At 44.9% G+C, this 72,089-nt stretch overlaps 1 protein-coding gene across 1 annotated transcript; it reads left to right on the top strand.

The window, feature by feature from the left end:
• Positions 1 to 17,962: 17,962 nt before the first annotated feature.
• On the top strand, positions 17,963 to 56,091 carry LOC147711153 (cardiotrophin-2-like). The gene is made up of 3 exons (XM_086920116.1): positions 17,963 to 18,032; positions 49,645 to 49,763; positions 55,639 to 56,091. The coding sequence occupies exons 1-3, from the start codon at positions 17,963 to 17,965 to the stop codon at positions 56,089 to 56,091; spliced, it is 642 nt and encodes a 213-aa protein (XP_086776242.1).
• The last annotated feature ends 15,998 nt before the right edge of the window (positions 56,092 to 72,089 follow it).

Raw genomic sequence — 72,089 nt, 5'->3', positions numbered from 1 at the left:
TGAATGGTGGAGTGTCTACTGTGCTTTGCTGTACGGCAGCGGTTCCCAATGTGTGCGCCGTCAGAACTATCCAGGGGCGCCGCAAACAGATGCAATTTTTTTAAATAATTGCATTAAATGTAGATTGTTTTACCATAGCAGCCCATTCTAACAACCTCACGGGGGTGCTGGTGACCACACTATCATCTCCTGACGGTCACATCCTTTCTGATTCATCCTAGCTTGTTGTATTACGTTTTCTCCTGAATTCACCGGTGTAACTAACCTTGTAGGTAGGGACCACCCTCCATACCTGCTGTGAGACATTTCTCACACTGATCCAAACGGCCACGGCTTCCTGACAGTCTTTGAAGTGAAAATAAATGAAACTTAATTGTACCCCGGGACAATGACCTAACAGTGAATGTGTCCCCAGCCCTCCAGCAAAACACACTTTGAATGATCTACAAGGATAGCCTTGTGAAGAAAAGACTTGGGCAAAGTGGGGCCAATACTGTGACAATAAATATAGTCTAACATTTACCTGTGCCCATAATCGTTTCAAATAACAGAAAGACTGCCATTATCGGTTTTCTGTCTGTGATCGCTCTTTATTTAAGTATGTTCAGAGGTTTCATTTTGCATCGATCGATTTATTTTATTTCCATTCTTAGCTGTCTCTATTTTTAACTAAATTTCTGAAAAAAATCAAAATATTCAAGTTTTAATTATGTCACTACTTTGCAAAAGATGTTTTATGACACACAGATTCCACAGGTGCGTTCCTTTCTTTTTACCATCCTCGTTACCGGGGCTGTGGAGGGACACCAAAGCAGAGCGAGAAAGTAATCAGGCGACTGGCGGGGCTCTGAAATCAAGAGCCAACTCTTTTGGTTACATCTCTCTGAGCTCATGTCATGACGTTATGAGGCGTGTGATAAAATCAGGAGTTACAGGGGATCAGCTTTTGTTTGCATGCTTGTTACTTCACTTTTACTTCTTGTCTGGCCTAAAAACAAGCACTGGGGACTTTAAAGGGACAAGAGAGGAGAGAGGGGGCACGGTCACATCCAAGAGGGAGCCTGAAGTGAGCAGCACTTTGGCACCCTGATGGAAGCTTCTGTGAATTGCTGTGTGCAACTTTATTGTGACGAGAATCTATACAAAGTACACCCACCTTCTTTAACCTGAAAGATAAATTGACATTTTAGGCCAATTTTACATCGCCGTTATATGACAAAACTGTTAGAGGAGGTAGTGACATCACAGTTGCAATCATTTGTGCAATCTGTCAAGTAGGTGGATAATCCTCAGGCTGGCTTCAGGCTCAAAAAGAGCTCTATTTCGGCATCATATGTATTTTGCTGTAGAATGACCAGGACAGTATTCTTACAGTGGTTCTCCTGCATTGGTTGATCTATTGGACTGCATCTCACCCCCCAAGCTAGGTCAACACCTGGCACTGCCAGGGCTAATTGAGAACACACGGGCAGTATTTTGTGATGATTGCTTAGTTGGCATCTATCTGTTCTTCATTCATATCATTCACTAGCCTGCAGTGTGGAGTCCCTCAGAGTTCTGCTCCCGCCCCACACTATTTAATACTATCCTCACACACCCATACCTGTTCTTAAACCAGTGTGACTTTTTCCCCATAACTATGGTGATGACACTTCACTCTCGATCCACTGCCACCTGTCTGTGGTGCTTCTCCAGACTCCATGCTATCACCAGTGGTGCTTAGCTCCTGTATGACTCCTCACACAGTGGTCCTAAACTCCACTATATCATATGTATGCTGCTGACTCCCATTACATCTCAAGGTTCATGAGAATCCTGAACACTCACTGAAAGTTTCACACTGTCCATCGCAGGTTAGTCGTTGGGGCAGAGAGAGTGGTTATGCATGAGTAGTGAGAAACCACAAGTCCTGCTGCTGGGGTTGGTATCTCTGACCTACAGATCTGTCTTCTGGCCTGAGTTCCTGCCCCCATCCCCTCTGCCATTGATAGAAGTCTGCAATTTGTGTATAATGGTCGATGGCGAATCTCTCCTTTGTATCTGAAATCAAAGCGGTCTCTACTAGCATCTACTAAAAGGTGTACTTTGATTCTGATACCTCTCCCAGAGTATTTTAATCACCCTCGCAGTGGTGATCTCCTAGATGCACCAACATCCGTGAATGTGCACACTGCTGGCTCTGTGGGGCCTTCAGGCAAGAGGGAAGCCGTATGATTATATTACCTTCATTTTCAAGGAGAAAAATTGAAGTAATCTAGAGGTGGGGCTTACATCCCCCACTTGCTGAAAAAAAGTAACATAATGGGGAGCCACGACCAATGGCCAATAGCTCAAGGGAGCCACGGGTCAAAAAAGTTTGGGAACCACTGCTGTACGGGGACAGCAGATCCCGTCATTCAGGAAGGTAGACACATCCCTGGCATCCCTGGAGGTGGACAAAGGCTCCTGTGAGAAGGGGAAGGGATACAGTTACACCCTTTAAAATGTAGGGTCAGTTTCTGTCCTGTTTCTGCTTCATTCTTGCCTAGAGGTTCTACAGCAGACAGCTTTATGTAGCAGCTGGGTGGGAGGGTCTCCTCTCACCCATGCCTTTCTGCGGGGTTCCACGTCAGGGGACACCACGACGCACCTCCTAATCCTGCTGAATTTGAGTAACAACGATCAATTTGTGGGTCGAGTGCATTGCTGTTAGGTCGAGTAGAAAAGTCTTCTTACTCGACCTGCAGGTCAAGTAAGATTTTTTAGATTTGTCGAGCCCTGGTTCAGGTACTTTCTTGATTGGACCCCTTTTACGGCACCACCTGTACCTGCTGATAGTTCTCCTTATTCTACTCTTGTGGTAGCACCTATCTCTGCTGACATCCAATTGCACCTTGCTTTTCCAATTCAATTACCACGGGTTAAATCAGCAAATATTTGTTCCATCCCAACTATTACTGATGATACTATGACAAAGGTACTTTCTTGGAACTTAGCTGGCCCTGCTCAAAAAAGGGGGACATCTCCTGGGAACATTTCCTTGCCACACAATACATCATTGCTCTACAAAAAATATGGGAGTTAACTGACCAATTCTATTTGGATGGTTTTATATAATTTAGTAAATTTGCTACTCCGTCAAACATGGGCTGAGCCAGGTGGGGGGGGGGGGGGGGGGGGTCTTCTTTTAATGTTTAGTCTTAAATTTTCATATAGTGCCAAGCTGATTGATTCCTGTTCGCCCCATGTGCTAGCTGTGGAATTGTTAGGGAAGAATTCACCAACTTTGCTAGTGGTAAATTTTTATAATTCCTTCCCTAGAACCCACGAGACTGAGCATCTTTCCGCACTAGAGGTTTTTCTGGAAAGTTATAGGGAAGGAACTGAAGCCTACTATGACATATTAATTCTGGGGGACATTAATACTCATAATTGTCCCCTTAATTGTTTTCCTGGAGGAGGAAGATGGCCTGCAGGAGCAAGATCACTTTGAATATACTCCGTCTGGCACCTTCTTAGAAGGCCTCCGATCAGCCTATAACTTGAACTGCTTACAATAATCAGATAAGTCAGCATTGGTACCTATCTATGTGGGCCATGGTAGTTAAAGTATAATTGATTGTATTCTGCTATCCTCTTTGTTAACATCGGCCGTAAAAGAACCTATCGTTTTAGCGACCATAATCCTTTAATATTGGTTCTTCAACTCCAGGCTGCCCTCAAGGGAAGGGTCACCAGCCAAGTCACTAATATAAATATTAGTCTCAAAGACCAGGCATGCAGATTGAGGTGGGATATGATCACCCCTGAGAGCTTTATTGATAACCTGTATACTACTTGTGCCTCGGAGTTCTAAGTGTGTCTAGATCAGGAATCTCATGGCAGAGCCATTTTAAATGACTTTGAATTAATTACTAGACAGGTTTCCTTCAATGTATCCACTACAACCAGAGTAAGGTGCCCAAAACTGAAAAGGTGGTTTGACGATACCTGTGTGGCTACCCATAAGGAGCTCACACAGGCCCTCAAGCAAAAACCAAGGAACGCAATATTAGTTAAGAACAGTAGGAAGGCTTATAAATTCTCAGTTCAGAGGAGGAAAAAACAGGTAAGGGAGCTGGCCTGGGAGGAGTTTAACCAAGCCAGTGTGCTGACTAATAGCTCTAAGTGTTGGTCTGTTGTTAACAGTCCTCTCTTCTCTGACACTCCAAACTCCAGTGGAGATTGCTTAGTCTCCGCAGAGAAATGGGTCCAGCATTTTGCTAATATCTATAGTGATGCCAACTTAGGGGATACCGTGGCACAAACTGTTCTTGGATTAGTAAGTTCCTCCCTTTATTTTAACATAGATGAGGTCTATAAAGCCATCATCTCAATCTCAGGTGGAAAGGCGCCTGGCCCTGATGGGGTACCAGCTGACCTTTACACGACAGACCCAAAAGTCTGGGCTAAGATTTTAACACATGTCTTTAATGCAGCTTGTGTGTCCGGTTTTCCTTCATCATGGGCAAAGGTGGTTATTATCCCCATTTTTAACAAGCATTGGCATTGCCAATAGGTCTCACTTTTGGGACCTCATGTGTTTATCCTGAAGTTTTGGCTATGTTGTAGAGCATTGTGGCTGATGTGCATTGTGTTTAGAAGTTATAATAAAAAGTGTTAAGCATTTTTGTTACTTTTATAAAAACTAAGACAACATTATATACAACTGAAGAACCTGATTAAAAAAATACTTTAATGTAAAAATGTTATTTATTTTTTGTGGCAGAGCTGTATTATGTAGAGTGTAGTTGTTGCATTGAATAGAATGTAATTATGACGTGTATTTATGTTGTACTAAGTGGTATTACGTTGCGTGTATTTATGCTCCATTGATTAGAGTGTAATTATGTGGTGTGTAATTGTGTGGCCCTGAGTGGTATTATGTGGAGTGTTCAGTTTCAGTTTGTTTATTTATTTCGAAGGTTAAAAACCATCATGAAAATACATCACAATAAAAAAAAAACATGATCATAAACTTTAAACTTTCTCAACGACATCTCATTAAAAAAGAAAGGCAAGGGGCATCACATTTAAACGGGAGAGTTATTGATACTAATAGGGCCAAAGTGCAAATGGCATACAAAGAATCCAAATCACATAGTAGATAGCTCCATTGCCTACCAATTTCAACAGCCCATAGTGTTTCTCAGTTTAAAAGCAACTTTAAGAAAGCTTATAATGGCACATAAGGTTCGCATTTCAGTGGCTATTTGTAGAAACAGTAAGGCAGGTTTGGCGTGGATGATTTTTGAGTCTTTTAAAATCCCTACTAAAAATCTTTGACGGGGTGTTTTAAAATAAGGACACAATAATACAAAATGAAGGGTGTCCTGCGGAGACCTATTGTCGCAGCCGCAGGCACCCTTCTGCTCAATTGTTAGAGTAAACCCTAATGGGTGAGCTAAATTGTGGTGCAACAAATTGAGCCTAAAACGAGTCATTAAAAACCTCTCGTGCTGACTATGCAATAAAAAGAGGTAAGGTTCCATGCCAACTTGATTCGAGACTAGTGAATGAGCCACTACCGAGGATTTAATAGAGTCAAGCTCCCTCCTCCTGCCCCTAAATTTGTCCAGCAATTGCCCTTGTACCAAGTGACTAGTGTATATGTCCACCAAGGATGGGTCCAGAAATAGTCTTTGTTCATCTATTTCCCCCAGGGTATCTTTGATATATTTCAGCCAGGGGATTTGGAGGGATTTTTCTTTCGTCAAGCAATCCTGGATGATCTGTCTTGATAGTTCCGCGTTAGGATTTAGCCAAATTTTGATCCAGGCCAATATGGGTCTCAGTCTGATCAAGTCCGCTATATATGTTATTCCCAGCTCATTGTGTGTTACTGCAGCGGAGGTGCTCAGCGGAAGTTTTAACAGTTTTTTAAAAAATTTCTCTTCCTCGCTTTGAATTAGTTGAGCATCTCTGAAACCCCAGACTTCAGATCCGTAAATAGTCTTTGAGATGCTGACTGATCTATACAGGGTCAGCACCTGCTCTGGGGACCACCTTCCCATTCGACGAGCAAAGTTTAATATGGCTCCGTTAGCTGAGACAAGTCTCCTCGCCCTTTCCTCTACCAGCGGGGCGAACTTTAGCTTCTCGTCGAATAAAAGACCCAGATATGGGAATGTTTTAACGCTGTCCAGGACGTGATCCCCCAGTTTAAATACAAATTTCTTCTGAGGTTTCTTCCCCACTATCATAATGAAGGATTTTGTCATGTTTACAGATAGGTTCAATTTTCTCATAAAATCTGCAAAACCCTTAATTAGACGCTGCAAGCCGACCGCCGTCCGGGCCAAGAGGACGGCGTCATTGGCGTACAAAAGTACTGGCAGGTGACGTGAGCCCACCTTTGGACAATCAGTTCCCAGTGCTAAAAGGTCGCTCTCCAGGCCGTTTATATAGAGGGAAAATAAAAAAGGTGCCAGGATACACCCCTGCCTGACCCCGCCCGAGCACAGGAAGGGATCGGTACTCACCCCCCCCGCGCTGTAGCGGACCTTGGCAGTGGTGTTCCAGTGGAGTTCCCTCAAGATGTTGATGAGGTCCGGATCAATTCCCAGATTAAACATGATCGACCATAGTTTGACTCTGTTAACATTATCGAACGCGGCTGCTAAGTCCATGAACCCCATGTACATGGTACCTTCAGACGCTTTAGTGTACTTAGCAGTAAGCAGGTACAGGTTGAGGCACTGGTCGGTGGTTGATCTCCCAGTTCTAAACCCGTACTGGGTGTCCACCAGGATATTATGTGTGTCTGTCCAATCCTGTAGACGATTGAGAAGTGCCCTCCCCAGTACCTTAGCAGAGACGTCGATGAGCGATATTGGTCTGTAACACTGCGGGCTGTCCCTACAGCCTTTCTTGTAAATCGGGACAATCACCGCAGTGGACCATGATCTCGGCAGGCCTGTTTTGATGGCAGCATTCAATACTCTCATTACCACCGGGGCCCAAAGATCCGTATTGCTAAGAAATAGATCCGGGGGGGTTCCATCTGGGCCCGGGGCTTTATTTCGTGTTAACCCTAAGATTGCCTTAAGAGTTTCATCCAGAGATAATTCGAATTTTTCTGCCCTTGGCCCCCTCCAGATTCCGTCACCAATGTCTACATCCTGCTGGTTATACAGGGATTTGAAATGGGCTATCCATTGTTCCGGCAAAATGTTTGAGCTAATGACTGGGGAGGTTGAGTCGTGGAAACATGGTTTATTTATTATTTTCCAGAACTGGATGTAATCCTTGTTTTCACCGGCCTCCCTTAAGTCTGCCCAAATTTCCTTTTGGAGGGTGCTTTTTCTAATCTTAACCTGGGTTTTGTAGTTTTGTCTACAGCGAGTAATTTCATTTTTGTCCCTTGGTGTCATTTTCAGGCTCTGTTTTAAGTCTCTTAACGCTTTAGAACAATTGGTATCAAACCATCGGGGCGTGGATTGCCGGTTTACGGGCTTCTTGGTTGTCAGGAGTTTCTCTATAATTTTAGTTAAGAGTTCAAATGCCTCTACTACTCCTCTGCCCTCTACTGTGACATCTAGACAAGCCTCTATGTGGTCTTTCCCTTCACTGACTAATTTAGCATAAAAATCTTGGGGGTTAATCACTGACCACCTAAGGCGTCTCCCTTGATCTGTTGGTTGGATTTCCACTTGTTGGATCGCCCCTGATACTTTTTTGATAAGATCTTTCCCTTTAATTTCTACTATAATAGGGTTGTGGTCACTAAAGGGACTCCACTCTGTCCTGGTATTTATGATCCTTTCCCTAGCCCAGGCGGATATCATAACGTAATCTATTATAGAGCCCCCTCCTTTACCCTTAAAGGTTGGTATTGGGAATTCACCAGCCTTATAAGCGGCTAGATCCATAACCTTAGTGAGGGCAAAGTTTTCTAGTAACTTCATCAATAATGTACCCTCTTTAGTATGTGAGAAGTGGGGGCCCTTTTCTAAAGGGCAACCTGACCAGTCGGGAGTTAAGGGGGATAATTTGGGGCATAAGTGGCAATTAAAATCCCCCATCAACAGAACAGTTGGTTCACTCCCCGTCATCCTTTGATCTAATTCCTCAATTAGACAGCTCTCCAATTGCTCTAAGATTGGGTAGTTTCCCTCCACTGGTCCGGAATTATAAAAATTCACGAACAGTAGACACTCCCCCTGATGAGTAAGTCTAACTGCTTGTATATTATCTGAGGAGCAGTCATTATATGACCAAGAACCCTTCAGGTCTAAGTCTACATATAGAGCCAGGCCTCCCTTCGCTCTTCCCGAGTTAGTACCCTGTGCGGGTTTAAAGAAACATTTGTAGCCTTCCAGTTGGCATGGGCCCGAGTCTCTTGCCCATGTTTCCTGGAGCGCTATAACATGAAAACATTTGGTAAATTCTAGCCATTCCTTGTTTTTTAATTTGGCTTCCAGCCCTGCGACATTCCACGATAGGATAGTCAGGCCCTCCCACTTTCCTTTGCCTATTGCCACATGGGTTTCAGTAGCTCTCTCCACCCCATCTGATGGTAATTTTAGTTTGGCAGTTTTTTCCTTTTCCCTCTGAGGCCGGGGTGAGTCTAGTCCCCTAGTTAATATACTCTCCTCGCTCCCCCCTATGGTCCCTACTTGTAGGCCGAAATAGCTGCTAATGGCCGGGCTTCCAATAAAGTTCTTTGGAGTGGGTGGAGTGACATTGAGTCAATCTATGTCCTCTAGAGATTGAAATGGGGCATATCTATTCCTCCATTGAGGGTAATCACGGTGGGAGTAGGGCTGTTCGAGGTGGCTTGCTAGTCTAGGTCTGCGTGGGCGGTGTGATCTAACCAGCGACCATCCACCCTCGTCCTCCACACGATTGTTGTTTCGTGTCCTTGGATAGAAATATCCAAGTGGGAGAGCACGAATTGTGCTGGTTTGATTCCTGTTGGAGTTCTTCAGGATGTACTCTACCAGACTAGTGTCCGTGAAGTTTGCGACTATACAGTCTCCTCTAATATCTTTCTCTCTCCCCCCCACCCAATTTACCCTTCTTACACTTAGAATCTCTCCTCTTTTCCCACTGTTTAAGGGTCTGTGGATGTTCAACCATTTAGAGATTTTTGAGAGCAATTGTGGGTGTGTTTCTCTCTCGTTAGGCCTATTTTCAGGTACCCCTGCGAAGATTATTACGAAGGGGGTCGCCTCGGGAGGTAAATCTAAGTGAGGTGCCTGAGGATTAATGTTGTTAAAGGGATCTAGGTCTGTATCACAGTAATTGTAATTCCCTTCTCTCTGTGGGCGCTCATCTTGTCTCCATTGCATTAGTGGTTGTATGGGAGGTTTCTCCCTCTGGGTGTTATTCGCACCCTGTTGTTGTCTCCCTATAGAATTATCATTTGTACCCCCTTTGGGGTTTTGGGCAGAGTTGGAGACCTCATGGATCTGAACTATAGCCTGTTGATCATGGCTAACACAGTTGTTATTCTGAGCCCTATGTGCGTTTACCTTATTATTTGTGATTTCCTCCGTTGATTGTGAGTGATCAGCCGAGGTTTTTGCAAGTGCGTTTTCTAATGCCTTGGTTTGTTTGGAGAACTCACACATTATTTTATCTACCTTGCTTACAATGGGTTTTAGTTGTGCCGCAATGAAGGATTCTAACTGTGTTTTAATATCTATTACTACTTGCTCAATCCACCCTGGGGGAGTAGTGTCCACTCGTGGGTTATTTCCTAATGAGTTATAATCTTGAGGGCTTATTGGGGAATTAATTCTTGTTGGTGCTTTCCTCTGCCTCTGCTGGCCCTTATTCCTCCATCCTCGCTTCCTTACTTTCCGGGGGGCCGTGTCTATAAGTTCCGGGGATTGTGGCCCTGAGGTTTGGGCACAAGGGACCTCCACTGTGTCATAGTTTGTTTGAGACATGCTGCCCTGGGTGTTTAAGCTATCAGACAGTAATGTATCTCTGGGGGGTGTTTGAGTGATGGCAATAAGATTGGGTGAGGAGGATAAGCTCCGTTCCATTCGTTCAATTTCCCCTGTGACTTTTTTTAGCATTAGATCGATAGCTGTGGGTTTGTTCCCCTTTACGTGGGCTGCCTCCTTTATTTCCCCCTTTGTTGGCTTAGGGGTTGTTCTCTTGGGAGGCTTAATCCCGGTCGAGCGTGTATTGGGGTGAGTGGCCATCGTACCCCTGTGGTCTCCTTCCTTATCGTCACAACTTTGTGTGGCGTTGGTTTCTGCCAATCCTCCAGCAAGCTGTCGTAGGGATTTAGAGAGTATGTTTCACGGGCTCCACTGACCTGAGGAAATGCCTATGTGTGGTATCAGAGCTGTGCGGACCAAAGGGAGTGGCCCGTCCCGTCCCTCGTCGTCCCCGGACGGCCACAGACGGCCCGCCCTCTGCCCGGGCTCCGCCCGGCGCCGTCCGCGCGCGTCCGCGACGCGGAGGTCGAGGCTCCGCTTTGTAGCGCCTCCGGGCGCGAAGACAGCGGTGGCAGGAAGTCCGCGCAAAGCAAAGCCCCCTGGGAGCTGTAGTCTCCAGCCGCTCCTGGATGGTGATGGCGGCGAGACTCACAGCGTTAGGAACCCAGGGGCTGAGGCAGAGTGCTGGCGTGTGCTCAGGTAGGCTGCATGCGCTGTGTGCGCTGGTTGTGACCCCCGCTCCACCGAGGTCGAGGCTCCGCTTTGTAGCGCCTCCGGGCGCGAAGACAGCGGTGGCAGGAAGTCCGCGCAAAGCAAAGCCCCCTGGGAGCTGTAGTCTCCAGCCGCTCCTGGATGGTGATGGCGGCGAGACTCACAGCGTTAGGAACCCAGGGGCTGAGGCAGAGTGCTGGCGTGTGCTCAGGTAGGCTGCATGCGCTGTGTGCGCTGGTTGTGACCCCCGCTCCACCGAGGTCGAGGCTCCGCTTTGTAGCGCCTCCGGGCGCGAAGACAGCGGTGGCAGGAAGTCCGCGCAAAGCAAAGCCCCCTGGGAGCTGTAGTCTCCAGCCGCTCCTGGATGGTGATGGCGGCGAGACTCACAGCGTTAGGAACCCAGGGGCTGAGGCAGAGTGCTGGCGTGTGCTCAGGTAGGCTGCATGCGCTGTGTGCGCTGGTTGTGACCCCCGCTCCACCGAGGTCGAGGCTCCGCTTTGTAGCGCCTCCGGGCGCGAAGACAGCGGTGGCAGGAAGTCCGCGCAAAGCAAAGCCCCCTGGGAGCTGTAGTCTCCAGCCGCTCCTGGATGGTGATGGCGGCGAGACTCACAGCGTTAGGAACCCAGAGGCTGAGGCAGAGTGCTGGCGTGTGCTCAGGTAGGCTGCATGCGCTGTGTGCGCTGGTTGTGAGTGTGTGGTTGTGGAGTGTATTTATGTTGCATTGAATAGAGTGTAATTGTGACGTGTGATTATGTTGTAATGAGTGGTATTTTGTGGCGTGTACTTATATTGCATTGAGTAGAGTGTAATTACGTGATGTGTAATTATGTGGTACTGAGTGGTGTTATGTAGAGTGTACTTATATTGTATTGAGTAGAGTGTAATTATGTGGGGAGTTATTATGTGGCACTGAGTGATATGTGGATTGTATTTATGTTGCATTGAGTGGAGTGTAATTACGTTGCATGTTATTATGTGGCACTGAGTGGTATTATGTGGAGTGTATAGTGCATTTAGTAGAGTGTAAGTACGTGGTGTAATTATGTGGTACTGTGTTGTGTTATGTGGAGTGTATTTATATTGTATTCAGTAGAGTGTAATTATGTGGCGAGAGCTGGAATAAAAGAAGCAACAAGGACACGGGCAGTTGGAGGTGGGAGGGAAGAAGCAACACAAGCAATGATAGAAGGGAATAAGCAACACAAACAACCAGCGCTATGATGGTATGACAGCCAGCAACACGGAAGAAGCAACATGGACAACAACGAATGACAAGGGAAGAAGAAATGCAGCCAACTAATAGTAAGGAATGGGAGGGCTCCTAGCCCCTTGTAGTAAACACAATCTCTGGCAAGCAACAGGGATTGTGCGCTGTCTTCGGCAACACCTAAAAATGAACAATGGAAAGTCTGCACTATTCTTCTGATATTCAGATGGTAGCAGCCCTGTGGCAGATAGGGTGCCAGCTAATGGGTTCACAAGGCAGGTTTTGATTTTATAATGTTTGTGTTTTTTAACTGCAAATAAACTATATGTCAATTTCAATTTGACTTTATTGTTTGATTACTTAACATCATGACAATTAAAAGGAGTAGTTCTTACATACAAAAGAGTTAATAAGCATGTCACTAATACAGATGATTTAAAAAGCGGCGGTGATGTTACCAAGAGTTAAACAAGAATGATAGAAATATGTACTTTGTGTATGAAGAGTTTTAAGAAAAGAAGTAAATACAGGGACTTTGTGAGACAAAAGAAGGAATTAGTGAACAAGAAAGAGGGAGTATGAGAAGAGAGTGGGGCTGAGGTGAAGTAAGTTATGAAGAGAAGGGAAGGAGGTAAATAAAAGTGAAAGGAGTGAAGGAAGAGAAGGCGAGAGGAATGAAGCGTCTTGTTAGGAAGGAATACCTGATGGAAGGAAGGACAGTGGAGGGCAGTCTACGAGGAATACTCTGTTGCCCAGCCTCAGACAATGTTCTCTTCAGACTGAGTGGGCCTGTGACTCTCTCCATACTTTCTCCCGGAGGACTGGGCAGTGCAGAAAGATAGGGAGTTGGTGGCGTGCAGCCGGTGCACTGTGGTACGTATCAGCACCGCATAACAGGCTCGAACCCGCAGCCACAGGTACACGTAGCACAGCGTGATGAACATGTCAAAAGCCCAGGCTTCAGGGCCATGCTCAACCTCTTTGACTCTGGATTAGACATGTGTGTCTCTACATGTCACCTCTAAACGTTACTATACTGCTACGAGATGCTTGTTTCCGCCAGCTGCCCTCGTTTGACAGCAGAGGAGTTTATCAATAAAAATATTTTGTTTAAATTGCACCCTCAAAAACCGTGAACAACCAGAGTGGGTTGAAAGCTGTGTGCTCAGAGTGATCCACTTGTATAAACACTTATGTTTTCCTGTATTTCTATCTGCAGCCAACTGCCAGCTGACACCCATCATCATATTAAGCATCCGCTGATTGGCCTAGCTCCAAGCATGTACCCGTGTTTGATTGGAAGGTGTCTACACCCGCCCAGTCACCATCGGCTCTATAGTTGTGTAGGTGTTGCGTCCCTGCCCACATTAGCCAATCCTGAGGAAGACGAAAGTGAAAGCGCACTGCTTCGAAATCGGATACGGCCAGCCTTCATGTTATTATCGCACAATTTTGTGGCGCTATATGCATGAACTGAAGGAAGAGCTGCCACCTATCATGCTAAGCAGCACAGGAGTTGCTGCGCCTGTGTTTAACAGCTCGGGCAAATCTTCGTGGCAAGTACTATTTTTCGTCATAACTTTCCACATGAAATGCTCGCACCTCACTACTGTGAAATAATAATCTGGAGAATTCTGAGGAAAATCACTGCCATGTGGCAGCATATTTCCTCCACACACATCGTTTTTGGCTCATGGGCGGCCTTTTTTGGGGGGCAGATTTAAAAAGCGCAAACTCAACCCGAAGGTATTGGAGCGCTTTACATACATCCTCTCCCCTGCATTGTTATGCTGCTCCAATATCACATTTTTGTATTTAAAGAAGAAGCTGCCCCAACACATGAAATATTAAAGAGAAGCCGACGCAAACTCAGAACAAGCACATGGCAGCAAGGGGAGGGGGCTTGCGCGATTCCCTTGTGGGAGCGTGCGACGAGCGCGCTCCCGCAAGTGAATCCCCAAACATGCACGTGCTTTCATTGAAGGCAATGGAACGCGTGCACGTGCACGACTAAAAAGCTGTACCGATAACAAAAGGTCTTTTTGCCTTTGCAGTGCATGCGCGCTGCGTAGGCGAGACCTAAAAAGGGCGACAAAGATGACCCGGCATGTTATAGACCCATCTCGCTTCTTGAATCTGCGGCTAAAATTATGGGTAAATTAGTTTTGGATCGCCTAACAGCCTGGCTTAATCATCATGCTAACATCGTCTCTGACCTCCAATATGGTTTCAGGCAGGGGAAAGAGATCTTGGATCAATGCCTCAATCTTCACTTTGTGATTGGGAAGTATACTGTTGCCAAGGGGGGGGGGGCTTACACCTGGCTTTTATGGACCTAACCTCAGCTTTGGACTTTGTAAATAGGTCTAAACTGTGGTTGATCCTGCATTATCTGGGGCTAGATGTTGACCTGATAACCTTTCTGGCTACTGTCCATGCTAACAAACGGCTGTGGTACGCTTTAATGAAGATGGGAGGGATGCATTCTGGCCCCCTTGCTGTTTACCTTCTATATCCATAAACTGAGGGACTCTTTAACATCCTGTTGTAAAGATATCCCAAGAGCTGGCACCAAGATGATTCCCGCACTTCTGTATGCTGATGATGCGGTTTTAGTGTCCAGAACAGCAATAGGGCTGCAACTACTTTTAAACTGTTTTATAGATTTTATGGATTCTTTGGACTTAATCACCAATTTAAAAAAATTGCATGCCATGACCAGAGGCTCCAGGTAGGTGGCCAAGGCCACATTTTATTGTATGGGGGCCGAGTTAACTAAAGTGTCCACTTTCCCATTCCTAGGGGTACTTATGACCAAGGTTCTTGGTGCACACAGCGCACACTTAAAAAGAATGTTTTAGCCAGAGCAGCTGGGCTACCCTGGATTTTGCAAAAAGAATAGGGTTGAAGCAGTCTATAATGCAAAGTGTATCCCTATTGCCACCTATGGTAGTTACATCTGGGGCTATAAGGATGTAAAGGGAATTCAGGGGGCTGAGAACAATTTTATGCACAAACTTCTCTCGGTCCCTGTCGCTACCCCAATTTTTAATTTACATGAGGAACTGGGAGTGGGCTATATTTCGGACTAGATGGGGTCGCGCCACTCTTACGTTGGCTGAAATTCTGGGCTCAACCGACCCCAAATTTAAATCAACTCATCATTCTAGATTGTATAGCACTAGAGAAGGCCTTGCACATCCCCTGGCTGAAATATATTAAGGATCAGACTGAGAATCTTGGTTGCCCCGGTTTATTTCTGACCCCCACTCCTCTGGGCAAGACTGCTATTAGAGCTTTTAAACAGCAGTTTTTAGACAGGTGCCAAGGTCTAATGGAGAAGAATTAATTAACTAAACCCTCAGTGAGAAGGTTTGTTATACTGAGCCTGGGCCAACAGATGCAACCTTATCTATCTTATGTAAACAAAGCTTAACATCTTTTTTGTCTTGACGAGATTCTGATTGAATATGGTTCCCTGGCTACTAGCATCCCCCAAAGGCTATTCCAAATCTGATTCATTAACCCCTTTGCTGCGGCGGCAATTCCGCCGCAGCGCTAGGGGGGAGAGAGGGCCGCGCGGCATTCGCATGCTCGTGACGGTACCGCTCCGTCACGAGCCTCGGGTGGGCTGTGCTTGTGATGGAGCGGTTCAGTCATGGCCCCGCTCGCTCAATAGAACGCGCCGCGCAGGCGCGTAATCAGTGCCGCGCAGGCGCGGCTGGGCCGTGACGGAACCGCTCTGTCACCAGCACAGCACACCCGAGGCTTGTGACGGAGCGGTTCTGTCACGAGCATGGGAGGGGTTAAAACCCTGTCCTTGTGACAACTTCTCTGAGCAAGATACTCTCCATCTAATGTTCTTCTGCGCTCACTACAATTCCCTGTGCAAGAAGTTCATCCTCCCTCCGCTCAGAGGTTGCAAATTTGACCAATTGAGGCCGGCTCTGATTTATCTACACTATGGAAAGTGAATGTAGGACTACTCTGCCATGTAATGTTGTAGTCTTTTTTACTACTGGGATGAATTGTGTCCTAATAGAATGTCTTTTTAGTCAAGTATATGATTTTTTAAAAATTTGTGATGACATCTGTTTTAGAGTAAGTGTTTTTGCCGCAATTAATTGTGTTTTAACAGGATGTCATTTTAATGAAGTGTATCTTTATGAATTTCGTGATGATATGAGTTTTAGAGTGATTGTCCTCTTATGCCCTGGAGAAACTGTTTAATTACCTTTTGTATATGCTTGCACATAACCATCCAAACGGTCGAGGACTGTTCTCTTGCTTACATTTTTATGGTTCTTAAGATTACTTCAACATGATCTCTGTATAGGTTTTAATGTTATAATTAACCACTGGGGTGATCCCTTCCAGAGAAATTATCTCTATTGGATGGGGATTTTATGATTAAGCATGCCAGAAAGCCTGTTAGTGAGAGCCCTTTTCAGCAATTTAATGATAATTTGCCAGTAGAGAATAAAAGTAGCTAAAAACATGAAAAAATATGTATTTTAAACTCCTTTTTCAACGATGCAGGAGCAGGAGACCATGGGTCAGATGTAGGTAATTCATATTTACCGACTCTTAAATACCGAATTTTACCCATTCGGTATTTAAGAGTAGGTAAATATGAAGGGGGGAGATGTAGTAATACAGATTCTGTAAATACCGAATCTGTATTGCCCATTGATTCCTATGGGCCTTAAAGCCCATAGGAATCAATGGGCAATACCGATTCTGTAATTACAGAATCAGTAAATACCGAATTTTGCAAGGGTGCAGGGGGTGTCACTTTGACACCCTCTGGGACCCCAAAAATAGGCATGTGCGCCATGTGGCACACAGACATGCCCTAAGGGCATGTCTGTCTGTCACATGGCTAGGTGTGCATGCACACATGTGCATGCACACCTGAATTCGGTATTTTAACACCCAATTGGATTGGGTGGTAAAATACCGAATTTGTAGGGCCTTTGGGACTCAGAAGAGTCCCACCTACATCTGGGAATTACCGAACCGGTAAAAATACTGATTCGGTATTTTACAGATTCTGTAAATTTACCGATTCGGTAAATTTACAGAATCTGTCAAATCTGGCCCCCTACATCTCAAGATCCAAAATACCGGTCGGGCCGTTTCCGACCGGTATTTGCCACCTACATCGGCCCCCAAGTCTTTATTTGTTTGGATTACTGTGCACTTTGGAGGGGGAGTTGGCCTTAGTAAACTCTCTCGCTCCTCTTGCAGAATTTAGATAAAAAAATGAGTGGAAACCGACGAATAAACGTTCATGTTTGAATGCACCACTCAGATTTTAAATGTAAATTTTTAAAAACATTATATCTAGCGGTCGCAGATAATAAGGGTGCTAGATTGCTATCTTATATCTGCGACATATTCATTACTTTTTTGAAGGAAGGCTCTGTTGATATATTTGCCAAGCCTGGTAGTCTTAAATCTACCTGCATTCGGCTACACCGTTGGTTTGCTGACGTGTTTTGTGTATGAGTTTGCAGATACGCACAATCCATCAAGAGGGCCCCGCTGTCCTCCTCTTCACTTCCGAGCGGACACCCCGGTGGTGGTTGGTGCGCAGCGCCCCTCGCTCAGTTATCTGTTGCTGCGCATTAAAGGAGTGAAGATTCCACCTCGGCTTGGCGCGCGGCCCACACAATGCCCTTCGAGCCTTTTCCAGTAAACGGCCCGCCGGGTCAGCGCGGATGACATCAGTCAAATTCCCGTTAGGAAACTCCCCTCGCGTAGCATCACAATGGTTACTGCCGCGGGCACGTGACCGCCTCCGCCCTGGTTCTGTTGACCTCTCAGGGGTCTCCAGCCGGACAAGTGGCCGAGTGTGCAGTGGCACGTTGTTCTTCTTCCTTCCCGGGTCAGTCGTATAAACCGGTGTGTGTGACTTTCTCCGCTCTCCTGGAGGAGGCTGACTGTACTCGTGCACGCCCCGGCCTTCCGACGCCCGAGGGCGCGTTATTCAACACTTTGGTGCACACGAGACTTGTATTTATTAGCCTGTGTTAGAAGGCACTGTGCGCTGTGTCTTGTGCAGTGATAGTGCGCGTATTGCCGTACGCTGTTCCAGCTGACACATGCTCTTGGCAAGAGTGTAAATATGGGAACGTTGCGTCATATAATGAAATTCCAGTTTTTTCGATGCGGAGCACCTGGGCCACTGAACAGAGGTAGATGTAACGTTACCTACCTTGTGTATGTATGGTACTGCGCCAATTTCGTAGTTTTGGAAACATTTACCGGTTCTGAGATCTTGATAAATCTGTTGACGCTGCAATTGGTTTTGTATATTACTGTGTAGGGTGATTTACATTAGCTAGTGTCCCTGCGAGGTTAGAAGAGAGTCATTCTTGCAGTTAGTCACTGACTTCTGTTACTTAAACAACACTGGAAGGTATACAGTTATTTTACCAGGAGTGCACTGATTTGGGAGTGAGCCACTGTCTTCCTGTGACCTGCAGCTATTGTTTAGTCATAGATGATGCTGAATAGAGGCCAGCCTGATCCTGCTCTGGATTTGGGAGGTACATTCTAGGCATGGATTGGCGCACCGCTGTTTTACACAGGGGACAGCCTGTTTGAGTAAAACTAGTGCAGATTTTCCCAGAAGGGGGTGAATGAGCTGCATGTTAAATCCTGATTAGTGCAGATGTTCTGCAGGGTGCCTGGTGGCAGGTAGCATCTAAGAGTACTTGAAATGTTTAGATGAATGAATAATAAGTATTGTATCAAATATATTAAAATATTCGTACAATAAAAGGGCATTAAAATCACAACGTATCTGCAAATATTCCACAAAAGCAGCATTTCAGTCACAGTTCCCACAGTTCCTTAAAACTACGATAGACCGAATCTGAAAATGTAGTTAACTTCCCAATAAATTGAGTCTGTAGTGGGAAGAAAAATACGAAACGGTTAGGCCTAAGTAATGATAAATTGGTACTTCTTACCAATTCCGCCACGATTAAACTCGAAATCAGGAGGGCGGTCTGACTACGTATTTGACGTTCTCACAGCGGGGCGCTGGTGTGGAGGCCCCCTGTGAATCCTCCAAACTCGTAATCAGGCCTTTAATCTGGAGAATCATTCATGGCGGGTGGGCATTATAAAATAAGTTATTATTAAAGTCCCTGGTTATCATTACTATATTTGAGGTATACTGTTCTAGAATTAGTACCAGTTCATCTAGCACAGTTTGAAAAAAAAATTGTTGTGCTTTTTCCTCTGATGGTGTAAAATAGACATGTACCAATAAGATTAGTTTTCACCTAGGATCCTTTAGAATCTTTCTTAGCAAACAGTATGTTTTTGTGTTAATTCTGACACTTTTCAGATTAGTATTATTGTGGGCTAATGTTGCCAGCTCACTCGAAGGCCGGCCCAAAGGGCTCACGGTGGCTTGGATTTCATACGTTTTAAAGTTTAGTATGTTTAAAGGTTTTGTTGACCAGGTTTCCTGGAGACATATTAATTTATGTTGATAAAAAGTTTGTATTAAATCTAAGGGTGGGCGAAGCAGGCGGAGTTGCTCTACGCGGAGCACCACAAAGTTGGCAAAAAACTCCATGGAGCTCCGCTCCGTGCTTCCCAACCCCGCAATAAATATTTTCTAAATGCAATCTACAATTAATGTAAAATAAAAGGTTCCATAAATTCTGATTGGTTAAAAGAGGATTTTAGGTCATCACATCACCTAAAATTTGGACTTTCTCAGACTTAATATTCAGTTCTCGTACCCACCCCTTAAGTTCTAGCTTCCCATGACACCAGATTTACAGCGAACAATAGAGCATACATAGGTAAATACATTTGTATCGAATTTAGGTACAAGTCAGCTTCGTCTTGCTGGGTTGCAGGTAAGTTCTCATGAACATCTTGGCTTTGGCTGCCAGCTGGCTGAGTTCCACTGCAGCATGGGGTTCTTTCCCTCATCACGTGACGAGTACCTGAAGGGTTTTTCAAGATGGAGTCGCAAACGCTTTCCCAGGCCCATATAATTTGTTACATGAAAAGTAAGTGAAAACAATTTAGAAATACAGAAAAAATGATTACACTGTACACCATGAATGGCTACACTATACCCCTTACTTCATAGTTTGAGTAGTAATACTGTAAAGGTCCTCTTTTGTAGAATAAGTTAGTTAGTTTACTACAGGAAATTCCATATGTTAACAGTAAGTGGTGATAAGTCACACCTTCAGCTACTGAAGTTGGTAGCTTCATGCAAACATAACAGCCGTCCATTTCCATTGTATCTACATAATGTTCTAATAGATTTGCGAAAACATTTAAATGAGTCTTGTTCTTGAGTTTGTTAAAAATGTAATCCTTCCTCATCTGGTGCTTCTAAGTCTAACAATGTTTGTTTCAGGCTAAGTGGTTTGTCTAGTGCAACTACACTTTGTGGTGTACTTCTAGTGTGAGATTCTACAGTGTCGTCAGGTAGGTTATTATTCTGGTACAGACTTGGGTTTTTACTCATCATAGAAGGAATAGTTATGGTTAGTCCTATCCAAAGTATCAGTACTATTGCTACACTACATAAACATACTTGGCAGCATGTTTTACATCAACTTCGTCAAGGCCTTCCATTCACATTGGAATCAGACATTTTCGCTCAAAAGAAGTTTTTCAACACCTCTTTGTAACTTTGCACAGGTTGCTTACACAGGGCAACTTCAGGTTGGTTCTTCTTCTTCAGTAGACTGGTCAGCAATTCATTCTCCATCACTTTCGTCACTTAATTCAAGATTCTCAAATTCCTCTAACACCAGATAAGTCCATTCAGGATTCTGATACTTATTGTTCAGTTTCTTTATTCGGGCACTTCTTCTCTTAGGGATTTCTCCAGTTTGCTCGGCTTTACCGGAGCCTTGTTTTCTTTGCTCAAGCTTTTCTTCTACAGTTTTCAGTCTTAGTCTCAGTCTTTTGATAAACCTTGGTTCACTTCTGTTCTTCTTTAGTCTTTTAACTGGCACTGTTATTTGGCTCTCTTCTAATGCTCTTTTGATTTCATTCAGTTTTGGCACATTTGTTTCAACGTCTTCTTCTTCCCTGTCTGTCTGACTAGTCCCAGGTCTTATTTCGGTTTCTTCTGCCTGGTCGCTAAGCTGGCCTTGTTCAGGTGTATGCTGATTTTGTCTGTGATCTGTTTCGATCTCTTCTTCCTGAACACAATTGTCTAGTTCTATCTGTTCCTATTCAAGCACTTCGAACTTTTGATTTTCTTCCGCTTGAACTTTCGCCCTAATTTCTATCTGTCCCTTTTCAGTCTCAGGAGTTCTTGGAGGAGTGTCGATAACCTGTTCTGTCCCTATCTGATCCTCCTCCTCATCAGATTTGACATGGATTTTGATGATCGGATTTTCTTCAGCTGTCTCTGTCTCGTCCTCACTATCCCACTCTCTATCTAAGTAGGTTAGTCTTCTGGTTCTTATTGGATCAAAAGTCAGGTCGATTACTGGGACCCAATCATCTTGACTGGTGCTCGGTTGTTCATCATCAGCTACTTCGGGACCAACGTCTGGAGACCCCTCAGCTGCACAACCTTCAGCGTCAGTTTCTTCTTCTTCTGTCACCTTTTTCGTATGGCTGGCATGGATCCACTTTGGCACACCTGCACACTTCACCGCTGTTGTGGTAACAAGAATCACTTGTCTTGGTTTTCCCCACTTCGGTGCAAGGCAACTCGATCTAGTGTGTTTCTTTAGTACAACCCAATCACCTGGGTTCAGATTGTGGACTGGAGTTGCTGGCTTGGCGACAGCGTCTTCCCCAATCTGGTGAGAGATAGAACGCACTTGGTCACCCAGTTGCTTGCAGTACTCTAGTACCAAATCATCAGAAATGCTTACCAGTTTGTGTCCTGGTACCCATGCTTGCTGCATTACTCTTCCCATCATGATCTCATGGGGACTCAGGCCTGTTTTTCGGTCTGGAATGTTTCTGATTCCCATTAGGACAAGTGGTAAAGCGTCTATCCAATTCATTCCACTGGATTCACACATCTTTCCTAATCTTGATTTGATAATGCCATTCAGTTGTTCCACCACTCCAGAAGCCTCTGGACGATATGCACAGTGCAGTTTTTGAGAAAGTTTGAATGCTTCACAGATTTGGCTTAATATTTCATTCTGGAAATGCCCTCCTCTGTCTGATTCAATTTTGACTGGAAAACCGTACCTAGGTATTAGTTCCCTCAATAACAATTTGGCTACAGTAATGGCATCATTTTTCTTTGCAGGATAAGCCTCTACCCATTTTGAAAACAGGCAAACAATGACAAGGACGTACTTCATTCCTTTACAAAGAGGTAACTGAATAAAGTCAATTTGTAATCTTATAAAAGGGCCTTCTGCTTTCCCAATTTTACCTGGTAAAACTACTGTTTTCTTTCCAGGGTTAAATTGCTGGCATGTCAAGCACCTCTGGCAGAGTGCCTCTGCAATGTTCCTGAATTTCAAATTGAACCATGTCTGTTTGAAAACACGGACCATTGCATCCCTGCCTATATGTGCATCTCCATGTATTAGCCGGGCCATAGGAGCAAGCAAGCTGTCAGGCAACACAGGCACACCATCAGTACAAACAATGATACCATCCTCATTCCTCTGCTGACAACCAAACTTTCCCCATCTTCCCTTTTCCTTTGGTCCTGCTGCATTTTGTAAATCTCTCAGTTCCTCCCAGTTTTGTACATCCTCAAACACCATAAGTTGGCAGCTGTTTCCGTGTCCCCCAATTTGATATTGACTGACATTTGATGTCTTGCACAATGTTGGGCCAGTTGGTCAGCATATCGATTACCTGCTGTCGCATTGTCATTGCCAGATTTGTAAGCAGCACACTTGACCACTGCCAATTCTTTTGGTAACTGGATTGCTTCCAGTAGTTCTTGTACCACTTTTCCATTTCTAATAGGAGTACCTGAAGAAGTCAAGAACTCTCTTTGCAGCCACAATTGGCCGAAGTCATGCACAACCCCATAACCATACTGGCTATCCGTATATATGGTTATTCTTCCCAAATTTACAGGCTCTTGCCAATGCAATCAATTCGGCTACTTGTGCAGACTTTACTCCAAATAAATAGGATGCTTCTACTGCACGTGCTATTGTGACCACAGCATAGGCAGCACTTAGGCCTCCATTCTCATGTCTCAGACATGAGCCATCTACAAACAGCTCGAAGTCTTCTAGAGGCAGGGGCATTTCCTTCATATCTGGGCGTGGTTTTGTACTAAACTCAGTCAGGTCAATGTAGTCATGCTCAACAATGAGTGAATTTGGCAATAGGGTAGCTGGATTCAGTATGTTACATTGAGTAATGGTTAAATTTGCTGCACCTACAAGGATTCTCTCATACTTATTCAGCCGACTAGGTGTGAGGTACTGGGTTTTGGTTCTGGTCAGTAAAATTACAACTGCATGTGGAACATACACAGTTACAGGATGTCCCATAATGATGGATTCACTCTGTTCAAGACTCATGTAAGTTGCAGCTACTGCTTTCAAGCATCCAGGTAATCCAGCAGCCACTGGATCCAAAGTAGCAGAGAAATATGCTACTGGACGTCTAGTCAACCCATGCGCTTGAATTAGGACTGACAGTGCACAATTGTCTCGTGTGTCACAAAACAGTGCAAATTCTTTTGAGTAATCAGGCATTCCTAATGCTGGAGCTGTACACAGACATTCTCTTAATTTCGTAAAAGCTGTCATGCTTTCTTCATCCCACTCCACTGGGTCTTTTGCTCCTTTCTTTGTCATTTTTATTAATGGTTTTGCTAGTACTGCAAATCCCACAATCCACTGTCTATAGTATCCTACAACTCCAAGGAACATTCTGATCTCTTTCTGAGTATTGGGTAAATGCACGTTTCGAATTATCCTAATTGTTTCTGTGGTAACTTTCCTGATACCTTTCTTTTTCTGGTGCCCCAGATATTTTACTGAAGAGGTTCAGAACTGTAATTTATCTGGTGATACTTTATGCCCTCCTTTACCTAAATGGTTCAGCAAGGCAATGGTGTCAAAAACACAGTTTTTCTGACTTTTAGACGCCACTAAGAGGTCGTCTATGTATTGCACCAGGACTGATTCTCCAGGTAAGACCAAGGATTCAAGGCACTTTTTCAAAATCTGATTAAAAATCGAAGGACTCTCTGTGTACCCCTGAGGGACACGATTCCAGACGTAGACATGACTGTCGAATTCAAATGAGAAAATAAATTTGCTGTCTGGATGCAATGGGATTGAAAGGAATGCGTGACATGAGTCAATAACGGTAAACCATTCAGCATTCCATGGGATTTGGTACAAAATCACTGCAGGGTTTGGAACAATAGGACAGCAAGGAACAACGATTTTATTTACCTTGCACAGGTCCTGCACTACCCTGTATTTTCCGCTAGGTTTCTTGATTCCAATTATGGGCGAATTACAAGGACTACTCAACACTTCTTGTATGATGTTTTCTTCTAACAATCTTTTTATTTCAATAGCAACCCCTGCTTTTACTTCTGCACTCATTTTGTACTGTTTAGTATTTGGGTAAACTGCATCTTCTTTTATGGCTATTTTAATTGGGTCTACATTTGCCATTAATCCCACATCTTTTCCAGTAAAATCCCATACCTCTGGTTTCACTGTCTGTTGGAGTTCTTCCGGTAAGTCTTGTATTGTCAGTCTTTTGATTTCTGAGTCAGGCCTAATTAACATTAATTTGTATATTCCGTCTTCATCTGGGGTTTGTATTTCAACGCCTTTTGGTGTGCAAAAGATGGTGCAGTTCATTTTGCACAGCAATCACGTCCCAATAGGTTCACAGGACTGGAATCACTGACAACAAATCTATGCATTTCTTTAAAATTCCCTATTTTAATCTCCATTGGCTCGGTAACTGGGGTACTAATCAAGTGATTAGAAACACCCACTACTTGGATTGCTTCTCCCGAGAGGGGTAGGTTTGGAACGTCTGCTGTTCTCACAGTAGAATGGGTAGCACCAGTGTCCAACATAAAGGTGACATAATTTCCTTCAACCTTTCCTTCAATGTATGGCCCTGACTGGTCCACCGGCAAGGAGGCGCCAAGCACGCACTCCTCATCCTCCCCTCTCAGGCACCATCAGTAAGGTTCATCACAGAGGAATGTATCATTCAACAGGAATTGCGAAGTTGCTGCATTTCTATCCTCCCTTCCTTCCCAAACCTCTGTTTCCTCACCCTGTTGTGCTTTGCTCCTATAGTTTGGCCTAGGTGCACAAGGCAACTGTTGCTGTTTTACCTGTTGCTGTTTCTTTCGTGGTTTCTCATTCTGCACCTGCGGATTTAAATCATTTATGTGCGCATTACCATTCTGCACCGCTGGACACTCGTCTCTCCAGTGCCCTATCTTTCTGCACCCGTGACAGGGGAACTTTTTACGTGCCTCTTCTCGCCTCATTTTTCCTCTGGGCTTTCCTCCACCCCCCGGGCCTTGATTCTGGGTATTATTATTCATTTTACTTAACTGCTTTTCTTGTTGCTCTGCTAATTTTACTTGCGCCCACATAACTTTTTCTTTTAATTCTTTTCGTTTATTTTCCAGCTCATCTTCACAATATTTGGCATACTTCAGAACCTCATCAATAGGCTTGGCTTGCCAACAGATCTTATTGTCTTTGATCCATTGAGAAATCTCAGGTCTCAATCTTAACACAAATCGATAAATAAAATGGGTCATATCCTTCATCTCAATGTTATCTAATCCACTGTACGTTTTGAACACCTGTAACAGTCGTTCATAATATGAGTGTACAGTTTCATCGCGATTTTGGGTAGTTCCATCTATACGGGTCCAATCAGTTTCCTTTGCAGGCAAATGATGATACTTGTAAAGCGCACTGTTACCCCATCTCGGAGTGTCCTGGCGCTGAAGACCGCTGTGGAACCCGTCCTGGCTTACCCTGTGAGATGGTCCCTTCAGGGTATCTCCAAGGTGAAACCAGGAATCCTCGGCGTCTGTGGGGGGCCGTTGTAGAGATGAGGCAAGCTTAATGCCCAGAGTTGCTGAGTGTGATCCCTGGTTAGAGTAGGCACCGAGGTGAGAATTATCGAGTCCGTTGACCCTAGTCCACGACCCTGCCGCATCGGGAATTGAACCCTGGTCCCGCGCCATTCTCTGCTTCCGGGTCTGCCGGCTCTAACCAGTGAGCCACACCACTCCACACTTTCCTTTCCTTTCAAGTGCAGTATTACCTGGTTGTATTTTCTCATTACGTCCCCAGAAGGAGCACCTGTCTTTGGGTCTCTAGGGTATTCCTCACTTGGCCAATCAACAGTAATTTTACATTCTGTCCATAAATCTACGGGAACTACAATGTCAAAGAACCCATCTAGATCTTTCAGGAGGCATTTTTGAACCTTAATAAACCTCTCTACCTGTCTGTACCACTCTACAGGTTTCTCTCGTAATTTTGGGAAATCATTTGTAAATGACACAATATCCTGTCTGGACCAGGGAACATGTACATACTTTCCACCTGGCACTTCTCGCATAGGATATAATTTCTCTGCCTTGTCTGCTTCTTTTAGGACATATTCTGAAGTCGCTTGTCTAGGTCTACTGTCTTAGTTTTTCTTGGCCCACCTGGCTTTCCATTTGTCTAAATCTCCCCATTTCAGTAACAGATTCAGCAATTCTCTTATCTGCACCTTTCTCCCTGACACAGTCATGTTTTCTAAATATTTGTCTGAGAATTCTGCTCTGTAAGGTTTTTGCAATACTTTGGATCTGCTGACATCTATTCCCATGTTAGCTGCTGTGTCCATTAGTTTCTCATGGAACACCCTGGTGTTTCTGGTAAGGCTCTTACAAATAAACAGTAACTCTCCCTCACTAAGGGTGTTCAGCCTGTCTATTCCCACATTCCCAGCCATCAATTCTTCCAATTCTATTCTTAATTTGTAAATATCTAATGGTTTTGGCTGCAGATTTGGTTTTTCTAATTCTCTGGACCACCTTTCGATTTCTTCAGGAGTCACTACCATGGCACTTCTAGTACCTCAAGCTGACTCTATCTGGACTTCTCTTGCATTCAAAGGTGTAGTCCTTTTCTGTGAACGAGTTTCTGGTTCCCTAATGGCCAAATCCATCAGGGAAATTACAGATTCACATTCACTTGCCTGGTCATCTACTATTAAAGGCTCTTTTCTTGATTGCACTACAGATGGCGTAATAACAGGAGTTTTTGGACTTGCCTGCTTATCCCCATATAGAGGAACAACAGGACCAATAGTTACTGGAATTGTCAGAGCTTCCGGATTTGAATTTAACTGGGATATTTTCTGTATTAATTCAGTTTTCTGTTTAATTAAAACTTCTCTCTCTCGGTCCTGTAATACCCTTTCCATTGTAGTTTCATGTACTATTTGTGGAATAAAGGGAGGGTAAAGACTCGGTGCACTTGGATTTGCCATGCTTGGTCCCTCACCACAGGACGGTCTATAATATGGAACAGTCTGATCAGGCATGCTCGACTCCTCATTACCGCTAGGCCTATAACTCGGACCTGTCAAATCAGATGCACTTGCCCTTCTATCCCTGGGAGGTCTAAAGAATGGATTTCTCGCACTCAAGGACCTAGGTTCCTCATTGTATGGCGGTGGATTTTTCATCAATAAATCCTCCAAGTATTCATCCTCAGAATCACCAGTAGTCATTAAGTGTCTGGTTTTCTCTGTCCTTTTACCTCCTACAGGTTCATCTGCAGTAAATACTGGGAACAGTCCTTCTACCATCATATTTTGCCTCCACTGTTTCATTTTTTTCTCTCGGGTCTCTCTTTGTGCCTTTGGATAACATTTTGCTAACCCTTTATCCATTCTGGGCCTGTCTCGCTCAAAAGCCTCTATTTCCCATTCTTCCAGAGCCTCATATTGCATTAGTCTAGGTCTGGGATGCAAATCATTCATTCGAGTCCTCAAATTAAACAAAATTCTACCATTAAAGGTGCCATCTAAAGGGAATGCTAAGATTCCGTCATCCTTGGTATATTCCACCCAATTTTCCAACCATACGCAGGTATGATACCCTTTGTCAAACATCATGAACGATGCAGGAGTATTCGGTGGTGGAATAATAACACCTTCTCTAGTTTTTATGGGTTTGTCTTTCTTGAAATAATTCTTGACTTTATCTGCGAAAGTCCTTTTTCTCTTGTTTCCGTACATTCCGTCTAGTCTACGGCCTTTCCACGGATCTTTCGCAAACCCTAAGTACCTGGGATCAGGTCGAGTCTCGGGATTAAGCGAATACCACATATAATTTACAAAAGCTAAATCGTGCGTGAATTACGTACTTCTGTTTACAAAATTTTTCTTTCTTCCAATGCTAGCACGTCTTTCAAACCCCAACAACCAATCAACCTTGGTTTTGCAAATAATTCCGACCAATGGGTGCGCGGCCTTTTCGTGAGACGCGTTCTCACGCTCCTGCGCTCACCCCTCCTTTACAATACTAGCTCCGCTACACAGCCGCTGTTTCGACCAATACCAGCGCGGCACAGAGTGACGTCAGAGCAGCTCCGCAACTGACTCCCTCCTTCACAAGGTAACGGAAACTTGATTTCTTTCCTAAAGTGCAAGTGCTCTATTTAATTTACAACGTAAATACGTTCGCCATTGTACTCGAGTGTCTAGAAAGGAAAGATTTGTTTCACTGCAAGTAAACCTCTTCTGTTTACTTTTCATATACTGCGGATAGATCCCTTCTGTCTACCCTTCACACAAGCATTAGAGAACCTGCTACTTCTTTGACTCATCCACTGTTTTCGGGATATATACTAAGTCTAAAGTTTCACTAGCGAACTCTTTTAGTATCACTCAAGCTCCGATGAACCTACTACTCCTTTCTTGTGTATCCCTTACTAGGTTATATCACAACTGAAGTTTCATTAGCGAACTTCTTTCTATCATTTATTCAACTATTCATACAGAAAACCCTAATTAGCGCTTCCAGTTCTGCCTAACCATGCACTAATTTTCCTCGAGCCTCTGACCTCACCGCGAGGTGGATTCTACTCACCACCTGCTATTCTGTCTCCGGAGATTACAGACAAACATATAACAATCACTAACGAGTTTGTTAATTACATATAAAATATAGCAGCATTTCATCAAAACATTTCAAAACATGTCAAAGCAATTTCAAGCAATTTTATTTTTCATCGATAGATTTCCTTAGCAGCAATACATTTTTAGCAGCATATAACCTATCTACCTGTCTTAACTAGTGCTTACCTATCTTTAACTAGTCCCTAACCATAGCTCTGCTACCAGAAAAATTACTGATAGAGCGCGCAGGTCACCCGACTAACAATTTTACCAATCAGCACACTGGGCCCATAAATTCAATTTATCATATTCATTAATCGGGTAACCTTACACTCTACTACCAGTAAACCTGTTCATTCCTATTTATTTTATTGTACCCGACTTACCAATCCACCGTTACGGGTACCTATGATCACAACAGATCAGGGAGCTAGCTGTGAAAATAAGTAAGCAACACAAATGCCATATACATTTGAATAATGTTTATACTCTTTATAATTACCACAATAGTCGGAAAGTTTTCAAAACCTTTATCTAATCATCATCATCATCTAGTGTCATGAGCCACAAGTTTACCCAGATCAAACTATCTATCACAAGAATCAAGAATATTGTGTAACTATGTATGAGAGTAAGAAACATTGAGTAATTGGAAAATAAAGGAAGGGAAAATAAGGAACATGCTATTTTAGGTAAGCAAAATTTCACAACTTCACTAAAGGCGGGTAAAGAAAAGGAACATACTAATCAATTTAGGCTTTCGAAACTCCCTAACGGTTCAGAGGAAATAAAACTCAGATAACTTGATTTGTTCAGAGATATCTATCATCTATAGGGAAGGTGAGAAAGGAACAGCTATATGTGCAAAGGACAATTCAGTATTTCTTAAAGGTAGGTAGAAAAGTGGAATATGCTTATAGCCAAATAATGCATGAAAATCTCATTTAGTGGAGAGCAAGAAAGAAGAGTACATGTGCAACTATATGCTTTATTCAAGATGATAGGAAAGAGTTTAGAATGACGGACACCCACATGAAATATATTTACTTTGAACAGGTTGACGAACTAACCCTGGCCAAGGGTCAGTTTGGGAAAGGCGGGAAAGGACCCTCAAGGACTTAGGTTGCCAGTAGGCGAACAGGTACGGCTCATAGTCAGGACAGGATAATCCCAGGATTTGTATCAGGACCGGATTCGTCAAGGGTACGACCAACACCTGCAGCTTTGGATGCAACGCCTGCGCTACTCCCTCTCTGCAAGGAATCTGCCAATAACCCAGATTGGGTTCTCGAATCTCCCAGCAAAGTGCTTCGCCAGCACTTAAGGTTTCCCAAACCCCGATTGAGTCTGTGGAAATTACGGACAGAGTGCTCCGCAGCTCTCTGTATCAATCACCTATAGAGTTCGTTGGGTCAGTGACAGGTCAGCTATTCAGACAAGTCGGACAATTTCTCTAGCTAAACCTAGGCTAGTTATACTGTTTTTCGGGTCAGTGTACCACCCACTAATGTTGCAAGTGAAAGGTTCTCTAAATTCTGATTGGTTAAAAGAGGAGATTAGGTCATCACATCACCTATAATTTGGACTTTCTCAGACTTAATATTCAGTTCTCGTACCCACCCCTTAAGTTCTAGCTTCCCATGACACCAGATTTACAGCGAACAATAGAGCATACATAAGTAAATACATTTGTATCGAATTTAGGTACAAGTCAGCTTCATCTTGCTGGGTTGCAGATCAGTTCTCATGAACATCTTGGCTTTGGCTGCCAGCTGGCTGAGTTCCACGGCAGCATGGGGTTCTTTCCCTCATCACGTGACGAGTACCAGAAGGGTTCTTCAAGATGGAGTCGCAAACGCTTTCCCAGGCCCATATAATTTGTTACATGAAAAGTAAGTGAAAACAATTTAGAAATACAGAAAAAATGATTACACTGTACACTATGAATGGCTACACTATACCCCTTACTTTATAATAACTATAGCATTAGGATAAGTGCAGAACGAACAGCTTTGCGAAAGCAGCTTTGCAAGCACGGAGCATATGAGAAAACAAAGCGGCCATGTCAGCTGTATTGCGCATGAGCAACAAAATCCCACCAGAACTGCGAGTGCGTCATGTCACATGGGTATGACCGACGCATGCGCAGACTAAATTTCCGCAACGCAGCGGCCATTTTAGTAGCAAGCAAATTAGACTTTAGTAAACACATAGGCAAGCGTCGCTGGGACACCCCCGTGTAGTGTAAAATGTGCGATATTAGTAAGACAGACTGATTGATTACGATGTTAAAGTTATTTGAGGTTCTTGATACAAGCAAGTCGCGTAATCATGCGAATCCTTGCTCCATCAGACACACCAGTCTTTCTTGCAAAATAGATGGATACTTTGGCTTTACTGACTTTGTAAATTTAACACCCCATAATACTCTTTTTTGCCAGAATCATTTGCAGTATTCTTTCACTGACCCAGCTTGTTCTTGTAAGCTCGCTTTGAGTGCTAACATTTTAGATTAAGTGAACACTTAACAGGTCTGCTGAAGAGATATCTGCTAGGTCTGTGAAGTGATGTAATAGCCTCAAAATGTGTTGGCGACTCCAGATTTCATGCGGACCGTGTGAAACATAATCAGGAATGAAACGCAATGTTGAAGCACCATTAGTCAAGGCTGCAAAGCTCATTGGTGGAATGCTATTCCTGCGTTGTGGCGGCCAAAGGATACAATTCAGATCATCCAGTGGGTTGAGTGATCCAGTTATGGTTTGTGTATTATAGCCTTAGAGCCCGCCACAGTGGGCTCTACTGGCCATTAAAGGCCCGCTCCAGGGTTAAAGTCCTGAATCTGAAGGCGAGAGCCTTTAACAAGGGAACAGGGGCCCGATGTAGGTGGCCGTTTCAGGCCATTTACCGACCGGTAATGGCCGATTTCGGCCGTTACCGACCGGTAAATGGCCAATCGGTATGTAGGGACCTAAATCCAAGGCCACATGTAGGTAAATCTACATTTACAGAATCAGTAAAATTACCGATTCGGTAAAATACCGAATCAGTAGTTTTACCGATTCTGTAAATTCCATATGTAGGTGGGACTCTTCTGAGTCCCAAAGGCCTTAACGAATCGGTATTTTACCATGAAATCCAACTTCATGGTAAAATACCGATTCGGGTGTGCATGCACATGTGTGCATGCACACCTATGCCATGTGGCAGGCAGACCTGCCCCTAGGGCTTGTATGCCTGCCACATGGCACCCAATCCTGTTTAGGGGGTGACAGGGGGTGTCAAAGTGACACCCCCTGCACCCTTGTGAAATTCGGTATTTACCAATTCGGTAAATACCGAATCGGTAAAGCCTATTGATTCCTATGGGCTTTGGTAAAAGGGAACATCTGGATTCCCTACATACCCACGCCTCACATTTACCGATTCTTAATTACCGAATCGGTAAAATTCAGTAATTTTCGGTAATTAAGAATCGGTAAATGTTACTTACCTACATCTGGCCCCTGGTCTTTAATGGCCAGTAGAGCTCGCTACATAGGGCTCTAAGACTATTAGAACATTCCGCCCATAGAGGGCAGAATGTTCTCATTTGTAAAAGAAAGGCCTCATGGAGCCTGATGATTTAGAAATTCCATAGAGCTCCTTGAGGCCTTTTGTTCACAACAGCAGCTGTGAACAAACATTAGAATGTTGGAGCTCCGGGCTTCCACCGGCCATTAGAATCCCGGATCACTACACTGTTTTCAATGGAGCACCCAACATTCCATTGTTCTGCGCACTCCATTGTTTTTAATGGAGCACCCAACAATCCATTGTTCTACTAATTATTTCTTTGCTATCACCCACTATTTGTATCGACTGAGTGCAACACTGAGGGCTCAAGATAGCGTGACTTAGCTATCATGTCTGCATTAAAAACTACGCCAGATATGATGTTAGCTAAAAACGAGAAACCATCCGCAATAGTCTTGGAGATTTTTGTAGACATGTCTGCATGATTGTTTTTGCTGTTAGGCTTAAACAGGGTGGAAGTTCCGAGGCAAGCTGTGCTTCTGTCAACTGTACTGCTGTTAGAAGTCAGTGTTGCGCTTATTGATTTTACTTCTTTGATTGCAGTAGAGCCCTTAGTCCTACCAACATTATCATCTGTGTTAATTCTAAAGTTGGCAGCTGCACTAGGAGATAGCTCCTTATTCCTGCAGCCCATTTTCTCTGGTCAAATATAGGAAATAGAGGTGCTTTAGATTTATTTCTCGTTTGATGTCTCTGCGTATTTATAGAATTTCCAGATTTTTATTTTTTTATTTAATTTTTTTTAAACTGCGTTTGCTGGTATATGGTCTAAACTCCTCTTCAGTTGGAGAAGCTAGGTCAATAGTTAAAACTTCTCTACCACATGAGTTAGTAGTTCCATTTAATTCAATTGACTTTATTTTGGCTCAACTGAACCATAAAAGTACACAGTCAATACAGTATAAATACTTAAACATTATAAATAAAAATCTCAATTCATAACAGTAAGTAAACAGTCATAGAACATCAGTAGTCAAGCTCAGATAAAACCAAAGGAGCAAAAATCTGGGAAGAAGTCCTTAAGAGGGAACTCATTTGGGGTCCATTATGTACCCAGGATTATCTAAGCAAGATATCAGATATATTAAAAACATATTAAAAACATTCAGTACAACGATAAAAGGCACAGCAGTCAGAAAAAAAAGATCCATTCAAGTATCCACCTAGAATTCTTAAAACATTACAAATAAATAGTAGTCCTCTGCTTGATGGCGCGTTCAATATATGTGACTGCAGAGATGCAGAAATTGACCATGGGTAAGGTGTTCAGGTAGATAAAGGCGGCTCTACAAAAATGAATATTGCCCGCTCTGAGGCTGGGCAACAAATAGCGTTTTCTCAGCAACAAACACAATTTACAGAATAACATAAAATGTAGGGTAGTTTGTGATCATTGGTCATCACATGAGCATAAAGGAAGTTGCAAAAAGTACGTGCCTTGTGACGGAAAAGCAACAAGAAAATGAACTGTGCATAAACTGAGTCTCATCAGTAAGAATTTGTGATTTCCCACACATACTAAGTATGGTGCAGGACTTAGAGCCGGACAAATCCCCATATAGGTTTGGACCATTCTACTACACTCTGCATTCTATTGTACGTGCATCCTTCTAAAACACATTCTTCAGAGTCCTGGTAGAGCTGGCTAATACATTGCTAGGAGAGGTAAATCAGTCCTCCCGTCTCATACTACAACATACATTCTGTATATGCTTCAACCAAGTAATAGTCAAACAGTGGTTGAGTTTTAAGCAATCTGCAAGCACAGTCCTTTTAAAGGATGGCTGACTTTTGGTCCAATTTCTGAGCCACAAAAGGAGTGGTTGGATTTTGATGAGATTGCTAATATAGCCAATCACTACCTCAGTGTGCCAGATGAAGGAACTAGTGCTCTGAGGGACAGCTAGCAGTGTCTTGATAACATTATTTTCAGTTTTTTCAAGGGCCCCCTGATCATCAATGCCCCACACCCCAGCCCTATATGAGACAACAGCACATCATTTGGCTTATAGACTGTCAAGAGATTCTTTATTGGTTTCTGACCAAGTTTGTGGGCAAAATTAAGGACGGCCTCCACTGATTTGGAAAAGGAAACAGCTCTACTGGTCTTCTGAGGTCCCCAAGGGAGACGGGTATCAAAGGGGATGCCAAGGTAGGAAAAAGTAGGAACTGAACCAACTTTCTTGCAGTTTACAAGGGGGACATTGTCCTTCTTCTTTCCCCCAAAAATCATTATGTGGGTCTTATTTTGGTTTACCATAAGGTCTAGACTGGCCATGAATTTGCAAAAAATGGCAGAAGTTGTAAGCCATTCGAAGTCCTGGTGATTAGGACAGTATTGTCTGAATAAATTAGTGTGTGGATACTCCAAGCACCTACACGAGGGCAATCTGCCCTGAGGTTAACCTGTTTATCCTCCAAGCTATTTATATAAATGGAGAACAGGAAAGGAGCCAGGACACAGCCCTGGCGTACACCCCTTGCCAGGTTGAAAGATAGTGTAGATTCTCTACCTGAGCCGTACCTTACACTGGCATTGATATTATTGTGCAGATCTCTAAGGAAATTAACAATGTGAAGAGCAACCCCCATATCTGTCGGGATGTCACACCATTTAGGCCTGTTTACAGAGTCGAAGGCAGAACTCAAATCCATAAAAGCCAAATACAACTTGCCACACTTGGCCACAGTGTATTTGGCAATTAACAAATACATATTTAAGGACTCCTCGACTGTACCTAGGCTAGAGCGGAAACCGAATTGGAGATTCGGAAATATGTTACGCTCCTCCGCCCAAAGCTGCAAACGGTCCAGCAGAATTCATCCTATAATCTTTGTGGTGGAATTAATCAGTAAAATAGGACGATAGCAGGGGGGGGGGGGTTGTTTTTCGAGCCTTTTTAAAAAATAGGAACAATATTTGCATGGACCAGTTCTTAGGAGGGCCAGCCACTAAGGCGGCATTAAATATGTTTGTCAGGAAAGGGGCCCACAGTGGGATATTGGCTTTAAACATATCAGAGGCAAGTCCGTTTGGACCAGGAGCATGCCCAACCGGACAACTAGCCACAGCCCACATAACCTCTTCCAGTTCAATAAGTAAACCCGCCGAAAGCTTAGCGGAGCGCTGTGACCATTTAAGGTGCTAGTCTGCGGCTGATTAGGAGCTAAAGGTATATGATCGAGGATCTCAGGATTCCCTAAACAAGGGTCAGCCTAAAGCTTGGTGAAATGGGCAAACCAGGTTTCAGATGGAATAACAGTATCCATGCCAGTCTCTTTTTTTGGCCTAAAACAAACTGTGATTTACTGTTGCCTAGAAGCCCTTGCAGTTCCTAAGTTCGCTGCCTGAACCAGTGATAGTATTCTGTCTGGTTATGAGGGCATCTCGGTACAAAGTTCTACATCTTTGCACCGTGTCCTGAACTCTAGGAGTTTGTTTCAGCGCAGCGAGTAACTGGTTGTGTGCCTGGGTGCAGTTAGCATCAAACCACTTTACAGGTGGCTTATGTCCCCTATTGTGCGGTACCAAGATAAGGTCAATTGCTACTCTACAAATCTTGTTAAAGCTATTGAGGAGTGCAGGACGCCACTCTTGTGCATAGTCCACTGGTAAGCAGACCAAAAAATCTGAGTAAGTGGAGACCATTAACTGTGCTAAAAAAGAGGGTTGATCAACCCTGGACCATACTTTTACTACCCCATGATTCCTGGAGAATGATAAGCACATAGGATGGACCGCTACAGGGATTCTAGTGATCAGTGAGGCACGGAGAGAGAGACAGGAGCCTGTGCTCACTAAATTAGTATTTAAAAAGTCAGATGCAGAGATATTTCCCTTCCCATTTTGGGGATAATTGGTAGCCAATTAGTCGTTAGTATTATGTGTTGGAAGTATTTGAAGAATTGGCTTGAAAGTTAGCTCTGTTGTTCATCACATCACTAATGCATTGTTTGGCATTTGACCTTGACTTTAGCTGTAACCTATATGATTTGAGTCTTGTCAGGTCCAGTTTTTGTAGTTTTTACGGTAACAATTGTAATGAATGAACAATATCGTCCAGTCTCGTCAGGATTACAAGATAAAATTAAAACTTGTCCATCCAGACACTTATGTTTTTGTAAAATATTATCCTGAAGATTGTACATTATTTGGAGGTAATTTTTTATATCCTTTAACAAGATTATTTGTTTGGTGCAACCGACTGATTAGCTATCCATGGTATCAGCCATTTTAGCCATAGTTTACGTAATTATTCCCATTGCCTGTACGACTGGGTAGGAATGTGTAGAGTGTGGATGATACAGAACTAAAAAGTTAGGGCTATTGATTACAGACATGAATATCTCAATGACAGCTATAGAAGCACCACATTCAGGTATATGGTTGGGGTTCAGGGCCAGCTACGATTGGCAAGTTAGTTGCAGCGTGCTGGCATACACCATGGTGGTGGAGAGAAGTATGGGTTTAATATTTGCCTTACACTTTATCCTGACCTTTAAAACAGTAATTTCCTTTATTTCTTTCTTCCCTTCCTCGCATCCATCCACCAACCTTCCCCTTTCTCAGCTTCTTTTCTCATCGTATATTGGTGGGTTCAAACTGGAATGGCATGGTGAGTAAAAAAATGATGGATTTAGGCCCAGATCTCTGTACTGGGGTGAATGTATGACATTGTTCTGCATTCTGTCCATCAACTGTTGTTTTTGCACTTGTCACCCCGAGTGGGACGGGTATGCTCAGACGGGAGTCCTGTGCTCTCCATGCCACTGGAGTCAAGCTATCCAGGCTTATGAGGGCTGAAAGCCCGAAACTGGCCCTAGAATTCATTCTGCCCATCATCTGTTGTTTTTGCTCTTTTCTCATCGTGGACCCATTGCAAACCAACCAAACTGAACTCTACCCTGTTTTATTTTTGCACGTATTGAATAATTTTTCTTCCATCCAGTTTTGTTTAAGCTGAAGCATGTGTTCTCTTGTCCATGTACAGTTTGCTGTACCCTGGGTTAAGGACTCTATACGAATGTAGAAATAGATACATTCATACCATGTACGTGGGCGGCTTTGATACCCACACAGTTTGCGGATTGCAGTGCTGGATGACTAGACACTCAGACTCTTTGTAGTCAGGGCAGTCAACCACACTTGATGATCAGTGGGACAAACGCCTCTAGAGAAACTGGGCAGAAGGGTGGACAAGCTACCATGTGCAGAGGGTAGTGGCTCAGGAGGAGTGGTGAAAGAATAATGAGTCAAAGAGAAGGGGGAGGAAGCACACAGTGCTGGTGAAGGAAGATAGGGCCAAAGTACTGTACGGAGGGCAGCATCCTGACGGGGCACATGGCAGTACTCTAAGCTGCTGGGAAACCGGGCCTTGGGAGAAGACGAGGGCACCACTCCCTGTGAATGAGAGAAATGTCAGGACGAGCAGCATGTATTCATCTGCCTGATAAAGCAAGTGAATACTGCGTGGGGAAACGCCCAGAGGATGACTTGGGGAGGTGAGGCACGAGGCAGCTGCCCTGGTACAGAGGAAAGGCTCGCTGGCTGGCATGCCATTCTTCGGGTGGAGGTAAAGTGCCTTCCTTCTGAAGTTTAGCCAACCGCCGCATTTATATTGCTGAATCAGCCCGGTTTCTAGTCTAAGCTCCAGATGTTAGTCTCCCTGGGCATATCAGGCACGCTTCTAACCAGTGATTAGTGTCAGTCAGTCAGTCAAATTAACTTTATTCGATTTGATAAAATCATACAAAGTACATAAAAACAGTATTATTTACAATTAAAAAAAATTAAACAATTTCATGTGTAAACAAGTTAATTTGGCAAAATGGATGCATTAAAATATTTAAAAAACACGTTATGTACATCAGTTTTCCAAATTCATGCTCCTTCTGGCTCTGGTTGCTGCCACAAGGAAATTGGCCATGGCGAAAGTAATACAGATGTTGCCCAATGATTGTAAATATAGCATGGCTGGTCTCACCTGGGAGAAGCCCGCTTCTCTTAGGACTGGTAGCAGGTATTTTTTTCTTTGGGCGGAGAAGAAATCACAAAACATAACAAAATGTAAACTGTCTTGAACAGAAAAATTGTCACAGGTGCAAGGGGGAGCTAACTCAGGTTTCGTCCAGGTGTTAAAATTGCCCAAATAGAAATGAATAATGTTAAATCTGAATCTTGTTAACAAAAATCTGTGAAAGGGATTAGTGACCAAACATAAATAAGGCTCAATTGCAAGTGACTGGAGTGACAAGTAATGCATTCGGACAGATGGTTTTGATAATTCAACTTCTTCTCGCAACATGTATGCCCTAGACATAAACTGTTTTTTTATGAAACTCACATCCTGCTTTGTGATACACGAGGGGGAGGTGAATAAATCTGGACGTCCTAGTTCATTAAAAGATTTGTGCAAATAGGCCAGCCATGGTATCGTGTGACTGTATTCCAAACTCATCACATCCCTCATGATCATGTGGTTTAACAATAATTCAGAGTTTAACCAGGTCTTAAGCCAATATGTTAATGGAGCCAGTCTCAGTTTGTCCTGAATATGATTCATGCCAAGTTCTGTATGAATGGAAAAAAACGGGGAGGATTGGGGGAGGGACAGGACTGAGTGTAAAAAACTGTTCTCGGCTACCTGGATTTTGTCTAGGCGTACATAGCCCCATAGGGAGGCACCATACAAAGCCACAGGAAGGGATTTGCTGTTATAAACCTGAATGATGGCCTTCATGGGTCTATGGCCCAGCCTTTTAGCGAAACCTAAGATGGCCATAGATGTTCTTGTAACCGCTAGGCTTTTTGCACGTATCTGTGGGCCCCAGTGATTAGTGAAAGAAACGAATGAGGGCACACTGCCCAGCCCAACTACACAGAAACAGCAATCAGTAACGCCTGTTCTCACACGTGTGTCCTGGAGTAGGTCAGGTGTCAGAAGGGTGCACACCTTGGTGCGGCCACGCCTTCCCTCCAGACTCAGCAAGCGATCTGTAGTAGCAAGGAAACACCCCTCCTGCAACCTGGCCAAAAAAAGACAATAGAAAAGAGTTCCCTGTTCTCACGCTCTCCAGACTAAACAAAAAATGAAGAAAACATGTACCGTCTTAGATGAGGGAGAAGGAACGGAAGTTGTATTTTTCTTGCTGAAAGATAAGTTGGATTCTATGTACAATATAGGCAAGGACAATAACATGTTACATGCATGTAGATGCATGTTATGGGTAATAACATTTATCAAACGTATGCATGTGTTTGTGTATAATTATAGTAAGAATCATAATAATGCAAGCGAAATAATTTTTTGCCATTTAATTCTTTCTAATTATGGCAGTACCATGTAGCTATACCCTCGGGAAGGCTATGTGTTATACCAATGTCAATAAAGTACTGAACACTAGTCATTTTTATCCACCTTAGAAGAATGAGAGTTTGAGTTATCGCATCAGGTATTCAAGCTTATGCCTTCGGTTATTATTTATACAGGCACACACGCCACTGAATCATTTCTCAGGATTCAGACATGTGCACACAGTTGCGGGCAGGACTCATTAACCCTCTAAAATATTTAATGGTGATTCAAACCAGTGACAAACTGATTACATACCTCAGCAGCAAGTGCAATGATCACCTGAGCTATCATGCGAATATAATGTCAAGAGTGGCTGGATACATACAAATCTTGGTAGCAGTATCCTTAAGACCCTAAGTCAACTTCGCAACAGGTACACTTGATCAACAGATTTTGTTGGGAAGTTAACTCAGTGGTTAATGTTTCTACTGTGGTAGGTAACTTGGAGGTCATCTAGTCAAATCTAGTTGCAGCCACCTCAACCCGCGATTCCTCCAGGGTAAATTAAATAAGCTCCCTTGAGTTAGTTAATGTCATCTCCTATGAACATTGCTACTAAAATTCAAGTTGTCAAAACATGTAGCATGTAAAAATACAAGTAAACAAACATTGGCAAAGCCAATAGGTCTTGCCTATGTGAGAGTTATTGGCTTCACTTTTTAGCCAAGTTGTCGGCAGCATGGCTGATGTTCAGCATGGCTGAAGGTTAGTGGCGTAGAGTAGAGTTGCATAGAGGAGAGTGGCATTGAGTAGAGTTTTATTAAAACCAATGGTTCAGCTAGAAAATGTTACAGTTTATAAACTTTCAAAACCGTATGTATGTATGAAAGTACTGAAAATTACTTTAATTATTGTTCCAGACACTAATAGGGCCTCTTCCACACCATGTTATGCACGCAGGGACCTAGTTGTTTTATTTCTTTTTTCTGAATTTGCTTCTTGACAATTACAGTTTTTTTTATTTGACTGATTATAATGTAAGGTACTTTCAGCTCGGTATCTTTTAGAATATTGCAATCCTTTATCCCCAAACAAATATGTTCGATAAAGGTTTGTTGTCCTGGTGATGACCCAGAGATGTTTTAGACCACAGGGTCACACATTGATAGTTTTGCAACCAGACAAATCAGCAGTAAAACCATATTTGGGTTACTACTAAATAGAGGGAATTAATTATTTCCTTTTTTCTTTTAAAACCCTTGCACCTTAGCTTTGCTTGTAGGCACATGATTGTGCTGTGTTAAAAAAACAGTGTACACTTCACATCACAAGCACTTGAGCACTGTTTGAGAAGCCAATGTTTAAATTCTCTCCCTGGCTAGTACAATACCGTTGAGTATTCTTTATACTTATTACTATATAACCCATTGTTAGACCTGACACCCTTGGCGTGGTTTTCCCCTATCTTTTTGCCTCTGCCTCCTGTATTTTTGATGCTGTGCTGGATTTCGTTTTTGCTGGTTTAGATGCTTTGGACACTCTGCCACTGCTGATCAGTGCCAGAGTGTAAGTGCTCCCTATGGAAATTATCATATTGATTGGATGTACCTGATTGGCATATTTGTATCACCACGAAGTCCCTAGTAAAGTGCACTGAGTGTGCCAGGGCTGGTGATGACAGATGCTACTAGTGGGCCTGCAGCATTGATTGTGCCACCCACATGAGTAGCCCTAAAATGGTGTCTCAGGCCTGCCACCGCAGTGCCTGAGTGCAGTCAGTGAACTACCATGTCCTCCTGGTCAGTGTCCCCCCTGGCTCGGCCTAACCCTTCCCTTTGTGTACACATTGGTCACCCCTATGGAAGGCTCAAGGTACCCCCTTGGGCAGGGTGCAGTGTATATGAAAGGTAGAGCATGTACTAGTGCAGGTAACATGCTCTGGTAGTGAACAGCAGTAATTTTGTGTTATCACTGCTGCAAGGTTATCTTGCTCCATAGACTAACATGGGGGAGGCTGGTCCCAATGGATACCAGCCTATCTTCCCACAGGAACAAGATTGGACATAAGTGATTGATATCCCTGAACTCAGAATTTATTAACACATCTTTTAGGAAAGGTTGTTTTTAAATTCTGTGTTTGAGAACAGTACTTTTAGAAAGTGGCTGTTCTCTTGTCTAAAATGTCTGTGTGCCTGGGCCTGCTTGTGGATTGACTGTCTGGTTTGAGGGTGACAGGGGCTAGGGAGCCCCCAGGAGGTTGTCTGAGTCAGCCCTTGGTTGAATGACTGCATCTGCAACTAGAGTGGTGGGAGGAGATAGCACCTGGGAGTGAATAGGGCTGTGCCTGCCACAATGCTGGCTCCACCTCCTGCTGGGCAGCTGACGACTCTGCCCCTCACTCTGAAAGGAAGGAAGAAGCCAGGAAGCCCAAGTACTCCAGCAACACCCAGAACTGGTTTAGACCGGGCTCAGGGCCCACTTGCACAAAGACTTCAAAGACTTTTAGGGGTATAAGAGAAGGACCCCTGACAACAGATTTTCAGATTCTACAAGCAAGAGGAACCTCTGCCAGAAGAAGGCCTGCTGAAGAAACTAAGGAAGACTGCCCTTGCTGTGTGCTCTGGGGCTGACCTGTTTTGCTGTTCATCTAAAGGAGAGAAGGAGGGGACTTTGCTGTGTGCTGTGACCCTGCCTGCTTGACTCCAAGACTTTGCTGTGTGCTGTATCTCTAAAAGAATCTCCAAGGGCCTGAGAAGAGCTAGCCTCCTGTCCTGGAACTCAGGGTCAAAAGGTTCCCCAGAAAATACCAGACGCCGTGAAGATCGTACTTTATTTGCCTAGTGCGTAATTTTCCACTGCTTGCCGTGTGCGGAGAACGGTGTGTTCATCGGCACATATGCTGTGAGGACCGGAGGATCGTGGTGCCTTATTTCGTGATATTTCCCAAGAAGATCTTGTGGCCGTAAGGGCGGTCCAGCTGTGACCTGTGCCCTAAAAATCACTGTGCTGTTTCTCATCGCCGCTGCCCGGGGCCTGAGAGTGCCCGACGACCTTGCCGTCCCTTGCTGGGGCTGCGGAGATGGAGATCGAAGCCACTGCGTCCCCATTGGTCGAGTGCCCCAGTGCCGCCGCGTCATCATCAAGGCCGCGCTGTGAGTGGCTGCCGGTTTCCGCGTCATCAGGGGCTCGTCCCGGGAGCCACACTGTCATTGGCTGACTCCCGGGTGTCTGCGAGGGCTCGTCTGCAGAGCCGCGACCGGATTGGTCCAACCCAAAGAAGCTTCGCCGGAAGACGCCGGGAGCCGCGACGTGAGGAAGAACCATCCAGGAAAAGACCCGTTGTTGCCGAGGGATCCGTGAGTGCCTTTTTGTCACCCCCGGCCTGCTGTCCCAACAGCTAAGTGCCAAACTAGCTCCCCGCCGCTCCCTGGATTGTCGAGAGCGGGCGGAGAGCTGCCGGGACTGGCCGGGTTCAGCTGAGAGGTTTCCCCTACACCGAGGCTTCGCTTCCCAATCAGCACGGTGAGGCGCTCCTGCTAAACAGCGCTAGATACGGCAAGGAGCTGATTCTAAGATCATTTAGCCTACAACATTTACTTACTGTGATATTTGAGACTGAGACTGAAACTAAAGTGATAACGCTTCCTTAGAAAAATAGTGCAACCATCAAGAAGAGTGAAGAAATTGTGTAACTACACTGCAAGTGGTTTTAAATTGCTAAATTGGATAAAGGTATATTTTTTATATATACTTAGCTGTGTGGTCTCAGTTTGTGGTTTATTTTGGGGCCATTGTGTGTGTTAAGCACAAATATTACACATTGCCTTGGGGATAAGCCTGCCTGCTCGTGCCAAGCTACCTAGGGGGTGAGCAGGGGTTATCTACAGTGTGTATCCCTTTACCCTGACTAAAAACAAGGGTCCCTATTTGGACAAAGGTACTTACCTCTGCCAACTAGAGACCCCCAGATCTAACACCCATTAACTGGGTCTTCAAATGTTTTAAAGTCCTGTCTATTCATTTCATTCATATCAATTGTTTCCAAATCGTAACACTTTACTATTCAGCCACTGTTTTTGATACTAAGAATAATATAAAGCAAATGTGAGGGAAAAACAGTCATGCCTGCATTTTACTTTCCAACTCACCTAACAAGGTGCGAAAATGGAAAGAACCAGAGAAGGACAAACAATCTGGACAGTAGCGTGGAAATGGACGGAGAAGTTGCGGCATCACCAGGAGAAGAATAAGTGACCTTGCAGTTGGGATTGGGCTAGAGAAATAAACTATATACTAAATATACTGTTGCACTGATCACAATCTTGGCCATCAGGAACTCAGCAAAATTATTAAACAGCTGACAAACGAATGTTCAGTTGCATCCTAGTGCATGGAATGGTGAGCGAGCCAAGGAGGAGACATGTTAGGAGCAGGGAAAGGTGATAGTGACGTTAACTGACCTTATCACATCCTGCTGTCCTCAGAAGGTTACCTAATTGGAATACTGTTTCACAAAGAGAACTTCGAGAGCAAATATTCTTTGGGTAAGCAGCAGACTGCATTGTACATAGGCGCATTTAGTACATATGTGTTTTTTTCTGAATAATCTTAAATCTGAGCAAGTGCTGCACTAGCAGCACAACCTCATCCCAGTAGGCAGACATGGAGAGGGAACGTTAGGTGTAGTTGGACCTGATGCACAAGAGACTGTACTTTTAAAGCGGATGCAGATGTAAAAAACCAAGCTTGAATTCACAATCTTTACAAATCGCAACAACATGCACAACCATGTTATACTTGCAACCATTTTTAGGTCTCGCCTAGGCAGCACTTGCTCGGTCTCTTCGAGACATGCTGTGTTCAGAATATGGGCTTGAAGCCACTTCCATCTTTTCTATTGGCTCCTCTTACTGTCCTTAGTAAATATCTGCTATTCATTGGTGAAATAGATTACTAGTCCCTCCTTTTCAAATTTTGTAACCACCCATATGGACTGCCTCTGTCATATGGGCTCTTACCTTGCATGTTATTTATTACACTTGTGGGCACTATTTGTGTAGCTGTCCTCAAGCAGTGCTCGTGTTCATCCGATGGCTGCCTTTCCTTTTTTGAGCGAGCTCGCCTCCGAGCTTCAAAGTGGGCTGCCTATGCTTCATTGCTTTCCCCCTCCGGGGTTAACTTTAGAAGCCCTCCCCCCACCTTCAGAGAAGATCGCAGGTTTTCCCTCCCCCTAACCCTTTCTGTGTGCATCAAGTGAGTTTTTTGTCTGCGCTGGCTAAGCACACATACTGATGTAATGGCTGCCTTTCCTTCGGTTCAGCAAGCGCCACTTCATTTTAATTTTATCAGGCCACCCTGGAGCTTTAAAGTCAGCTTCGTTCATGTTACACTTTATTGCTTTCACTCTCCCGGTTCGCGTTGAGCCCTCCCCCATTCTCCGAGCACTACCTCAGTGGTTTCCTCCCCCGCTCTTCCCCTCTGCATTGAGTGAGGCACCATATGTGTCGTTATCCGGAAGAAGGAGAACATTTTGGCCCTTTTCTACAGGAGAATCGCAGGCGATAACTTGAACAAATGTCATCGCATAGTCAGCTCTTTTTGGCAATTTTATAGGCAAGCTGATCTGGTGCAGGCAAATGGTGCGTCGCTGACACCAAACCTTTCTGTGCTGCTGTGTGTGTTTCGGCTTTGCCTTCCAGTGCATCTAAACCGAAGTTCCCAAATCCAAGAAGTGTTTAATACCCAGTAATGTGTGATAATGTGCTGCATCGCAAAATACTTATAAGGTCCCAAAAGCGAGACCGATTAAGTTGCAAAGTTATTAATTTATATTTTGAATCGAAGTACTTATAATAACATTTGAACTTTTCATTTTATGCATGCGGAATACGAAAAAAGTGTCTCTATTGAGAGCGCATGCTCATTTGCTTCCAATCTTCAGCCTGCTTCAAGGGAATTTGTGTTCTGCGTACATGTATGTGCAGGATAATGTCAATGAGCCAATTTGCTCCGTTTACACAGTGTTAGGAATGGGACAGATCCAGGTTTAATGAGGCCTGCCCGCGCAGGCAACAATGTGAGGATCTATTGGTTACTGCTTGACAACCTAGCTGTCACACCCATTCTTGAGTTAAATTCCCCCTCTGGACCTCTCTATTTGTTTTTCTTCTTTTCTGAACCCCCCCAGCCTCTGCCGTCGTACAAGCTGGGAACTTCCAGGCTCTCACTACTATCATGTTTTGCATGCCATGCATTGGGTAAAAGTGAACTTTGGTGCAGTTTTAGCTGCACAGCACCGTCTCCATCTCTCCCTACAGTCTGCATGTTCAGACAGCCGGTCGCCGCCCCCTCCATAATTTACTTTTCTGCCCCCTCATTACTTAATTAAATACTTATAGTTTTGTGTTTTTCCCCACATTACAGAAAATTATAATAAACATCTAGCTACAATATCAATGCAGCCCATTATAAAGAGAGAGCCCCGGGTGGTTGATTTTGTGACACAAAGTTTCTCATTATTATATCATAAACTATTCCGGGTGTGGTGGGACCGGCTGACTCACTCCATTGCTGTCTCTGAATACCAGCGTCCAGACGCCCTGTGCATAGGAACAGCTGCCTCTGTTTGAGCTCACTACACCTTGTCACCTGCATACTCTATTAGTACTCTCACCTCCCTCTCTGCCCCTTCCGTCATCATCACATTTCTTCAACTCCGCTCTTATGCCTAGATGCATCAAAGTGAATTGCATTCGCAAACGGTGCTTATCGCAAAATTCGGCCGTTTGCGAATGCAATTCATTGTTTTGGGATGCATTAAACATTTTTGCTTTTTTGCAATTTAAGAAATCGCAATTTATTTGCGATTTCTTAAATTGCGATTGCATTTCAGAAATCGCAATTTTGCGATTTCTGAAATGCAATGATTGATTATTTTTATATTGCGAATTCGCAATTTGGAAGGGGTAAATTAGCATGAAGTTGAACTTCATGCTAATTTACCTAAAACTTTCAAACATGCAAAAGTTACATATTTGAACGTTTTAATTTACACACACACATGTCCTTGGGGCATGTGTGTGTGTAAATTGATCTTAAAGTTAAATTTCAGGGGTGCAGGGAGGGGTTCTTTTGACCCCCCCGCACCCTTGAAATTGCATTCACATTTTGCGAATCGCAATTTGAAATTCGCAAAATGTGAATGCCTTCCCATGGATTCCTATGGGCCTTTTTGCCCATAGGAATCAATGGGAAGGGTTTTCCTTAATTGCGATTCGCAAATTGTGAATCGCAATTAAGGAAAAATACCGAATCGCAAAAAAATTGCGATTTTTTCATGCATTGCCGTTTAGGATTTCTAAATTGCGATTCCTTAATTTTCGCAATTTAGAAATCGCAAACGGGAACAATGATGCATCTAGGGGCAAGTGCCTACACATTCCAAAAGGATGGTGAAGCGCTTACACAGAGATAAAAGACATAATAGTTATAGTTTAATATCTTCAAAATCACTAACAATATAGTATGCATACAATATTCAGTTAAATGCTTGCCCGTGTGTGCCCTTCCTATTTTCTCATGCAGAGGTGTAATTGCAGCGCTAGAGGAGCACTTTACATGTGCACAAATCCTGTCTTTCCTCTTTCTTTTAAAGCACTACTCATACTACCCCTGCTTTGCACTGTTTCCTCTACATCCCCTTTCCTTCCTATTTCTTTAGATAGGTCAAATGATCACTCCGCAGCAAACAATAAATGTAACTAAAAAGCAGTATCATTTGCAATGCCAATAGCTCTAACTTTCACTAATGCGAGACCAATTGCATTGCAAATGCTTGTTATACTTGTAAGGTATGGAATGGTAGTGCCTGTCAAGGTTAGGGGAAAACCATTTACAAAGTCCAGGCTGCCAATATTTGACAGCTTGCACTTTTTGTAGAGTGTGGCGTTGAGTAGACCGCGGTCTCGGGGACTGCTCTCCCCGAGGTAGGGTTCACTGTGTGCCACCGTTTGCGTGAACAAGCGGCAACAATGCAGGTGCACTGTGAATTCTGGGATAATGGCCAACCCATTTATATTAATGAGGCGGGGTGGCTCTTGTTTGTGAAAAGTCCCTTTGCACTGTGAGGGTTTTAAAAATGCACTCCTTTACGAGGAGCTAGTTCTTGTGCACAAGCCCCCTGGTATTTTACTTCCACCAAGAAGCCTGGCGGAGAGGCAGTGAACTGTGCATTGTATGGAAAATCACAATGGGTAGCATGCAGCCGCGGTCCATGCAGGTAACAGTGGTGGGGCGATGGGGCCAGGCAGGGGGGGATTTCGAGGGATGGTGTAGAGGGAAAATTAAATAAATAATGTGTTTTCCTTTGGCATCGTCCCTCAAAATCCCCCCTTACCCAGCCCACCGCTGTTTCATGCATGGACCGTGGCAGGTGGCATGGGAAAACAGAATGAAAAACATAGGTTGCACAAACATGGGCTCAAAAAATCTACTTCCAAAGTATCTCCCAACAAACAAAAAATCAGGTTCCACTTTAGCCCACTATTAGAAACTTGCCTCTAGATATGCTACAATTGGAGTCAGAATAATACATCAATCAAGTTGTACATCAGGTGGGAAGTGAGGAAGGCAAATTTAGAATAGTTAAAAAGGTCGACATTTTGCTAGTGAGAGATTTATACTGAGATGATATTTTGAAAATAGTTACGTCATTTGTGTGTTATTTTTAAAAACAAAATTGCATTGGACGTCTGCAGAGGTCTGGAAATCTCGAGTGGTATGTGTCGACGTGGTCTAAATTAGTCTAGAGGATTGAAACTTTCAGAGTACGCTCTTTTGAAGGTGATTGGCCTGCAGAAAACAGGATTATGGAACATGTTCTAGCTTCTGTGAATCTTTAATGTTGCTGGTGAAGCACATAGAAAAGGTTTTGGCAGAGACATGGTTTTCATGCCAGGATCACAGAAAAGCACCTCTGTACATCAAGGTGTGGGGGGGGGGGGTATTAAACATGAATGGGCAAGTTTACTTATCCAGTCTTAAAGATATTGGTGAAGTAGATGTCAGTCATTGAGATGTATTTGACATTGATGCTGAACTGGTTTGGGGAAGAGTACCCAAGCAGGTGATGAGTCGAACACATCATATCCACATTTCAGTTATTAGAATTGGTGCGGTGCACTGCTGGGGCAGAGAGGACAGCCATAAGGGATGGATGAATAATCAATAGATTGACAATTAATTAATGGGCGTCATATAGAGCTCTACCACAAAAGATCTTGGTGATGGAGTTGGTGAACACACTTGTGTGGAAGGGAGCTGAGGTGAACTTTGGGTTTGGTATTAAGCACATCTCAGAGAACACAACTTCTATATAGGAGGCTTTATTCAATCAGAGTGCTTTGGGGTCCAAGGATAAGATAAGAGATGGAGGAATTGGCATTGTAGGAGATACTACTGTGGAGAAGTTGCATGACTTGCAACGGGCTCCGTTGCCCACAGTGTCACAGACATATGGAATATAAAGCAAGGGAGAGTAGGATCTGTCAGAAACTGAGAGGAACAAGGGAGGTTATATGTCCCTATATTATAGTAGAAATAGCCAGCAGAAAATATTGCATTCCACCATGTTGTCTGGGTAAGTTTAGGTTTACTATTCTTAACGCCACATCTACATACTATGAGGAAATACAGTAGTCTTTATCGATGATGCAATATTCAATATTTCGACCATAATGTAGTGACATGAGCTCCCTGTCAGTCAACTTTGTACGGTTGCTGTAGAATTTCACACTTCTTTGTCTCTTTTTTGTTTCAGTGGAGCGTGCAGCACGGTTAACGTCAACACAGCCACATGACCTTGCTAAGAAGATCGAACAGGTACAGCGACAGGTGGCGCTGCACAAGAACCATTCAGAGACCCTTCTACAGGAATATGTACGTGCACATGTCCTGCTACTTCTCTCGTTTTGTTGCACCCAGTCCTGTGCCAAGGGGCCTGAGCACAGGCAAAATGGTCTGGATGGAACTGGAAAAGGCCATGCATGCATGCATAGAAAAGATTGGGGCAGGATAGGCAACATCCTCGATTGTAGCTGCTCCCATTTCCTCAGCCCATCAAGTGATGTTGGCCATATGCTGTACACCCATGTGCCAATACCCCACCCAACCAGTCCAAGAGGTGGCATACTGAATAACCCTGAGAAAATACCTTTACCTCAACCTATCCCACAAGTGATCAGATGTGCAGTACTCTTCCAATGACCTTAACCCAAATACTGCTTGAAATGATACACTGTGTCCCACAAGTCAATGCCCTGATCTCATCCAGCCGTGGAGGCAACCGGTAGCTTATCTTTTTGCCAATATCCATCGAGCCCTAGAGGTGACGTGCTGTGCATCTTGGTGCAGATTCCCCAGGCTCTTCCAATCCTAGAGGAGATGTGCTGTAAACCCCTGTGATATTGCCATAATCTACCCATGTGTACATAGGAGAGGCTGAAAGGCCATTTTGTCATATTTGCATTTATAATTATAGCCCATGGCGCCCTGGCCATGCCACTGACGAAAGACGAAAGTAAATGAGAAAGAAGTTACGCTGTACTGGAGAGGCGATGAATGCATTGAAATCTGCTGTGATGTGTCAAATGTTGAATATCTGCCTCTGTAGCGTTAGCAAAAAAGAATACCCGTTTGCAGTCATCCTCGACTGATTGGGATGCATCAGTGGGAGTAGCGCAGTAGATTTGCTGCCGTTTCATTAGTAAACCGTTGTATCAACCACAAGTTACTTCAAACACAAACAATGTATTTGTTGCTCATAGTACTGTCTGTTTTGTAAGAATCGGTAATTCAGGTCGAAAGTTAGTTTTAAATCATATTGAAACTACCACCTTGGTGCTTAAGTGAATACTGTTAGAAATGAGTGGATACGTGGAAACATTAAAAATAGTCGGTGCGTAAACTAGCAGGAATCCATTAGAGCCCATGTCTTTTTAAACATGTATTATTAAACATTCAAGGCATGTTTGACCTGTGAATTCCAATTCCTTTAATAAGAAATCTCACTCAAACCACGTGGGGAGAGAAATTCCCCTGAAAGTACATAAATAAAGACCATTGTGAAGTGGAAACTCAGAGATCAGTTCAATGTTCTCATTCGACAGAATGTCTGGGTGGTTCGTTTCGGTCTATAAACTCATTCTTATAAAACAGGGCCGGGATATTTCACATCATTTGAGGAATCTTACAAACTTCCTGCTGCCTGATTTCTCAGTGGAAGCAGCCCTGAATGCTCTCCATGAACGTCAATTCAGCAAAATGCCTGGGATAGCGGAAGTGACATCACAGCCATTTACCTTTACTTTCACTCGCACGCACATGCTTACACTTAGACACGCATTCACACATACACACACTCGCTCTCACATAAAACACCCGCTCACCCGCAAGCACACAACATACATTTAAAAGCATGTTTGATTTACCTTATCTGCTAGAGAGGGTCATATTCGGGCCAATCAAAGCTTTATTTCGATATATAAAAAATATCTTAAAAGCACATAACGATTAAAATACAATACATTTTTTGATAAAAAAAACAATTCATAAATAATAAAAGACAAGAATAAAAAGACATTAAACCATTTACAGCTTTGAACATGATTTTAAGAGTAAAAAATCACCTAATGAAATTTATCATAAGACTTTATGTCTAATCACCCATGCCCAGCTGAGGAATTTAGCTACCCCACAGGCCAATGTAGTGTTAGGATCTGTCTGTAAGATTCTTAAGGCAGAGACATGGCTCCTGGTCTCGAGCTGCCGACAAACAGATTTTAGCCATTTCGATCGGGGTAAGTTGTAGGCGCTGCAAGCGAAAAAAAGGTGCGGAATAGTTTCTAGTGCAGCGTTACAGAACGGACAAGTGGCAAGTGTTTGGTGAGGGGGTTTCCACTTGGAAGTGCGTTCACGAACAGGTAAGGTTCCCAATCTAAACTGGCTGTATAAGGCCCTATCTTTGGGTTTTCTGATGAAGTCCATATATGGTTCGAGAGAGTGTACTGTCTTGTGCAGACGAAACTCGCATGTGAGTCTACCCAGATTTTCAGCTCTAGCATCGACCCACAACCAATATGCTCGCTTGACCTCCAGTTTAGAAACCGATGCACCGGTCTCCCATGCAGCACTAAAACCAATAGCCATTAGCAGCTCCTTAACCTTTGATAGCCAAACAATTTTATGAGACCCCGGCATGTTCATAACTTCTCTAAGGCCGTCTGCGTAGCTAGCTAGCTCAGGTGTACGCCACAGACTAACCCAATAGAGAAGCGGACGCAGGATTATAAGGTCTTTAATAGATCTGCGGCCAAGGTCGTGTTGGAGAGGTTTGTTAGGCGTGCCCCTGGGTAGGGACAGAAGCTCCCTAAAGAAATTATTTACAGCCATGACAAGGGAATCGACATTATTGAAACCCCAGAGCTCTGCTCCGTACAGTGCGCTGCCTATAGCTTTTGCGGAATAGATCTCCAATGCATGGGCTATGGGTCTGGATAAGGAGGATCTATGCTCCCTACCGATGACGCCCACAACACGTTTATGGTTTAGGGCCATTTTTTCAATATGTGGGTTCCATTTGAGTTGATCGGATATCCTAATCCCTAAGTAGTCAAACATTTTAACACGCTCTAGTGGCTCCTGATTTTGTGTGAGCGGACGGTTTGCTTTCCTACTGGGGTTAAAGTAAAGGAGCTTTGTTTTGGAGGTGTTAATAACTAAGCCCCTTAAGTTGCAAAAAACACAAAACCGATCCAAAAGCTTTTGGAGCCCATGGGCGTTTTAGAAACTAATAGCGTGTCGTCAGCAAAAAGCATAGCGGGGACTTTATCACCGGCCAAGCTGGGGGCATCAGCATCGATGTCAGATAGAAAAGAGACAATCCCGTTTACAAACAGAGAAAAGAGGGTCTGCGCCAATACGCATCCTTGACGAACACCTCTGTTTACTGAGATTTTAGCCATTTTCTGCTCCTGCGTGCCCCACCGGATGCATGCATACGTTCCGTCGTGCATGCGGGCCAACAGGCTCAAAATGGGCAATGGAAACCCCATCTCCTGCAAAACCACCCACAGGCGCTCTCGAGGGACCAGATCGAACGTGGTCTTCAGGTCAATGAAGGCCAGGTACAGACCGCCTTTACCAATGGATACTGTCTTCCAGTGGAGTAGTACCAGCCTAAATGCCTGGTCGGCGGTGCCAGTGCAAGCCCTAAAGCCTGCCTGGAAATGGGAGATGATGTTATTCTCCTCCGCCCAGGAGAGGATCCTTTCCAAAAGAACCCTGCCAACCACCTTCTGACCAACATCGATCAAGCTGATTGGACGATAGTTGGCAGGGTCGCCCCTTGGCCCCTTCTTGTAAATAGGGATCACCTCCGCCCCCTTCCATGAGCTTGGGACTGGGGAGCCATGGAGAAGGGCGTTGATCAAAAGGGAGAAGAACTTGGCCCACTGCTTAGAGCTAGCACGAAACAGATCACCAGGGATGCCATCCTGGACTGGAGCCTTACATTGAACAATTTTATTAATAGCTGACTCAACCTCTACCTGCCCTACGGGATCAATGGGGATCGTGGTGTTGGACAAGGGCGGTGTACAATATACAGATCGCTCGCTGCTATCGGGTACGCCTGGCCCGTCATACAGCCTCCTAAAATGTTCAAACCAGACCCTATCCATAATATGATTGGGTAATGGTTCGGTATCACCATCATTTGCTCTTCTAACTAAAGTCCAAAACCGCTCGCCATTTTTGGCCTAGCTAGCCTGCTTCAACTCTTCCCAATGGGAGTCATCCCAAGCCCTCTTTCCGCCAATAGTGTTCGCCTGTACGCGGCTCAGGCTAAGCAAACCTCATATTCGGGTCATATTCCAGCTAATTGTAATCCACTCTTTATTACACTAATAATGAATAATCTAATATTCACTATTAGTGTAAATCAAAATTGACAGAAATCAAGGAAATGCGAGCCCCAACCGACGTCCATATGGAGAGCTGCCCTTAAGTTCCTGCCACTGATCTTGCCACATTTAAGGCCAGTGATTGCAAAGGCAGGGCCAAGGTTCGCAAGGGACAAGCCAGGGGTCACAGCTGCAACCCCTAAATGGCATCCATGATGCTTGCTTCTATGGAAGTTTCCTGTCTTAACGTTTCGCTCAGGGCTTGGGGTTTGCCAAAATCATTAATAAAGCCACGAGTTCATTGGAACAGGACCTTTATTAGGAAAGCCGGCATTGCTCTCTTCATAATCGCACACTTCGACCCAGTAGTCTCAAACAATACGAAGAAAAACTGGGAAAGCCTAGGACCTAGCCCAAAAGCTCCCTTGAACCTTCTTGTTATTTCTTGAGGCAAGAGACTGCAGCATGCTCCATCAGAAGGAAACTCAGAGGCTCAACTCCATTTTAAAATGAAATCCTTCTAAGAAGGCTACAACCGAAGCGCTCAAGTATTGAGAGGAGGGAACGATGAAACAAGATAGATTCGTGTATCCTTTGACATGCTCTGTATTCCCAATTTGCATAGCCAAAGACGCACAGTATTAGACTAGACTCCTAAATTCTATCAACGTGTTCATCCTTGAGGCTGGCTGACCCTGACAGGGATCCCAAAACCCCACCTGTCCTCTGAAGGCTGCACTCCAGGAAGCCGCAATGTTAATACCAGGAACATGAGAGTTTGACCTCATCACTCAGGTCCTCAACAGCATAATATGGCTCTCCCTGAAAGCCAGAAGTATGTTTCAGTTGGCTTGCACGGTGCATAAATGTCCACACTCTGGATGGCCCTGACTCCTGACACACGATTGGATATCTGGAGGAACCAGTTTTTTCGAAGCTCAGACAACCTCCTCCTGGAAACTCCTTAAAAAAAAATAAAAGTAAGCTTCCTCCAGGAGCGCAACCAATATATGTGATTCCATTCCCCACCCCTACCAACAATTCACCCCTTCCTAAAGACCCCCTATTGCAATGACACTATGATTTTGAATGCCCTGCTTGACTGATACCTCTGCTGTCGTCCGTTCCCATCCATTTCCCTGATGAAGGATGTCCGTGGAATCTGGGACAAAAGACATTTGTTAAAACCAAAGGTGTTGTGATGCGTTATTCTCCAATGAGTTTCTTTATTTACTATTATTATGTCATGGTTTTGTCTGTATTACTCTGCCCATTTTGTTAAACGGAAAATATGCACACACCCACTTCTAGTCTTTGTTCAGTTACCAGCCGGGCCCACGGGAAACCTCAAAATAAGTAAATGGCTTGTACTTCCTATTCCCACCTCGGTCCAGAAGTGACAATCTACACCCTTGTACCAAATTCCTGAACCACGTACATGCTATACAATAAGGGTGCATATGCACTGAAGTGTTGTGCACTGTAAAAGATGGGCAAGTGCTGGATGTTGCAGTAGTGTGGTGCAGCAGATATGCAGGGTTCATGTGCAGGGCAGCAATATATAGCAGTGCTATATATTGCACAGACAAGGTACTGTGGTGTGCAGTGCAGATTCCATAAAAAAGTGTTGCGTAATAAAAACTGGCTGTGCAATGTATTGCTGTCGAGTGGATGTTGCATGCACAACCCTGCACTTGTACTTTTCAGATTATACGTGCAGTGATGTTTAGAGTACATGACGTATAGCGTACAATTGTAAAGCGGCTTGAAGATGTAGTTATACAGCACAGCTGAAACATACAGTGGTTTGCAGGGTTATGTGCAGTAATAATGCCTATTACTCTCTTCCACAGTTGGTGAGCCAAGGGGACCCCTTTGGCCAACCGGACTTTACCCCGCCTCTCCGCCCGATCCCTGGCCTACCATCGCCTGATATTTCCCAGGAGGCCTGGATCAGCCTGAGCGATGCAGAGCGCCTGCGACAGAACTACACCGCCTACGGGGTGCTGCCTGACCACCTACGCACTGTGCTGCACTGGCAGCAGGCGCTGAACCCCCATGCCAACCACCTGCTTGATCTGTTTGGCAGCGCTGATCTGCAGGCCCAGGGCCTGCACAGTAACCTGGCTGTTCTACTTCAGCTGGTGGGTAGCCACCTGCCCACAGTGCCAATTCCACCCAAGCTGAGCGCCTCCAAACTCTTCCAGGAAAAGGTCATCGGTTACAATGTGTGCCGGAGCTACCACCACTGGCTCCTACGGACCTACAAGGACTTTGGCCTCCTGGCCAAGAAATACCCCTTGTAAAAACTGGTAACACCTCTGCTCCACTTTCTATTGTAACAACCCTTTGCCTCATCTCCAACATAGGACAAGGATTTTAATGCAGCAACTTTCTTTTTTAGTAGGATGTCATGTTGTGCTTTTATTGGGTTGTTGGTATAGACCTCGAACAGAATAGATGCATTAAAAAAAAGATTGATATTTTTTTCATCCTTTACCCCAGGGTTTTAGTTGGGATGAAAACAGTGGGGTAGTCTCTGGAAAAGGTGTAGTCAAAAAAGCATGACTAAGAATCCTTTCCAGGAGGCTGATCAGTATTTAGGTACCGCTATGTGAGTTTATAGGTCGAGACTGGGCATCGCATGTGCTGTTCTGCGAGGCATGCTGTATTGAGTTAAGGATTTGAAGATCCACCCACATCTTTCATTGCCTTGTGTTGTTGTCCTTTGAAAATGCTGGCTTCTGATTACTTAATTGCCTTAGTCCCTCCTTAGTACTGGCTTATCTTCATTTGAAACCTCCCACGAGGACTGGCCATTTTACTGCTGTTACTGCACGGTATATTTTATTTAATCTGTAAGGACTATTTTCTTTAAAGGGCTTTGCCCTACTGTGGGCACTACGTGCTTTTCTTACATGCAGAGCGCCATGAGTGTTTTCACTTTCTAAGCAGCCGGGACAATGGCGGCCGCTTCTTTCCAATACCATAGACCTCGCATTTAGGCGTTTCAGCTATTGACATTGTAAATGCAAGTAGCTTAAACTCTTGTAAATGTGAGACCTATTGCATTGGAAATATTTGTTTTTGTTGTCAAAGCCCCCATGCCACACTTTCACATGCATTGAAGGCAGTGGCCCTTTCTTTAAAAAAAGCTGTGTCTTACAAAAGGTTCTCAGCCGCTACTAAAGTGAAACCATGGCATGGGGCTTTTACAAAAAAAATGCTTTTTTGTCACACAGATCTCTTCAGCAAGTGCATTCATCACCTGAGTTATCTCACCGTTATCACTATTCCCTGACATATACTGGGCACCTTCACAGCAGATGCCTTAACCCAATCATATATTTTAAAATGAAAACTTTGCAACCATTTAAGCATAACAGATCTACTACCATACTTCTCCTTGTTCCCAATTTCTTTGTGGTAGGGTTTAAACAAATAAATATGTTTGTTGAGGCCCAGATTTTGCGTTGGGATTGTGCCACTTTATTGGCACAACCCCAACGCCAAATCTCATTAGTTAAATCTCATAATGCGCTTAAATGTACTCATGATATACCTGATATTCATATGTGTGAGGTCTTAATATCTGATGTCACTTCTTATGATGTCACTTCCAGTGAGGTCACTTCCTTTTGATGTCACATGCAATGTCCCGGATCGTGACATCATGCGCTGCGATGGCACGTGTCATGATTTCACTTGCATACTGCCTAATCCGGTTAGTCCCCTCACGTCTTTTTTAAGGAGTTGTTTGCAGCCCCGAAGTGTCCCCAAAGTGCAGGATGTGGGTGATCCTAGACTACATTGGGAGGCTAGAGAATGTCTCTATGCCCCATAGATTGGCACTTGGGTTCGGAGAATATCAGAGATTCCGGAGGGTATGAAATATGGGACACGAAAAAAGGAGGTGGATGCAGTGGTCGCAAGTGCTCTAATGGTGTAAAACTCCCTCATTGGGAGCAACATAAGTCTGGTACGAGTAGTATAATATTCACCGTTGGTGCTTGGAAGTCTGGACGTGGAGAAGGCCAGCAGAGAATCAATGTGCGCAGGAGGGGATCCCTAGATGTCTGTAAAGAAACAGCAAGCACCAAGGAGGTCCAACCCCTGAGCCGGGCATGCATCAGGGGCTTGCGTTCCTCTGAGAAAGAAGAATGATGGAGCCTCATCGAAAACTTGCGAGGCCACGTTGTTGAACAGAAGCCTTGCATGTGCCATTAGAGTAACCAGATGCTGCGTCCCCGTACGTCAAAAACCGGACACAATGATTCGGCCCTTCTCACAAGACCAAATCAGCCATGACAGGGTCAGGTACAGTTATGCCTAACCCTGAAATCCGCACACCGAGACACAAAGAATAACACATACATCTAAACACAAGCTTGCCACAACAAAGCCAAGAACATATATGGAACAAACAAATTCTTCATAAGCATCTCATGCTTGCTAAGGCGAAGCATGAGGAACCATTTTTGTTTCTTCCTAAGCGCTACAGATAGTATTTAAATGTACTTTACATACTTCCAAAGGAGCAAAGTCATCTTATCATAAAGAGAAGCAAAATACAAGAACTGGGAGTGGGAGACTGCAAACCTTTACTAAATGTAACACGAAAAGGAGGGCTCTGGCCGAAAAAATAAAAGAATGACGTTTCTGAGTTTGCATTCCGGTTTTTCATGAGGTGTATATATGCGGGAGCAGCTACTAATGCCTGTCTTGAGAATAGGGCCACTTAGCAAGTGAGGCCTGTGAAGTGAAATGCAGATGAGGAAGGTAATATTACACATTCTCCCCGGTGGCAGCACTGGCTACTACATCAAACTGAAAAAGACCAACGTTTTTATTACAGGACTCATATTACACTCTGTCAGACTCCGCTTGGAAGCCACAAAGCAAACTGCAAATACTGTGCCCCAACCATGGTGGTTGTGGTCATTTGCCTCTGGTCTTCCGGATCTTTCCGACTATGGCTCTGCAAACTGGGCTAAAGACAACCCTCAAAGGCATGACTCTCAGGGTAGCGGCAGAGAGCAGTCTAAAGCTTCTCTGCATAGGATGATGGGGGCCAAGAGCTCAACTCTGTTGTCAATCAACAGATACTTTAACTTTAATGTCTAGCTGTTGGAAATGGCCCTTTTTGCAGGGTTATCCCTAAACTTTTTGCTTTTTCCTCCTATTTTTTCCTGACCTGTGTGTGTTGGTTTTAGGACTCTGGGAAATTTATCACTGCTAATCAGTGCTAAAGTGCATATGCTCTCTGTATAAACTGTGTTATGGATTGGTATTTCCATGATTGGCCTATTTGATTTATGTGTCAGTCCCTAGTAAAGTGCACTGCGTGTGTCGGGGCCTATAAATCAAATGCTGTTGGTAGGCTGCAGCACTGGATTGTGCCACCCAAGCAAAAAAACAGCCCGTAAAGTTTAACTCTGGCCTGCCATCGCAGAGCCTGTGCGCAGTCTGGGCTGCCACGTCGACTTATTTATTTATTTATTTATTTATTTAATGGTTTTATAAAGCGCGTAGTAACTCAAAGAGCATCCCAGCGCTGACCTGCTTCTCCAAGGGTTTCAGCCGTCTGATGAAATTATATCTGCGGGAAAAGGAGGGTCTTTAAGATTTTTCTGAACTGGAGGTAGTTCGGTTCTGTCCTGAGTCTTCGTGGTAGATAGTTCCAACATTTGGCCGTGTGAACCGAGAAGCGACGGCCACCGGTCTTGGCTTTTCTGACTCTAGGGACTACGATAAGATTTTCTACGTTAGACCGGAGGTCTCTCTCCGCTTTGTATGGGATTAGGAGTTCTTTAAGAAGGGGGGGGGCGTTATTGTTGAGGGTTTTATGGGCCAGACAAAGGGCCTTGAAGACGACCCTTTCTCTGACTGGGAGCCAGTGGAGGGATTTAAGGGCCGGCCTGGCAGAGGATCTTCCTGGTGTGCCCGTGAGTAGGCGGGCGGCGGCGTTTTGGACTTTCTGCAGCGAGTTCAGGGTGGCCTCAGGGGCTCCCAAGTAGATGGCGTTACAGTAGTCTAATCTTGCCAGGATTAGACCCTGAATGAGGAGCCTCCTTGCGGTATCGGGGAGCGGGGGGAAGATCTTCCTGCAGGCTCTGAGTAGCCCAAAACATGTCCCTGCCGTTCTTTTAGCCTGGGTTTTAAAGCTCATGTCCTTCTCGATCCACACGCCAAGGCTCTTGACCTCTTCCTTGGGTGCGGGAGGGTCACCTTGGCAACTAGGCCAAAGGTGAGATGGTAGAGAGGGCCCCTTGTGGCCCATCAAGAGGATCTCAGTCTTGGACCCATTCAGTTTCAGTGAGGAGAGATTCATCCATCGGTGGACTTCGGAGAGGCAGCTGTGGAGATCGGATGGGGCGTGGTGGGGGTGTGAAAGGGTTACGACCAGCTGAGTGTCATCGGCGTAGTTAATAACTGACACGCCGAACGAGCTGACCCTCTTCTCCAGTGGGGCCATGTACACGTTGAATAGCGTAGGGCTCAAAGATGAGCCCTGCGGTACTCCACACCGGAGGGGGATGGTGGATGAGCAGCTGTCGTTTTCCCGCACCTGGAAGGAGCGTCCTGATAAGAAGGATTCTAGCCATTTCAAGGCTATACCCTTTAGTCCGATCTCTCCCAGTCGGTGGATTAGGGTGGGATGGTCTACAGTGTCGAAGGCCGCACTGAGATCTAGGAGGATCACTGCCACTGATCCTCCTGTGTCCAGAATGCTTCTGGCCTTCTCCACCGCTGCCAGGAGGGCGGTGTCCGTGCCCTGACCTGGACGGAACCCTGTCTGGGAGACCGCTAAGAGGTTGTTGCTTTCTAGGTAAAGCGATAATTGCTTGTTTACCAGCTTCTCTGAGATCTTGCTGTTTCCAGGGAGAAGGGATATGGGCCTATAGTTGGCGAAGTCCTGCGGGTCTAAGGAGGGTTTTTTCAATAGACCTTTGACTGCTGCCGCTTTCCAGCTGGGGGGGACTATGCCCTCCGAGAGAGAGGAGTTGATCAGGGCCGTGAGGGGAGGGATGATGGTACTCAACACTTTTTTTAGGAAGCGGAGGGGTGCAGGGTCAAGGGGGGAGCCACTTTTGATTGAGGCCAGCGTTGCTCCTACTTCTTCCGTTGTTACGGGGCCAAAAGCGTCCAGGGAGGGTTTGTAGAGGGCTGGCAGCAGATGAGGATTGGTGGTGATGATGGTGAGATCCTGCTGTGTGGGCCTGTTCGGGGGGGGGTATGGTAAGAATAATTTTTTGAATCTTCTCGTCAAAGAAGGTGGCTAATTTGTTACATTTAATTTCAGCTTCTTTGGGATCGAGGGGTTTGAGTGGGGGATCAGGGGCGTGGAGGAGTTCTTTAAGAACTGAATAGGTTTCATGGGCCGAGCAGGCAGCGTTTTTAATTCTGTTCTCGTAGAAGCTAGTTTTGATGTTGCGGAGCTCTTTTTTGTAGGATTTTACAGAGGTGCGGAATGATTCTTTTTGTTCCTCGTTTTTTTTCCTTCCTCCAGATACGTTCATTCCTTTTGCAAGCCTTACGCAGCAGGTTGAGTTCCGGGGTATACCAGGGTGAGGGATTGACTCTCTTGGTGTGTCTCAGAGAGTGGGTTTTAGGCAGAATGGCGCCGGGCGATTGGGTAATCCAGGTACTGAATTCTTTGTCCCCTACTAAGGTGTCATGGGGGGGGTGGGGAACGTTTTCTCTGAGTTTGGTCCCCCAGACGTCTGGTTCCAATTTCTGCCATCGTCTGGCATACGTTCTGGTTTTTGGGGGTGGAGGGGGCGGAGTGATGATGTCCCATACTAGGGGGACCAAAAAGTGGTCCGTCCAGGGAAGGGGGATAAGGTCAAGGGTTCTCAGTTTGGGGATGTTGGAGAGAATAGGATCAAGCAGTTGCCCTCTTTCATGAGTGGCCTGTGGATTTTTAAGGTCAAGGCCCATTGAGGTGAAATCCTGGAGTAGTTCACTGGCCTGCTTGTCATCCGGGTCCAAGAAATGTACATTTAGGTCTCCTAGTAGTAGGTAGTTAGTAGTGGACGTGCATTTGATGGAGGTCTGGTCAATAATTTTGTTCGGAAAGTCTCCTAGATTGCCTGGCGGACGATATACCAGCGTTCCTGACAACGAGGTGACAGGGGAGATTTGTATTGTATAGTGGCAGCTTTCGTATCCCTTGATGTTGCCATTGGATGTTCTACAGGTGAGGGTGTCTTTAAGAATTATCGCTAGTCCACCTCCCCTTCCCTCTGGTCTGTTCAGTGAGCACATGACGTACCCGGGGGGGAGTGCTAGAACGATGTCTGGGCCACTGCTGGAGGTAAGCCAGGTTTCTGTTAAAAACAGAATGTCTAAGGCATTGTTTGTGATTAAGAGGTTCACTTTGTGTGAGTGTTTCACGAGCGACCTGCAGTTAAGTAGGCCTAAGTGCAAGCCCTTGGGTGCCGTGTTCTGATTGGCGGGGTCGCAGAGGTCACAACCGGAGGATTGGGTGTCTCCATTCAGGATGCGCGAGCAGGAGGGTTGTTTGTTGGGGTTTAGGGCTAATAAGTCCGCGCGAGTGTAGGTCTGGTCGTTACGGGCTGCAGAGGGCAGAGTGGCTGGGCCTAGGGCCGGCTTGGCCCGGACGGGCCCAGATGGGCTTGCCTTTGGCGCGCCTTTGGCGCGCTGACGGCGTGCCCGCTGCGCGTCCGGTGATTGCACATCCTTATAGGTGGGAAAGGGGGCGGGTGGGCGTGGCCTGAAGGTAGGCGTGGCCTCGATTCCTAGCCGTCAATGGCGACAAAAATGTTTGTTTTTGCTTGGTTCGGTGCAGCGAAGGGGTCGCTGTTTAGGCGTATCTCGAGCCCGCTACGGAGGTGCCAGACGGGTGAGTGCGCTTTAAAATACAATTTATCAATTGGTGACACAAGAAAATAAAATTTTTAAAAAATCAGTCGTCTCCCGGCTTCCCCCTCAGGAGATTGCAGGGTTCTGATTTGTTTGCGCTGTTGGCAGCGTTTTATACTGTGGCGGGTGGGCGTGGCCTGAAGGTAGGCGTGGCCTCGATTCCTCGCCGTCAATGGCGGCAAAAATGTTTGTTTTTGCTTGGTTCGGTGCAGCGAAGGGGTCGCTGTTTAGGCGTATCTCGAGCCCGCTACGGAGGTGCCAAACGGGTGAGTGCGCTTTAAAATACAATTTATCAATTGGTGACACAAGAAAATACAATTTTTAAAAAATCAGTCGTATCCCGGCTTCCGCCTCAGGAGATTGCAGGGTTCTGATTTGTTTGCGCTGTTGGCAGCGTTTTATACTGTGGCGGGTGGGCGTGGGCTGAAGGTAGGCGTGGCCTCGATTCGTCGCCGTCAATGGCGGCAAAAATGTTTGTTTTTGCTTGGTTCGGTGCAGCGAAGGGGTCGCTGTTTAGGCGTATCTCGAGCCCGCTACGGAGGTGCCAGACAGGTGAGTGCGCTTTAAAATACAATTTATCAATTGGTGACACAAGAAAATACAATTTTTAAAAAATCAGTCGTCTCCCGACTTGGCAAGTGCACACACTTGCTAGTCCTTAAACCTTCCCTTTGCTATATGCGAGTCGCCCCTCTGGTAGGCCCAAGGTACCCCCATGGGCAGGGTACATTGTATGCATAAGGTAGGACATGCCCTGGTGTGTGTGGCATGTCCTGATAGTGAATTACAGCCTACTTAATTTTTCACTATTGCAAGGCTACCTGTTCTCCATCAGCCAAAATGGGCAGTATGATCATTACATCCTATGATCTTAACTGACCCAGAGAACATGGTAGAAATTCGAGTTTATTATGCCTGAACTCAGAATGATAAAATACATCTTTTAGTGAAGTTGATTTTAACATTCTGTGTTTGAAAATACCACGTTTAGAAAGTAGGTCTTTTCTTACCTAACCATCCAGCCTGCCAGCTCTGCTAGCTTGTGTATTGTCTGTCCGGTTTGTGAGTGACAGGGGCTGGGGGGGACAGGGTGAGTCAGCAGGGCTGAATAGGCACATACACACATAGATGGGTGGGAGGAGTAGCACCTGGATCTGAATATGGCTGGGCTCACCTCCCACAATGCTGGCTCCACCTCCTGTGGTGTGTCAGATGACCCTGGCCCACACTGACAAAGGAAGAAGGTGCACACTGGCAGCATGCACCCAAAACTGGTTTGAACTAAGTACAGGACCCTCTACCTTCAGAGGACAACGGATTTGCTGTTATAAATATTGGGGCCCAGACCCCAGAGATTTAGATTACTTCTGAACTAAAGAACCTACCAGGAAGAAGGACCAGGAAAGCTGGAGGAGGAGTACTGTCCCTATGCTGCATGATGAGGGGTGGCCTGCAGTGGTTGCTTCTGTCTTGGGTAGGGAAAGGACTGGACTGTGCTTTCATCATCCTGCTGTTAAAGTTTTCTTCAATGGCTTGAGGTAGAGCTTGCCTCCTGTTGGAAGTCTCAGGAATAGAAAAGACTTCAGAGATCTCACTGGAATCAAGGATCCTGCCAAGAAGAAGAGCTGGAAGAGCTGCCAGGAGGAGTACTGCCCCTTTGCTGTGTTGTTGCTTTGTTAGGTTGGCCTGCAGCTGCTGCTTCTAACTTGGGGAGTGAAAGGACTGGACTGAACTTTATCTATTTGTGCTGAGTATCTCCAAGGGCCTGAAACAAAGCTGGCCTCCTGTTAAGAAGTCTCAGGGACTGCAAAGACTTCACCAAACTCTGGGTACCGCTCCTGGAACCGTTGTTTCAGTTGCCACAGAGAAGAGTGAAGCGCGACCGACTCTGTCACCCGACTCTGTCGCTGGCCTGGTGTCCTGAAGGCACTGCAGGCCGCACCGTCTCGCCCTGCACCGCACGCCTTGGTCTCACCGCCTCCGCCTTCACGATCGTCACTGAGCCGCTTTTTGTACCGTATCGAGAGGCTCCGCAACCCTCACCGCCTTGCTTCAGTTCGCTGGCCTGATATCACCGACACAGCCGCCGCTGGCTCGAACCCGTGACTGTTTCGTCACGCACAGCTATTCGGCTCGGCCAGCACCAATTCCCACCAACCGGCTCTTTCGCTTGCATCGCAACTTGCCAGCACCACATTGAGCACCGTCTCACCCTGCACCACAGGCCTTGGTCTCACCGACATCGTCTGCATGACCATCACCAAGCTGCTGCCTGCACCACATCGAGGGACACCGTACCGTGTTCCGCTTCCACTTTGCACCGTAACCGGGACAGACGCCACGACCAGCTCTGTCACCTGCACCACGACCTGCAAGCACCGCATCGAGCACTGTCTCGCCCTGCACCGTAACCCTTGCTTTCACTGACGCCATCTGGACGATATTCACTGAGCGGCTGCTCGCACCGCATCGAGAGGCACCGAACCGTGCACCGCTTCCACTTCGCATTGCAACCACGACGAATGCCAAGACTGACTCACACCTCAATGTGAGCCGCACTAAGAAAGGTACTGTGAAAGAACCTGTCCCGCTGTTGCTGGCCTGTACCGACGCAGTCAGTTGGAATTGCAAGACTGTTGTTTTCAGCATCACGGAAGGCTCGGACCGAGCTACCGACTCGTACGAACTGTGTTTTCAACGTAACTTGACAATTTAAAGATATTTTGCAACACAACTTATTTTAAAGTACTATACTGTGGATTTTTATTGTAGTTGGCCTTGCTTTAGTATATAAAAATATTGGATATTTTTCTAAACTGGTGTGGTGTCCTTTTGTAGTACTTACACTGTGTTACCGTTGGTTAGTGCAAATGCTTTACACACTGCCTCTCAGATAAGCCCGACTGCTCGTGCCAAGCTGCCAAGGGGGTGAGCAGGGGTTATTTTAGGAGTGTAACTCCCTTATCCCGACTAGAGTTGTAGTTTCTGCCTGGCTTTGGTGCACACCTAACCAACCAGAAATCCCATTTCTAACACTAGCCCAGTAGTGTTTTTTAGTAAAGGGACATACGGTAGATACACAACAAAATGAAATACTACATAATCCAATTATTGTAAATGAACGCAGGATTGAATTCCTTGTTGAGTTTTTCATATAGCACTACACCCTCCCCACTCTAATACCCCCTCCCTACCCAGGTAAATCTAAGCACCACAGTCCCCAGTATCTGGTAGCAGAGACACAAACTATTCATAGGTGCAGATTATCACAGTTCCACTGGGGGGAACAGAAGCGCATCTCAGGCACTCGATCTTGCCCTTGGTTTATTTCAGGTAGGCCGTCTCGCGTCCTTGTATTCTTCTTCCTTAAACCGCTGCTCAGTAGATGTGTTCTTGTCACAGGGGAACCCTTGAAATGCATGTACGGTAGTTCTTGCAGGTTGGGTGGTGAGACAGTTGCAGCCCATGCATTCATTCATCACTGAAGTGGCTCCCTATCGCTAACGTCACTGAGAGAATACACTTCGCTGGCCAAGACGGAGCAGCACAGTCTACCAAGCAAAGGCGGCCTCTTTGGCCGGGTAGGCCCACAGTGGCAACGTGCAGGTATGTCAGACAGGGCTCACTGAATGCAGGTACGGCCTCAAAGGAATTTCTGAAGGTAGCCCTGTCCCCATCCTCCTCATTTCAGTGACTGGTTCTCCACCATACAGCCACAGAACACAGGTAGTACACTACAACTACCTCCAGAGTTTGGCCTCATCCTCCAGTTTGGGCCTTGCTAAACCAGAGGGATCCTGCTGGCTTCAGTTCTCAGACACACACAGACACACACCAACACTCACCCACCACACATGTATCATAAGCTCACTATAGGGTCGCTTGATGTACACAGGTGGTATCAACCCAAGGGTCTGGGTGATATGTTAATGGTGGAACTTTACACAAGAGGCATCAGTAGGCCACACTCTCACAGTCTCAGACAGAAAAATCCGGTCACAATGTGAATCACAAATCATGGTACACTGCCAACACTGCTTTATGTGTTGGATCCAGGATAGGGGCAGTTGTCCACTATCCAAAATGAGGCCATGTTTGGAATGCTCGTTCACGTCATTGGGCAGGTCCTGAACCTCACAATGTCAGGGATATGCCTATAAAAATATTCATATACACTACCTTATCGCATACGCTAAGCCATTAGCTGATATGGGAATCATGTTCAATCTGCCAGAGAGTGCACCACAGATCATGCCCCCATAACACTATGCCCCTCTTTACAAGGGGCCAGGGAGATAGGTCAATATTCGCTCACCTCTGAAATTAACTTTACAGTAGGTACCAATAATTCTCAGGGTGGGGATTGTCGTCCCATTACCTGTTGGACCTGGGGGTCTTCTAAAAAAAATAGGAACTACCAGGAAAATCAATAGTTCTCATTTCCTAATCTAGAGGAGACTTCCACCTCACTTTCAGCAGCCAGTACTGGCAGAAAGTCAACAGGCCCACAGTGTTCCTATAGATTTCATCATTGGTGGGGGCTGATGAGTGCTGTACCTGCCCCACTGGAATCGGGCAGCCGCTAGTAAAGAGGTCCTTGTCACGGAAGTGAAAATGTCACATTATACACTTTTTGTGCTAATAATCATGCTACATCAGATAACTCTTTTGTTTGCAGTTGTGGCACATTCGAGTTACTGTGTCAGCAATTATGCAAGGACAGGCAGTTTGTGGGGCCATAATCATACCACCCTGGAACTTTGTTGCATAAATAATCTACCTCCTCGGGTAGCTTTGTATTGTTTATTATTCCATCTGTTATTTCCATTGTGCAGGTGTTGTGCTGATGTCAGACAGGTATTGCAACCCATTTTGCAATAGAGTACAAAGAATAAAATAGGTTCTCTGTGTCTATGAAGACATATCAATTTCAATAGAAAGCCAGGGCGCTAATTTGGTTGTGATTCACGGCCCGACTATGTATTTTGTAAGATGGCTTCGGATTTATTCCTATACCGAGCAGTGTTGAAGGCACCAACCACTGCATTCCCCACTCAACCACCATATGTGAGATGTGCTGTTACAAATGTACTCAGGTTGGAGATGTGTGGCAATCTGGCCGTGCCATGAGGGCTGGTCGGACAGGTCAGTGTATGCTCTGTTTTTTGGCAGTTTTGGGGCCGTTTTTATTATCCAGAGAGGGGATTTTCACTATTAATTTCCATTATATTTCCACAAGCTTTGCCTGCAGCAAACATAAATGAATGCCTCTCCGATATCTTCAAAAACACCTTGTTAGAACTGGGGGTCCCTAGTTGGCAGGTGTAGGTACCACTGTCCAAATAGGTACCCTTGCTTCTAGTCAGGGCAAGGAGATAACCCTCTGAGATAACCCCTTCTCACCCTCTAGGTAGCTTGGCACGAGCAGTCTAGGCTAACCAGAGGCAATGTGTAAAGTATTTGTACCAACACTCACAGTAACACAGTGAAAACACCACAAACTGACTCCACAACAGTTTAGAAAAATAAAGGTATTTAATTTAAATAACACAAGACCGAAATGACAAAAATCCAACATACACAGTTCAAGAATATGGTTTCAAAAGAGTTCTTAGGGTTTGCGATAAAGTTCTTCAGGTTGCGATAAAATAAACCACAGATGCGTGAAAAGTTCACAGTTGCGTCATGTTTACTCACAGTACCTTTTAGTTGCAACAAAGTTCCAAAAGCAGAAGCTGGTGCGGTGGAAAACAAGCGATGCGTTGCTCCTGAGACCCTGGGGAGGCGTTTGCGACAGCCTCACTGCAGCAGCGGACGAGTTGCGATGAATCTGGTCTGTATGGGGAGGAAGGCCACTTGTATGGATTCCGGTGCGGAGGTTCCATAGGAAGTTTGTTCTCGCAAAGGCACGATGCGACGATCTTTGGAGTTGCGACGATCTCCGGGGCGACGATGCGTGGACCAGTGGGGATCTTCTCTCTCGCAGCTCCTCGACGTGATTGTTTCTGAGACGACACTCGCAGCGACGTGATGCGGTCCGCAAGCAAGCAGTGCGGTGATCTCACCCAGCGATGACAGGCTCTGCGACGACACTCGCAGCGATGTTAGACTTTCCCGCACCGGTCTGGTGCGTCCCGCAAACGAAGGATGCGACACCTCTGGCAGCGGCAACAGGCGCTGTGGCGATCTCGGCCTTCGTAGTAGCGGGAATCTTCTTGCACTGTCGGGGATGCGCTCCGCAAGCGAGCGATGCAACACTTTTCAATTGCAAACGTCTCTCAAGCTTAGTTTCAAGCTTCCCAGCACAGGTACAACTTCCAGAGGCCCCACAACTGGATCAAGCACTCTAGGAAGGACAGAACTCTCTCAGCAGAGTTCAGGGAAGCTGGGGGTGAAGTCCTTTTGTTCCTGGGACTTCAGAACAGGGAGCCAGCTCTACTCAGGCCCTTGGAGATTCCTTCAAGACAGGGGAAACAGCACACTAGCAAAGTCCTTCCCCTTTTCTTGGCAGCAAAGCAACAGCAGGTCAGTCCAGCAGAGCAACAGCAGGACAGTCTTCCTTCTTCAGAGTCAGCTTTCTCCTTGGCAGAGGTTCCTTCTTGATTCCAGGATGATCTAATTTTCTGTTGTCAGAGGTCCTGTACTTATACCCCTAAAAGTCGTTGTTCTCTTTGTGCAAGTGGGCCCTGAGCCTGGTCTGAACCAGTTCTGGGTGTTTCTTGAGTACTTTTTTTTCCTGGCTTCGCCTTTCCTTTCAGAGAGAGGGGCAGGGTCGTCGGCCGCCCAGCAGGAGGTGGAGCCAGCATTGTGGAAGGCAGGCACAGCCCTATTCAGGCCCAGGTGCTAACTCCTCCCACCACTCTAGTTGCAAATGCAGTCATTCAGCCTAGGGCTGACTCAGCCAGCCTCCCGGAAAATCCCCAGCCCCTGTCACTCTCAAACCAGACAGTCAATACACAAACAGGCCAAGGCACACAGAAGGGTCAGACAAGAGAACATCAACTTTCTAAAAGTGCTGTTCTCAAACACAGGATTTAAAAACAACCTTTCCTAAAAGATGTGTTATTAAATTCTGAGTTCAGGGATACTAGATACGTATGTCCTATATGGTTTCTGTGGGAAGAAATACTGGAAGCCACTGTAGCCAGCATCCCCTATGTTAATCTATGGAGCAAGATAGCCTTACAATAGTGAAAAATGGAATAGGCTGTAATTCACTACCAGAGCATGTCACCTGCACCAGTACATGCTCTACCTTTCCCATACACTGCACCCTGCCCAGGGGGTACCTTGGGCCTTCCATAGGGGTGACTGATGTGCATGAGAAGGGAAGGGTTAGGCCTGGTCAGTGGGGACACTGACCAGGAGGACATGGCAGTTTCTAAACTGCACACAGGAACTGCAGTGGCAGGCATGAGACACCATTTTAGAGCTACTCCTGTGGGTGGCACAATCAGTGCTGCAGGCCCACTAGTAGCATCTATCATCACCAGCCCTGGCACACCCAGTGCACTTTACTAGGGACTTCATGGTGATACAAATATGCCAAACATGTATATACAATCTGAATAACATTTTACATAGGGAGCACTTACACTCTGGCACTGATCAGCAGTGGCAGAGTGTCCAAAGCATCTAAACCAGCAAAAACGAAATCCAGCACAGCATCAAAAATACAGGAGGTAGAGGCAAAAACACACCTATACAGCGTGTCACTGTCTTTACAAGTTCAAACCTGGCCCAATTTCTAAACGCGGACCAATTATTTATCTATCTGAATCGAAAAGCTGGCCACTTTTATTTTGAGGCCCGGATTTACTTTTCGTCCCCGTACGACCCTGTGTGTAGTGGTGGTAGGATAATCGGAAGAGTGTTGCAGAGACAGGTGGGGAACCGCAGTGAGACCGGTCATAAAGTGTTTCAAGACGATTAAGTACTGTGCTTTCTACTGAAACATTGAGTAATAATTAAAAGACCCTGTCCACACAAGCAGCATTACTCGCGCGTGAACGTTTCTGCTTCATCGCAAAGTGTAACACACGGAGGGCGGAGAGCTGGCATGCTTGTTTCATTTTGTGATGGGATGTGCTGACATTTTTTTCCATTTTGGTAGTTAAATTAAAGATACCACCCCGCACACTGTGCACAACACTGGAATATATATCATAATAGTCGTATACAGTGGCGATATTTTAAAACACTGCTAGAGGGAGAGCGTGCCTACGAATTGCCGACCGGATCTAAGGCAAAGATGCTTCAAGCAAAAAAATGGTCGCAAATGGGCAGATTCTCAGAATCTGCCCCTTTGCGACCGGTATTTTTGCATTTGGGATGCATCATCCCAAATGCAAAAATCGCAATTAAGGAATCTCTAAATTGAGATTCCTTAAATTGCGATTGCATTTAAGGAATCCCAAATTGAGATTCCTTAAATGCAATGCATCAAACGAAAAAAAATTGCGATTTTGCTAATAGGAGTAGCAAAATACCATGAAGTTGAACTTCACGGTAATTTGCAAAACTTTGAAAAATGCACTTTTGCGCATTTTCAAAGTTTCATGTTGCACGCACACATGCCCTAAGGGCATGTGTGTGCGCAACATATGTGCACAGATAAATTTCAGGGGTGCCACAGGGTGTCCTTTGGACACCCCTTCACCCTTGAAATTGCATTCTCAATTTGCGATTCTCTAATTGAGAATCGCAAATTGAGAATGTCTTCCCATTCATTCATATCGGCCTCTAGGCCCATAGGAATAAATGGGGAGGTATTCCTTAATTGCGACTCGCAATTTGCTAGTCAAATTAAGGAATATTAAGAAATCGCAATTTTTTTAGCGATTTCTTGATGCATTGCATTTTGCGATTCCTTATTTGCGATTCCTTATTTTTCGCAATTACGTAATCGCAAAAAGCAATGATCATGCATGTGCCCCTTAGTCAGCTAATTTTAGCCTGCCCCTGGGCCAACTCTGTAACAAGTGCTTAAATAGGTGTATTGTATGCACTGCGTTTATGTGAGATTCTAACCACGACAAGCAGAAGGCTCTCATTACAGCAATGCCGCTGTTTAATCACCCTTCCTCTCCAGCAAGAGACTGAAGTGTCACATCGGAATAAATTTAGAATATCCAACACGGCTCACTTCTCTGAAGCACTTTCTTTTCTTACTACTCCGTACTCGACATACATGCCGTAAATAATACATTATTCTTTCCATTAACTTTATTTTATTTTCAGAATGTTAGACGTTATCGAATCGAGGTAGCTTTTGGAATTTACATATTATTTTGACGTTTTTTCTCTTTCTCTTGTTCTGATATCTCTTGTTAATATTCGATCCTTTTACTCGTTTAATGTTGCCAGTACAATCTGTGCCCTTGTTATGTGGATACATTGTTTTCAATTAGAAATTAGA

The sequence above is a fragment of the Lissotriton vulgaris genome, chromosome 5, assembly GCF_964263255.1.
Source record: "Lissotriton vulgaris chromosome 5, aLisVul1.2, whole genome shotgun sequence".
NCBI classification, from domain to species: Eukaryota; Metazoa; Chordata; class Amphibia; order Caudata; family Salamandridae; genus Lissotriton; species Lissotriton vulgaris.
This window is presented reverse-complemented; position numbering and strand designations above follow the sequence as displayed.

What these genes read in the sequence shown, in the direction of transcription:
- LOC147711153 (XM_086920116.1), top strand. Translation starts at nt 17,963, where the DNA reads ATGGGAACGTTGCGTCATATAATGAAATTCCAGTTTTTTCGATGCGGA. An exon ending in ACCTGGGCCACTGAACAGAG is followed by an intron (nt 18,033 to 49,644) that starts GTAGATGTAACG and finishes TTTTTGTTTCAG; the next exon opens with TGGAGCGTGCAGCACGGTTA. An exon ending in AGACCCTTCTACAGGAATAT is followed by an intron (nt 49,764 to 55,638) that starts GTACGTGCACAT and finishes TCTCTTCCACAG; the next exon opens with TTGGTGAGCCAAGGGGACCC.